We start from the raw sequence: 72,089 nt of genomic DNA, 5'->3' as shown, positions 1-72,089 counted from the left end.
AATCTGCGAGGAAGTTTCATATAAGCGCACACTCCGCTGCAGAGTGAAAATCTCATTCTGGAGTGCGGTCATGTTAAATGGTATTATTGACCTACAACGTCCTTACAGAATGGATGAATCGTCCAGGGGATATCGGCAGTGTCAAGGGTTGTAAAGAAAGTTTTCCCGTTGCTAATTGTGCTGCAGACTGATGCTTTTTGCTGCGAAATGTGTGCGAATCAAGGCTCCAAGGCAAGGGACGCTTTCACTGGCCTTTTCGAGTCGATTCTGAGGGAGTTCGACAACCACCTGTTTTCAATCCTGGGCCTCGCGGTCCTCCCCACCATCGCAGAAGTTTCAAACGAAGGGTTAAATGTGAATAATACGGCGTGTGACGACTTTCCCCTCATGTGAGAAGTCCACAGCGTCGTTGGGCAGAATTCTGGTGAAATTTGGTGCCAGTGTGACATCATTAACCCACCTTACATATCATACACTGAAGCGCCAAACAAACTGGTATAAGCGTGCGTATTGAGATACAGAGATAAGTAAACAGGCCTATATAAGACAACAAGTGCTTGGTGCAGTTTGTAGGCAAAACCACCCCTTCCTTCCGTCTCCTCGACATCTATGTCACCATTTATGGCCGTCCTATCGCCCTCACCCCCACCCTTAAGTACCTTGGCGTCCCCCCCAACCGTCGCCTCTCCTGGACCCCCCATCTCCAGACAATCCAAGCCAAGGCACGCTCCCGACTCCGTCTCCTCAAGCTCCTTTCTGGCCGCACATGAGGTCTGGACCCCTCCACCATCCTCCACACCTATAAATCCCTCATCCACCCTATCCTCTGCTACGCCCACCCTGCCTGGATCTCCACCCCTCCTACCTTTTACAAATCCCAGAACGCCACACTCTCCAGCTCGCCTATCGCATCTGTCTCCCCTCCCCCACGCGGATCCTGTATGACCTTATTCCGTTCCTGCACCTCCTCCTTTTCCTCGAACGGGCACTTATCCTCTACACCTCCCGTAAACTTGATCCCCCTCACCCGCTTGTCTCTCCCATCCTCTCCCACCCCTGTCCGCTGCCACACTTGTGTTCCCACGTCCCACCTGCTCTCCATCTCTCCACTCTCCATACCCTCCCCCAAGGTGGCTTCCACCAGCTCCCCCTCCCTGATGATGCTCTCATTCCCTCCATCTATCCCTCCTATGGACTTTGATCCTCCCCATCCGCATCCTGTGTTTTTTTTCCTTAGGGCACCCTCTCTCCCTTCTCTCCCTCCTCCCTTCCTCCTCCCTCCTCCCTTTCTCCTCCCTCCTCCCCCCAGGCTTCCCCTACCCCCCATACCTTCTTACCACCCACCCCCATCTCCTCTGCCACTGGCATCTCCACTCTCCCCTCTCCCTCCTCCCCCACCTTTTTCCCCTTTTGGCAGGTCCCCGCACTCGCACACGCACACTGGAGATCATCGCCATCGGTTTTGTGTGTGTGCCGTCGTCTTTGTGCTTCAGTGTTTTCGCCGCCCACACTCCATCGTTCACGTGTGTCATCTCAATTATCAGTGTTCGTGTACAGTGCTGACAGCTTTTTTGTTTTACTACTCTTGTGAACGGCTCCATGTTTTTTAATTACTGTTTCTACTGCTTTTTGTCCACCGTTGTGTTATGTTATTCTGTGTCTTCATTGTTTCTCATTGTACTGCCTGTGGCTGAAGAACGGCGTAATGTTGCCGCTGCCAGCCCACCTTTTGTATAAGGTGTAAAATCACAATAAAGAAAAAAAAATGGTGCAGTTGTTAGGTCGGTTACTGCTGCTACAATGGCAGCTTATCGACATTTAAGTGAGTTTGAAAGTGGTATTATAGTCGGCGCACGAGCGATGGGACACAGAATCTCGTTTCCCACAGTAATCACATTTATTTCAGAACCTTGTAGAGCCTTCATGTGTCCAGAGAGACCACGACACACGGTTAATCCAATCGTCATCTCGTTTTGTTTCAATGTAGTTCTCTCTACACCATACACAATAATCTTCATCCCAGTGATTTCATAAATATTAATCTTGCAAATTGTGTTAATATCAACACCTTCAAATTCTGAGTATGACATAAATTCTTACTACTTTTGTGTTCTCTTCCCTTCATTAATCATTGTTTGCTTCTTATTCTCACTTTCTTCCTCTTACTTCTTTTTCTCCCACCCTTTTTCTTTTCCTATCTTTCTTCTTTTCCCCCTTGTCTTGCTTCTTTTCTTCCCTTTCTTTCTTCTTTTCTTGTTTTATCTAAATCTTTAACTCTTTTTCGTCCTTTTCTCCTTTTCATGTCGGTTATGTTTTCCGGAGAGCTTGAAACAGTTAATATAGTTTGAACCTTTCTTTTCACAGTCTTATACTGACTGAATTTTGTCCAATAACTTCGAGGGGGCTGCACTTTCATAAAAACCATCAGGTGGCAAAGCGTCGAAAAACTACTGCCTTAGATTCTTCTCTTTCATTATTCAAAAAGGTACCAAGAATGTACCCTCTCCATTTACACATATCAGTACTGATATAGTTTCACCCTTTTCTCCAGAAGATACAGAAGTCACATTATTAGAACCTTTTATAGCAACTACTTTTCCAGGCTTGTTGTTCAGTTCTAGACCTGTTTCATCCACGTTGGAACTGTTTCCGGATTTATTTATAAGACAATTTTCTTCCAAAATATTTTAAGAGGTCAAAGTACTCTTTGACAGCTATTTTATTTAGGCCCTTCGCTCTTGCAGTAGAAACCCCTTCATATTGCCGGGCTGAAAGTCCAGAATTGGGTTCAAGAAGAGAAGAAAGCCATTCGTAGCCTGCTTGTTTGGTTTCATGATTAAAATTGTGTTTGACTTGCAGGTTTTCTGCTAAATGCTCCTAGGAATACACTGTATCTCTAGTTAGAGTAAACCCTCTTGTTTGTAATTTTTTAATATGTCCAATGACTTTTTTGTTACCAATTTTACAATGAGTTTTTCCATGGAAACCTTATTAAAACTATGTGACGTAAGGCACCTGTTTAAAGTAGGTTTCGGAATGCCAGACCCTTTGCTGCAGCTCTTAATTCCCATTTCCTTATTCTAAACAGCTTTGACTGCAATTTTTCAAAATATCTTTAGACTATTCTCCTCTTCCAGACGTGCCTTTTATTTTATGAAATGTAGGCATTCAGGCATTTTTCTGTAACAGAAAAACCCAACTTACCAGGATACTGATTTACACTTAAAATAATTTTTTATGAGTGTTCCTTTACATAGAAAAAAACCCTAATAGGAAATATTGTCCGACTGTCCCACGTACTTTTTGTTTTTTTAAGTGGGCCAACTATCCCAAATTTCACTGGTCCATATTTCCCAATTGTCGGGGACAGATGAGCAGTTCCCCGTCCAGGAAAACAGTACTGCAGTCACGCCATTTTAGGTTAAGATTGTACCCAAGTATACCCTCCGGGTATAGCATTGATCTTACTTCGAAATCATATAAACTAACTTAACCACATAACAAAGAGATCTAATACAAAATATTTTTAATATCTTCTGGTAAACCTTTCGGGATGTAAGGTCGTGGTCCATGAAACTCTCCAGCTCCTAACGTTTCGTCCAGAGCTGCGCTGGACATCTTTAGAGGGGTGTTTCTCCTCTGGTGAGTCTTGCCGAGTCGGCAAGACTCACCGGAGGAGAAACACCTCTCTGAAGATGTCCAGCGCAGCTCTGGACGAAACGTTAGGAGCTGAAGAGTTTCATGGAGCACGACCTTACATCCCGGAAGGTTTACCAGAAGATATGTCATCCGGTGTGAAAGCTTTCATAAAATATTTTTCAATTCACCAAAAAGAAATAAGAGTAATTATCTTCTAATATCCACATGAAACACGAGCAAACCTAGGAGTGGATCCGTCTACTCGAGAAGAACAACAACAGACACCGACTGCAGTGCTGCTAGGGCAGACGAGCCAAATATTCGACCTGTCTGGGTGACCCATCTAACCTGGACTTACATGCCATTGTGGCAGCATGTCTAGTGATACCATTACCAGTGGAATCCGCAACCATCTATCTTTATCTTTTTTTCACACACTCTAACACATACAGTCGCGACATTGCTGTTCATTTCTGTTATACGCTACCACAGCAGCGCGCCAAGCGGACAGTAATCGACACCGTTGAATATGATGTCTGTCGAAAGCTAGCAGCATCCTTAATTCTGATTTGTAACAGGGGTCTATAACAAAAAATACATAACATTTGTAGTTCTTCATGTTTCCTAAGGAAGCTGTAAGGTATATAATATCACATCACAGGTCTCTTTACCTACAGCAATCTTGTAACCTGAAGAAGTATGAAATAGCTAATAAATAGTAGAAGAGATGTCCTTCAGAAAGACTTCCTGTACCCATACAATAACGAGAAGTTTTCTTCGTTGCATTTCCTACCAAACCAGTATTAAACGCAGCACGGCTGTGACTGAGAGAGAACTGCCACACAGTGGTGACACTATAATTACAAAAGCGTTAAAACTGAACACACAGAAGAAAACAATTCCACAATTGTTGCTGCCTCAGAGCCACAAACAATGAGATCTTTTACACGAATGTCATTCGAAGATGTGCAGAAGATCACTGTCCAAAATTGGTATGTCAATAGGAGACCGTCACAATAAGGACAGACTGCCATAGAAATATCGCTGAAAACAAGTGAAAAAAGAACCGTATTTTTTTTTAAATAATGGATTTATGTTCTAAATAAAAAGCATGCTCTTAATTTATTGTTAAACAAGATCAGGGTCCTATGAAATGGAAAATTTTGAGCAATATGCAAAGACGAAAATAAATTCGGAAATATGTCTCCACGAATATGTAGTAACTTATGTCATTTTCTTAATGTGTATTGACTCTGTTTGCATTTATTTTATAATCATTTATATTCGTTAATGTTTTACTAATTCTTTGGTCTCAATAACGTAGCACAATAATTATGTAATAACGTAAACAGGGATTACAAAAATTAGTCTTACGACTGGATTTTTTGCCGCTTGGGGCGCTAGTGTCGCTCCAAGTGTCAAACCGTAACACTGTATAGTAGTAAGTGTCCCGACTGTACATCTTACGCTGCGGAGCGAGAAACAGCAAGTCAATTTGTTTTACACTTTCAAAGCACGGTACTTGTATACGAACGTTATACAATATACAGGATGATGAAAAAATGCCGCACTTGGAGATCAGTGTGCGATACCTCATCTAGATTCAAAACAAAAGTTTATCTAGTAAAATGAGACTGGGTGTGTTTTAAAAACACACGTGTGGAAACGAGGAGCTGGTGGCACTGTAAGATCGTGCGGTGTACAGGAACGTACCCTCAAAGGCACTATCCCGAATGTTTTTCGTCGCATGGAACAACGCCTTCGGGAAACGGGGAATCTTTGGCTACAAGTAATGGACTAGACGTACTTCACAAACAGAGGACTCGATTCTTGAAACCCTTCACCGGTCACCTCGGCAAAGTACCCGTGACTCTACAAGGCAGTTCCAGGTATCTCAAACACTGATTGTTGAAGTGTTGCACGCTCAAGAACTGCATCCACATCATTACACGTTAACTCAACATCAGTAGCCCAAAAATCGATTTCGACAAGTATAGTTTTGAGAATGGCTTTTGTACCGAGTGAAGATGATGAAAATTTTATAAACAATGTGACAGGGACTAACGAATCCAGCTTCACTCGCAAAGGTATTGTCAACCTCACAACTGCCTTTAGTGATCGGAACAAAATTTTATAAACAATGTGACAGGGACTAACGAATCCAGCTTCACTCGCAAAGGTATTGTCAACCTCACAACTGCCTTTAGTGATCGGAACACATCAGACATGCAGGTGGCTTTCAGACGCGCGTTGGTATAAAACTGTGGGCTGGTATTGTGGGAGGAGTGTTTCTGGACCCTTACCTATTGCCGGACAAGTTGAAAGCGCCCCTGTATCGTACGTTTCTTAAATAACTTCCGTCACACAATAGCAAAATTTCCAAAAAAATGGTTGAAATAGCTCTGAGCACTATGGGACTTAACATCTGAGGTCATCAGTCCCCTAGACTTAGAACTACTTAAACCTAACTAACCTAAGGACATCATACACATCGATGCCCGAGGCAGGATTCGAACCTGAGACCGTAGCAGCAGCGTGGTTCCGGACTGAAGCGCCTAGAACCGCTCGGGCACAACAAAATTTCCACTTTGTGTTCGGCGACAGCTATGGTTTCAGCATGATGGTGCACCGCCACACTTCGCAATGAATGTGGATAACTAAACGTGCCCAGGGAAATGGATTGGTCATGGAGGTCCAATGTTCTGGCCTCCCTGTTCCCAAGACCTTAATACACTAGTTTTTTATTTAGGGGAACTTGAAGGAACACTTTATAGTACTCCACCCATGGATGTAAACAAACTAATAGCTCGCATGCATGCTGCTTCGGCAATGGTAGATGCCGGTATGTAGCGCAGAGTCCAGTACAATAAAGCGGGTGGCGAAGTGTTTGTAAATGGAATTATTGTGCGTAGCAATACGCGCAATCTAGTGTAGCCTATCTATTGTGTTTTTTGCACCTCACTGGGCAAGACGATGTTACTGTATCCACTATTATTTTTTACTGGCTTTATTTGTGCCGCCGGCCTTTGTGGCCAAGCGGTTCTAGGCGCTTCAGTCCGGAACCACGTTGCTGCTACGGTCGCAGGTTCGAATGCTGCCTCGGGCATCGATGTGTGTGATGTCTTTAGGTTAGTTAGGTTTAAGTAGTTCTAAGTCTAGGCGATTGATGACCTCAGATGTTAAGTCCCATAGTGCTTAGAACCATTTGAACCATTTATTTGTGTCAAGGACGAAACAAAGTGGCCATTTGCGTGTTTAGGATTCATGTTACGTCTTAATGTTCAAATAAAGTTAACAGAAAGAAATACCGAAGGTACCGTATTGTTGACGTGTAAATTGGATACAGTGTGATGCTTTAACTGAAAAAAAAGTTGTCTGGCGCGAACGCGACTCGAACATCGATAAACCTGGATGTCGTTCCCCACGGCTTTGCCTCGTCTCATTGAGCCAGTAATACAGCTTCGGCACAGCGCAGAGTTGATGCTGCCTGTGCTTGGCCATGCCGCACACGGTTACAACGCTGCCAGAGCATCGTTTTCTTAAATCACATTTCTGTCTTCCCCTACAGAGGAAGACAGTGATTGGGATACATCCATCAAGTAACTGAGTAACTGAGTACATGGACTGCGAGTGCTGCACTGAGATGGAAGGGTGGGCACAGGAGAGGAATTCATAGCGGGCCACGTTAAACCAATCAGAAGACTGGTGACTCAAAAGAAAAAAAAAGCATTGGCGGGACTAGCTTTTGCTAGACACACTTCTGTCTTGAATTGCGATGAGGAGCTGCATGCTAACCGCCGAGTGCGGCATTTTTTTCTTGAAAGCGTATATTCACTGCCTGACTATTATATATGTACATACAGGGTGTTTCACTAAATGTGTTTGCCTCTTTAAGTTACGAAGTAATAGACGAAGCAAATATTTATTGCGGTAGGTCACCATAAGAAACGTTACACGGTCTGCGGAGCTATGAACATAGTTTATTGTGTTATTATCCAAAGAATTACAGCAAAAAGATACAATTTTTAAATGTAACAATAGTTGTTTCTATCATGCACTGGAATCAGTAACACCAGCTGTGTATACATCAATTTAAATTACATACCTATCACTTTTAGTCTGGGAGCTACAACCCTTCCAAGTTTCAGGGGCGGGTAGCCCACACGCAATGCGCCTTCTAAATGTGTTGCGGCCGAGTTGTAACGTCGCCGGTGTCACAGAGCGAGAAGCTTCCTCGATGCGCTGTTAAACTGCCGACTGTCGTCGCACACGGCCTTATACCCGACAGTTCGAGCCACACAAACAAACGGGGCGCAATGTACCACAGTTAACTGACATCGGATGAAGATGGCATACACGAACAACGAGTACGTTGACATGTTGCTGATCCTCGGCGAGTGCCGACACGATGCCATTGAAGCAGCCATGGCGTACGCCGTGAGATATCCTAGGCGAAGAGTTCCGGCAGCCATTAAGTTATTACGTGCCGAACAACGACTTCGGGAGACAGGCAGCTTGGTAATGCGCCGCAGTAACAGACGAAGAACTGCAAGAAATGAGGAGACGGAGTTGTTTGTTTTGGCTGTAGTACACCACGATGCTCATGTCAGCTTACGAGCCGTTGCCGCAGTCGCTGGTGTCAGTCTCACATCTATGTGGCGTATAGTATACGGCCACAGGTTTCACCCGTACCGCCTGTCACTGACCCAGGAGCTGTATGGGAACGATTTCCGTGCGAGAGTTACATTCTGTGAATGGGTCTCGCGTAATTTCACGCTGGAGTCTTTACAAGGTGTTATGTTCTCTGATGAGTCCACGTTCACAAATTATGGTGCAGTGAATAGCCATAACGTGCACTACTGGGCCGCAGAAAATCCTCGGTGGGTACGACCTGTCGACCGTCAACGTAGGTGGTCTATTAATGTATGGTGTGGAATCCTTGGGGATGAAATCATCGGTAGACACTACTTCCCAGGTACACTGACAGGTGAGTTATATCGCGCGTTTACAGTCGACAGTTTGGGTGGTCTCCTTGAACGTGTGTGTCTACACACGATGGTCACCCAGCCCATTCTGCGCGTGCTGTTGTGGAAGAACTGAACAACAGGTTTGCGGGAAGGTGGTTGGGGCGCCATGGTCCTAATCCATGGCACGCAAGGTCACCTGATTTAACACCATTAGATTTATTTTTGTGGGGATATCTAAAGGATCGTGTGTATGTCACTGAGCCAACATCCACAGATGATCTGAAACGGCGCATCGAGGACACATGTTGCTCCGTGACACCGGCGATGCTACATCTCGTCCGTAGATCCTTTAGAAAGCGCATTGCATTGTGCATTCGGGAACATGGACACACATTTGAACATCTCATTTAAATCAACTTCCCATCCCCAGAACATCCATCATCCACCACACAGCCATGTATTAAGTACAGGGTGTGGTATCGGCCCCTGAAACTTTGAATGGTTGTAGCTCCCAAACTAAAAATTAATAGGAATGTAATTTAAATTGATGTATACACAGCTGGTGTTACTGATTCCAGCGCACGATAGAAACAACTATTGTTCAATTTAAAAAATTGTATCTTTTCGCTGTAACTCTTTGGATAATAACACAATAAACTATGTTCACAGCTCCGCAGACAGTGTAACGTTTCTTATGGTGACCTACCGCAATAAATATTTCCGTCGCCTATTACTTCGTAACTTACAGAGGCAAACACATTTAGTGAAACACGCTGTATATATGAATTACCTTGAACAAGATGAGGAAAGGAAATGAAACTTCATAGGTTGAGCGGTTATGTAATGTTATTTCACTGATTAGAGTATTGAGGCAAATTTACAAAGAACTTGGCACTAAGAATTCATTAATGAGTACGATGTTGCACCCCTCTGACCTGTATGCAAACACTAATTAGGTTGGGAGGAATGTCATACATCGGTTGTATACATTCCTGGGGCAAGGTGGCCCACAACTTGCATAACTGGTCCTTGAGATACTAGATCCGAGGTGTCCCCCCACAAGTTTTGCCGGGGACAGATGTGGACACCTTGCTGAAAACGGGACAACCTCAACGTCACACTAACAGTTTGTAGACACGCCTATATGTGTGGACGAGCATTGTCCTACTCGAAAATGGTACCACAGTACGGTCGCGTAAGAGGTAACACGCACGATGTACTGACGTACCATTAAGCTGTCAGAATTCCCTCAGTTCAAAAAAGGTTCAAATGGCTCTAAGCACTACGGGACTTAACATCTGAGGTCATCAGTCCCGTAGACTTAGAACTACCTAAACCTAACTAACCTAAGGACATCACACACATCCATGCCCGAAGCAGGATTCGAACATACGACCGTAGCAGCAGTGCGGTTGCGGACTGAAGTTCCTAGAACCGCTCGGCCACAGCGGCCGGCAGTTCCCTCAGTCACTATCATCCGTCTCCTGAAATCACACCCGATGGATCCCCATATCACGACGCCAGGACTATTTGTTGTGCCTTTCCTAAACAATGGAAGAATAAGATCCATCCCCAGGTCATCCCGGGTAGTACAGAACCGTGGTTCATCACAGAACGCCGTGCAACACCATCTATCAGCAGTCCATAAAATTCAGTCACGACACCACTCCAAATGCAGCCATCTGTGTTAACGGCAGCCTACGCATAGGTAGGTAATTCCCTAGTACGTCTGTTGCTAGTGTCTGGTCAATGTTTGTACAGGATAACATAGAATGTTGCAGTGAATCCATTACTTTTTATTGGATGTCAGGTGCATATGTGAAAAGGTCACGACGTATTGGTGCACAATATGACGACCCTCCCTTGTGGTGGTCAGGCCTGGTCGACCGTAACTTGTCGACGAGCACGCCTGCTCTCATATTCCCACGCAGGCCAACATCGGGCTACTGTCACATCCAGATGACCCAGCAGTCTCTGTCTCGTACGATTCCACCATCCAGCGAAATAGGGACCCATACTGAGGCCGCCTTTCTAAATTTTTCAGGTGCTGATAACGCTGTCTCACACGGTTACCCAGCATCTCTGTGTTTTTCAAAGTTGAACCGAACAGTCGGGATTTGGAAAACGAGAAGCACTGGGCTCTCAAATCAACTGGTCATTATTTCATACAAATAACAATTTATTGATAAATTAAAATTTAACTTAAAATCAAAGAACTAAATACTGCAATTTAAATCTTGAGCACGTTTTGAAAGAAATGTAACATACTTTTAATAATAATAATAATAATAATAATAAAAGGTCCAGCTACGCAAAAGTTCAGTTGAAATTTGGAGTTTGAATATTTAGGCCATGGTTAATGGAAATATAGCATGCTTTTAATAATACTAGTAATAATAATAATAATAATAATAATTAGACGTCGAAGGGAGCCAGCTATCTGAAAGTTCAGGTGAAATTTGCAATTTAAATCTTAAGGCCACAGTTTGGAGAAATACACTCCTGGAAATGGAAAAAAGAACACATTGACACCGGTGTGTCAGACCCACCATACTTGCTCCGGACACTGCGAGAGGGCTGTACAAGCAATGATCACACGCACGGCACAGCGGACACACCAGGAACCGCGGTGTTGGCCGTCGAATGGCGCTAGCTGCGCAGCATTTATGCACCGCCGCCGTCAGTGTCAGCCAGTTTGCCGTGGCATACGGAGCTCCATCGCAGTCTTTAACACTGGTAGCATGCCGCGACAGCGTGGACGTGAACCGTATGTGCAGTTGACGGACTTTGAGCGAGGGCGTATAGTGGGCATGCGGGAGGCCGGGTGGACGTACCGCCGAATTGCTCAACACGTGGGGCGTGAGGTCTCCACAGTACATCGATGTTGTCGCCAGTGGTCGGCGGAAGGTGCACGTGCCCGTCGACCTGGGACCGGACCGCAGCGACGCACGGATGCACGCCAAGACCGTAGGATCCTACGCAGTGCCGTAGGGGACCGCACCGCCACTTCCCAGCAAATTAGGGACACTGTTGCTCCTGGAGTATCGGCGAGGACCATTCGCAACCGTCTCCATGAAGCTGGGCTACGGTCCCGCACACCGTTAGGCCGTCTTCCGCTCACGCCCCAACATCGTGCAGCCCGCCTCCAGTGGTGTCGCGACAGGCGTGAATGGAGGGACGAATGGAGACGTGTCGTCTTCAGCGATGAGAGTCGCTTCTGCCTTGGTGCCAATGATGGTCGTATGCGTGTTTGGCGCCGTGCAGGTGAGCGCCACAATCAGGGTTGCATACGACCGAGGCACACAGGGCCAACACCCGGCATCATGGTGTGGGGAGCGATCTCCTACACTGGCCGTACACCACTGGTGATCGTCGAGGGGACACTGAATAGTGCACGGTACATCCAAACCGTCATCGAACCCATCGTTCTACCATTCCTAGACCGGCAAGGGAACTTGCTGTTCCAAGAGGACAATGCACGTCCGCATGTATCCCGTGCCACCCAACGTGCTCTAGAAGGTGTAAGTCAACTACCCTGGCCAGCAAGATCTCCGGATCTGTCCCCCATTGAGCATGTTTGGGACTGGATGAAGCGTCGTCTCACGCGGTCTGCACGTCCAGCACGAACGCTGGTCCAACTGAGGCGCCAGGTGGAAATGGCATGGCAAGCCGTTCCACAGGACTACATCCAGCATCTCTACGATCGTCTCCATGGGAGAATAGCAGCCTGCATTGCTGCGAAAGGTGGATATACACTGTACTAGTGCCGACATTGTGCATGCTCTGTTGCCTGTGTCTATGTGCCTGTGGTTCTGTCAGTGTGATCATGTGATGTATCTGACCCCAGGAATGTGTCAATAAAGTTTCCCCTTCCTGGGACAATGAATTCACGGTGTTCTTATTTCAATTTCCAGGAGTGTATAACATGCTTTTAATAATAATGTGTTTAGCAAAGTGAATTCGTGTGTGTCATCTCTAATTGTATCTCTAGTTGTCATTTCTCTAGAATAAACATACATTTACAATTTTAAAAACGTAACTTTGCTTTGGACGTGTTACTTGTTTATTTTTGTAGATTGTGCATACCTTCCCATTGTTTGAGCCCCTGACGCAGACAGCGCGAGGTGCACGCTTGAGTCTCAGAACATGCGCTAGCTCTGCATTCATTTATTTCAAGCATTAACTTCGCTTCGCAGTTTCTCGGGATGTAATTGATATATTGCGATGCAACCAGCGCTATTATTTTTGTGATTTTTCATGCTATTGATTGTATACGAAATAATAGGGTGCGTCCATTTAAAAATACACAAGTTTGTGTTGAAAATAGTATTTGTTTACGTTTTAAAATTTCGCATGGTATTTGGTTTCCGAAGCCCCTGCCGTACGTTCATACTGGTGAAAACAGTTTGGAATATCTAGTGTTGTTCCAGAGATATTTGAGATGGCAGAGTTAGGTGAGACACCCTGCCATCAGTCTCCCACACTAGAAAACTTTAAAATATTGCACTTTCATCAGAAAGAGAGAGAGTTGAATCTACTCGAGGAGTTGGAAATTGTTGAACGTCTCTATGTCGATAAAGAAAAGCTGCTGAACGATCAACTGATTAGCAGAAACGAATGCTTCCACCGTTTGGAAGGTTACTAAAATTAAACCTTTTATTTTGTCGAAAGCCTGCTTTCTAAATTGTTTGTTTTGTTGTGTATGAAGTTAGAGGAGTCATATTTAAAGGAAGACTTATTAATGACCTTATTTTATCGTAGGTGACTTTTCCTTTTTTCGTGTTCTGTAACTTATATTTTTGTTTTAATGTCTAGAAATAGGTCTTTGCCAATGATTTGCGATGCTTTCGACTGCCCCTGTTCTTGATGCCTTGATGATTGGGTTGTTGGTTTTGTATACATAAACTTTGCAAGCACTCTATAATTTAGCTATTTCACCCATATGACAGTTTTAAAGACATACTTTGACTTGCTATTTATGTCATCATTTTACCTAATTACTCTGTTTCGAATAGGGCTACCTTAAAGTACTTTTGGCTTCAGGTGGTTGCTGGTGGTTTACTTACATGTATATTAATTTATTAGGTTTACGTAGTCTTCGTATTTCGTAAATGTGCCTTACACCAGTCATGCGCAACCCGGTTATCGCTTGCCACACTAAACGTAATGTTTGTATCTTTTTTTGTGTTGTCACGATAGTGCGTCTCATACGGCGTTTAATTTGTAAGCGTGGCCCTTTTTGTACTACTATGGTGGAGTCAGCTGATGTGTTCATCGTAACATGCTGTCGCCGGTGAAATTTTTCCACCATCTTTCTGTACCTTCTTGATGATGTACTGGCGCTTTTATTTCCTTTTAACTAGATTCACTTGTATTCTCTATGTTCTTGCGACGGATATATTACATATTCGGTTACTGTTGCGTCCATTTTCCATTTTATATGGTCTTATGACGGATTGGTTTTGTATCATGCTACTTTTAGATAAGTTTATATTACTTTCAGTTCATTTTAACTGCGTTGTTGCGCAAGACAGGACTATGCCCCTTCCTCTTCTTGTTACTAATCCATTGGTCTCTTGTTTTTATAGACAAAGTGATAATGCCCCAAAAAGATGAAACGCGTCACTGATATTAAAAAATTTCGCAACCAAGATTGTTTTTATTCTGAAATAATTCGAATCTTGTTGCTGTAGCACCCTGCCGCAATGGAATGGAATAATCTGAACAGTCAGACAGAGACGGACGGAGAACAAAAGGATCCTATAAGGGTTCTGCTTTTACCGACAGAGGTAAGGAATCCTATTAAACCCCCGTTCAAGTGATGCATGAGTATTGCTCCATGTCGGCCGGGGTGGCCGAGCGGTTCTAGGCGCTACAGTCTGGAACCGCGCGACCGCTACGGTCGCAGGTTCGAATCCTGCCTCGGGCATGGATGTGTGCGACGTCCTTAGGTTAGTTAGGTTTAAGTAGTTCTAAGTTCTAGGGGACTGATGACCTCAGAAGTTAAGTCCCATAGTGCTCAGAGCCATTTGAATCATTTTTTTTATTGCTCCACAATTTGGGACACTTACCAACTAGTACTGAAGATAGAGAACAACGAAAGAGCAGTAGGGAGTATCGTCACAGAACCGTTTAGTATGCGCAACATAGTCATGGAGTTGCTCATCCAATTGACAAGGCAGATACGACAAGAGATGCCTTGTGTATCATGGTGTCTTTTACTGCTAAAATTCCGAAACCATGCCTTTCCAGATGAGTAAAGTAATGTATTACTGCCCCTCACATATATATCACGAACAGACCATTAGGATAAAAGTGGAGAGATTGGAGTTCATAGGACAGTCTTTTTTTCCCCGCACAATTTTCGCCAGTGAAGAAGAACTCAGAATGTAAGTTGGGTTGTGGAGACTGTGTAAAAGTCGACGGACGTTCGGCTCCCCTATCAACCGACATTGAGGAGAGGCTACGTTTGCGGCACAACTTGCTTCCTCGAGCGGAACAAGCGTTTTATGGAGGATACGGGGCTGCCTGCATTCGTTACACCGCTGTCTCTCCCTTCTGCCATCCCCAACGAGCCAACCACACGCAGGGGAACGGGGTAATAGCTAGAAAGAAGGGGGAGGTGGCGTGCTGCCCGGGCGGTTTCCATGGCAACGCTACCCCAGGGCCACGTGCCGGCGTGTGGGTCAGGACGCGGCAGCCCTCTGCGATCGCGCATGCGCACCGCCACCGCCACCCACCGTGTCCCAACTGAACGAAAATGTCAGCTCATATGCCCTCTGCTCTTAACAAATCCATCTCTCACTGTGGTCAGCGGAACTGCAACTATTGTCACAATAACCTTTGACTTTTGACAATAAACATAACCTGATAAACTCGTCTCTCGTGTTCTTTTGTCACATCCAGTATTCCCCACATTTCCCACTCTATTTTGGAGTTTTGCAGCAACAAATATTTGACCCACAGAATTCCATTTGGCATTTCTCGATTATAATTATTAACTTTTTTTCCTTTTCTCCTTTCCTGTTAGTATTTTTCATTCTGCCACAGAGATGTTGCTTGAAAAGAAGGCGACATGGTCCATCAGAACGCTCGTTTCACTCATTTTCTAAGATAAATGCTGGAAATATTTCGTTTCTGCGCTTACTCGAAAATTTCAAGTGTCTTAAAAGAAAATATGCCAAAATAAACGAGATAGTTTTGTTTCCTTAATTTTTTAGGTCTGTTTTTATTTTTTAGCTCAAAACGACTCTGTTAAAAAATAGGAACTCCGTAAATTTTATAAGATACGCTTTTAATGGCCCTCCATTGCAGTTATTTCTAGATTATCGGTTTCAGGTGGTGTCGCCTGTCTTCAAGTCTATTAAATATACAACATTAAGTGACAGTTGGTGGCCTAATACTGAGTTTTAACATTAGAAAAGATAAAGAATGTTTCATCTATTTACAAAAACAATTTTGTATCATACACCAAATTATTAGTTGTAGAGTAACCAGTTTTACATGTACTTTATCGGCTCTACTGCCATTTGTATTAAAAATACACACTGAGACAAAAAAAACGACGCACCACGAAGGAATTATCCTAATGGGAGGGAATCGAACCCAGGACCCCGTGAGCAGGAAGCGAGAACGCTACCGCAGTACCACGTGCTGCGGACATGTTTTTGATATACACATCTGAAATAACTCGTACGTGAAAAGTTATAAAGTATTTCCTAGATCCCATAACAAGAATTTTACCATAGGGCACCAGTTAAAAGTAAACTGTAAAGGTTTGTCCATTCTCTGTTCCTTTCCATTTAATCTGTCCTAGAGGCAGTTGCGCCAACGCGAGGCCGAGAGGTGCGCCACACTGAGGTTTCTTCCGTCTTGTCGTCAAATCGATGCTGTCAGTGTCCGACGGGTCGCCGCGAAATATACGCTGACAAGTGTGGCCCGCTTTGTTCCATAAATTTTAATACAACCACAACAGAGGGATTAAGATGGACAGATGAGTAAGAAAACCTTTTTAAGAAAGCAATTACACTGCTTGACAACTGCTAACGGACAGCTAACACTTACTAAGTAAGAAGTGCCAACAACAGAAAGCTGCTACAGAACACCCGACCAACGACACTGTTAGGAAATGTAGAGGGCTGGACGCGTTAATTGCAGCGAAGCCTGTGCACGAACGCTCTATATGCATTCGACAATTCATGCAGTATGGTACCTGACGGAGGCTGTTGTGGAACCGATTAGTGCGACATTCCGTGCGGTACGGCAACACGTCTGCAAGACATCACTTGTTACGAACGTGGACAAGCAGTTTGACGGCTCGAAGCCGGTCAAATTGTCACTACTGGTACATCTAAGGCCGGCCGGAGTGGCCGTGCGGTTCTAGGCGCTACAGTCTAGAACCGAGCGACCGCTACGGTCGCAGGTTCGAATCCTGCCTTGGGCATGGATGTGTGTGATGTCCTTAGGTTAGTTAGGTTTAATTAGTTCTAAGTTTTAGGCGACTGATGACCTCAGAAGTTATGTCGCATAGTGCTCAGAGCCATTTGAACCATTTGGTACAACTAAAAATGTCATCTAGGGATGACGAAAAGGCCGTAGAATGTGAAATGCTATGAGAAACCTAGTGGGAAAATAACAGATATTTCACTCCCAAGCAGATCACCGCAGACGTTGCAACCGCTACCGGTACAAGTGTCTCTGCGAAAATGTGGTGTCACCGCCAGACACCACACTTGCTAGGTGGTAGCCTTTAAATCGGCCGCGGTCCGTTAGTATACGTTGGACCCGCGTGTCGCCACTATCAGTGATTGCAGACCGAGCGCCGCCACACGGCAGGTCTAGAGAGACGTCCTAGCACTCGCCCCAGTTGTAAAGCCGACTTTGCTAGCGATGGTTCACCGACAAATTACGCTCTCATTTGCTGAGACGATAGTTAGCATAGCCTTCAGCTACGTCATTTGCTACGACCTAGCAAGGCGCCATCATCATTTGCTATTTATCTTGTGATGCATGTACCGTCAGACCGATGTTTACCAATTATGGATTAAAGTTAAGTATTCCAGAAGCTACGTACTTTTTTTACTAGACTCAACTCCTTTAACTGTTCCAGACCTCACGCCAGCTTGCGTAAGCTTAATTCCGTGCCCTTTTGGCTACCTCATAGTGGCTTGGCTGTCTCGCCAAGTCACAACAGTTTGGCGACGAGGTTTTCCGCGTTCTTATTGATATTGCCCTGATTTACTTGTGTAATGGCTTCGCCACAATCTCCAGATGTACTGTCCAAATTTTATCGCTTACAGAACCAGCAGACGCAGGCCTTACTGGATGCCCTTGGACAGCTCGTCCAGGGTCAACGTGCAATGCAAAACGATGCGGCCGCCGCCGCTCCACCGCTCACGCGGCCACAACACGCAGTTGCACCACCTTTTCGTCGTTTTGATGCGGCACTGAAAAGCTGGACGGAGTGGTCACGCCAATTTGGATTCCATCTCGCCGCCTACAGAATTCAAGGTAATGAGCGGCAGCCTTTTCTCCTTTCTTGCGTCGGAGTCTCCACGTACCGTGTGATAGTCAAATTATTTCCCCGACGCGACGTGGCAACGCTGTCCTACGAAGAAATTTTGTCTGCATTAGATACGTATTTCAAAGAATCAGTCAATGTAGTTGCGAAAAGGTATACCTTCTTTCGTACAAAACGTACGGCCGGTCAGACTAATAGGGAGTGGGTTGCAACTTTGCAAGGCCTTACTAGGGATTGTACTTTTGAGTGTGAATGTGGACTTCCTTATTCAGATACTATGGTACGTGATGCAATTGTACAGAACGTTTCTGATGTTCGTATACGGGAACAGATTTTGAAACTAGTCAATCCCTCCCTTCAACAAGTGATAGACATATTGGATCGGCAGGACACACTTGACTTTGCTCAGGAATCATTTGAAACTTCACTAGCTACCTCATAGTGGCTTGGCTGTCTTGCCAAGTCACAACAGAAAACCATTTCGCAGCTATTAAATCAGGACGGCCTGTGTGCTCGGAAGCCTGTTAAAAGCATCCCACTTCAACCGCGCCAACGCCGAGAAAGAATTATTTGGTATAGGGAGCGTAGTCGCTGGGGTCAGCAACGGTGTTCCAGAGTGATGTTCTCTGACGAATCCCGCTTCACTGTAGCGAATGACTCTGGCCACCAGTTAGTCGGGGAGAGAGGGGAATACGTTACTTTTCTGTCTTGTCCACTCGTCTCGTACAGGGTGCCTAAGGCACGCTGCGTTCTCAGAATGCTATACAACAATTCAAGCAAATAACATTAGTATATTTATTTCGATAAAGCATATTGACAGTGCTTAATTTTAATGTACAGTTGCAAGCGATGGGCAACATGCAATATAAATTCGAGTCCTGGCTATACACAATGTTCAAATAAGCAATGGAGATGGATCACTACATTCTGATATCGTAGCACTCTTTGCTAGGCCGTGCTAATACTCTGCGAACCCTATCCACTAATGTCCGGCCGAGGCTTATATTCACTTCTCGCAGATGTCGCTCCTGTCGTGGAGCGGTCCCAATCAGCGCATCATTGGCCGACGTCATTTCACCGCCTTCGTTTCGGCGGCGCTTGTGGTTACACACCAAAAAGTGTTCATGAACTTCACCGGTATGCCCTTGGCGTTATGGTGTGGACAGGCATCATGCAAAATGTTCGAACACCGCTGCATATCTTCTTGCGAGGTACTGTGAAAGGTATACACACAGGGTAACATTTTGTAAGAAAATCTTATATTGGACCATAAATGGTCAAATGTATCGATTTTGTATTAGCGTCGCTGCTCAACAGCGATCGCTGGTTCAAGGTGTTGTAAAGTGTTGGAATAGCTTCAGGTAGACAGATGTGTGGAGAACTCTCAAGTGTAAAGAAGTGTTGTATCTGATGTGTGCTGGATATATACTTACTCGCTACGGGTAGTAATAATTTTTTATTTGCACATACCATACTGGAAATAATTAGGTAAAGGAAGCTGTTTTGTTACTAATGCATGATGATTGAGAAAATGTATAGCACTCACATCAAATGATTTTGTAAAGCTAATTGACCAGGTTCGAGTATAACCAGTTTATTGTGTGTTAACTGTGAGCATTATTAATTTTCAAAGAGTCAGAATTCAGATTTTAAAGTTAGTGTCGTGTTGTTACTTACCACAAGTCGATACAAGTTCCCAGATCCGTGTCGTATTTGATGAACTATTTTGCTAACGAAGTTATCGTTTCAGCCATACTCGATTTAATTAAAATGTGTGCTAAGCAACATCGTTGCACAGTAGCTGTATTCTAACTACACAATTTAAAGTACTAACACCACTGTGCAGATAAAGGTAAAAAATTTATTATTTCAGGGATAGCGTTCATTAAGCAAAGGGACCATTATTTTCAAATTGATCAAGTTTTGTTTTATTACCAGAGTCAATTTCAAATCAGTTTCCGTTTTTGTTTTATGTAAATTCGTGCAGTTTTGGTTTGGTTTAAAGCTATTGACGGTTTACATTCTCGCAGTCATAAAAGTTCAGTACAGATAGACGTTCGCATGTCATTTCCATTCCAACAGACGTATTGCAGACTGCTTCTGTCAGTTACGTTACTACAAAACTTACTTGCTTCAACTGTCATAGCGGTATTGCAAGGAGATTATTCTGGATTACGTCCTTCCGTTTAGGGGTGCGGTAGACCGGACTATACATTTATTAATGACAATGCCCGCCCACAGAGGACCGCTGATGTGTCGGAAACACTGGAAAGTGAAGATATTGAACGTATGAAATGGCCGGCGTACTCCCCGGATCTAAGCCCTGTGGAGCCTACCGGGGATTCTCTCGGCACCTGTGTTTCTCAACGAACATCCCCTACCCGACCCGTGCAGGAACTGAAACCCGCGTTGAGAGAATGACTCTTCAACAGTTTGGTAGCCACCATGAACAACAGGTGTAAAATGTGCATTAGTGCCCGAGGAGGGCATATTCCTTACTGACAGTACAATACCGACCTTTATTTTCGGAACTGACCTGTGTCAAACATGAACATTACTTGTCTGTTATCCCGCTTTCCCATATGGTGAGCCGGCCGCGGTGGTCTAGCGGTTCTAGGCGTTCAGTCCGGAGCCGCGCGACTGCTACGGTCACAGGTTCGAATCCTGCCTCGGGCATGGATGTGTGTGATGTCCTTAGGTTAGTTAGGCTTAAGTAGTTCTAAGTTCTAGGGGACTGATGACCATAGATGTTAAGTCCCATAGTGCTCAGAGCCATTTTGAACCATATGGTGAAATCTGTTCCTTTTTTTCGTTATGAGTATCTCACAGCACCTCTATTACGTGAGTACTGCGTTCCACTGTGATTATTCCTGTAGAACAATGTCTCTCTTCTTTCACAGTTGTCAAGCATTGTAATTAAATTCCTACGACGCTATTTAACCCCCACAATTTACCATTGTTTAAATGAGTGACACGGAATGACTCTGATAGTTACCAGTACTTCGGGTTTTTGGGACAGTATTTATATAAAGAGGCAATTGATATTGGGTTGGCAGACGATTTGATTAAAATGTGTGCTAAGCAACGTCGTTGCACAGTAGCTGTATTCTAACTACACAATTTAAAGTACCAACACCACTGTGCAGATAAAGGTAAAAAAAAATTATTATTTCAGGGATAGCGTTCATTAAGCAAAGGGACCATTATTTTCAAATTGATCAAGTTTTGTTTTATTACCAGAGTCAATTTCAAATCAGTTTCCGTTTTTGTTTTATGTAAATTCGTGAAGTTTTGGTTTGGCTTAAAGCTATTGACGGAGTATATTCTCGCAGTCAGAAAAGTTCAGTACAGGGCAGGGCATATAAGCGACGAGATAAAATAGACGTTCGCATGCCATTTCCATTCCAACAGACGTATTGCAGACTGCTTCTGTCAGTTACGTTACTACAAAACTTACTTGCTTCAACTGTCATAGAGGTATTGCAAGGAGATTATTCTGGATTACGTCCTTCCGTTTAGGGGTGCGGTAGACCGGACTATACATTTATTAATGACAATGCCCGCCCACAGAGGACCGCTGATGTGTCGGAAACACTGGAAAGGATTTTTCTCTTACGTGGGCGTAGAAACCTGTATTATCTTGAATCAAAACACAGCATTCTATGATGCGGCCAAATAGTCGTCGAGTTCGATATATCGTTGGCACCGGTGTGCTACTAAGGGCGGCGCCACAAGCCGTTGTGTCGGCAGCTACTGTGGTGGACGGCGACGACGCATGTGCCGTTTACGGTACGAAGGCCTATATATATAGGACGACGATTTGCCGCACTGGCATCAGTTTTCAGCGGGACTAAGCAGCAGCCTTCTCCTGAAGATGGCAAACAGGTGGATCACGGAAATATCGAATCACACAGCAGCAAACCCGAGAGGACTGTCAAGAATTATTACGTCGGGAAACCATACGAAGTCACTATCTTCTGTTATCGTACACTGAAGTTGCGTGTTTAGTTTCAACGTTGGCTCAGCATTACATTTAGCGCTGTGTCCGCAAGAAAAATGACAACTATCACTCTGATCGAACACCAACACCTTCACTGGCAAAAAGATCAGATTATCATGTTGGAAGAAGAAAAGTGTGTACAGTTTCTAAGAGGACCACCTCACCTGCTATCCTTAAGCAACTATGGCCGTGAAAAGAATAAGGAAGTTTTCATATAATATATTTAATATTACTGTCCTATATGGAAAAAGTAGAGTATTGTGCAAATCATTGCTTGGAAAATGGGAGCTCAATGAAAAATAAGTGACAGATATCATAAACATCAAGACCTACTTGGATCACTTTTCTCTTGTTTATGTACTGCAGAAGTTCAAAATGGTGGGGCTACGCTACCCTGTCGTTATTTGCAGGAGGAAGCCATACGGCACTCTCGATTACAGAGGAAACGGTTCTGACACGGCAGGCTTTCGTTCTACAAGAATCAAGAAGTCACAGGTTGATAAATAAAATAACAGGCACATGTTCCTTCCATTTCCCGAGACAGCCACGGAAGCAAGACGATATGCAATATTAAGCCGGTCTTTGTACACAGAGTAAAAATTTATCAGGTTCTGCAAGACACAAGTCCTCTTCAGTACGAAAAAGCTACATGGGGCAACCACGACGAACCGTAGAACAGCTGTTTCCTAGCTTGCAAAGTTTTATCAACTGCACTTTACGGAATTCTCTTTAAAATGGCGGAAGAAATGCGTGGCCGCGGAGAAGTTAAAACGGGCTTGCTCACACGAGAAGTAAGTCATCATGATGCCATCATGATTAACATCTGGAATTTGTACAAGGGACGTATATGTTTCCTCTCTAGCTCAAGCAATCGTGCAATTACAGTTTTTATATTTTTATGCCAAGTGAAATTAAAAGAATGGGAATCGTTGACGGACTCGATAAACAATGCATGATCTAAGATAGTGTGCAAAATTGGAATGGAGACATACCACTCGACTTTCGAAAGAAAATTATCCACACAGTTTCAAAGGTACAAACGGCAAATAAAGACCAGAACAAAAGCAAAGTTACCTTAACAGCTAATGTACCCAAATTGCTGACAAGAATGGCAAGAAGAAGAACAAAAAATAAAATTGAATATATGTTAAATGACGATCATTTTAGCTTTGGGAAAGGTATAGGAATCAGAGAGACATTTCTGAAATTGGCTTGATAAGGCCGGTAAGATTTAAGAAAATTCAACACAAGTTCATAGAATTTGTCGAACTGGAAAAAGTGTCCACAACTTAAAATGGTGCGAGGTGTTTGATATTCACAGAAAAATAAATATAAGCTACAAGAAAAGACGGGCAATAAGCAACATATGCAATAATAAAGACAGAAAAATATGAACAGAAAACAGAGAGAAAAGAGATCAGATAAAGTGGACGTAAGGATGGCGTACAGCCTTTCTACTGTCCAGCCTACTCATATGAAAAGTGATGACCACAAAAAAGACTGATTCACATGTAGGATTAAACTTCGGGATAATAAAATGAAACGATGGTACTGCATTATTGGGTGCAAGACCCCGTCTGGGGCAGTTCGGCTGCCTAGTACAAGTCCTTCTATTTGACATCACTTCGGCGAATTGCGAGTCGATGATGAGCAGGACAACGCAACACACAGTCCCCGAGTGATCTCCGAGCCGTCCGAGTATCCAACGCTGGACTCCAGGGTGGAGGCAGCAAAGCTAAATTCTACACCACAAGCTGTGAATAAAGTTGAGAGCGAAAGAATATCAGAAATAAATGTCACTGTTCACATTCCTGTCCATAGAGAAAGGCGAAATTACAAATATGTTGAGTGAAATGAACAGTGTAAGGATCAAAGAATATGAACTGACAAGGAACCCCTTGAGTGCAAGGCCGCAAGTTCTGCCTTTAATAAGGCTTATTTGAAAGTCGTATGTTAACAGTTACGCCTCAGGAGGGCGACAGAAAATGAGTGTCTGGGAGGTGCTGAGCTCAACCTTCTATGAGATGTATGTATTACACTTCACAAAATGGACATCGGCGACACTCAAGAAATGTTCAGAACAAATCATTAACTTGCTCCACGAAGACCGAAGGAAAAATGGCGCGCCACAGTGATCACAAAGGTATGCACCATCGAGATTGCAGTAGAACTCCTTGTTAGTTACAAACTGCGCAGGACATTCAGCTAGATATCCGCTCTCAAAATGGAATGTGATGGCATGGAACAGAATGCGAAGCAGTCTGTCGTAGAGCTTATCGTGAAACTAGCTATCCTTTAAGGCGTGGCTACAAATAGTGCGATATTATGTTTCATAGGCACGGGAAAAGCGGACATACAGAGGCTGAATTTTCCCATTGGTTCCAGGTAGTATGAATTGCAATGCCACACACTTTTCAGAAGATTGCTTTAAAAGAGTATGATTTTCATTCGCAGATTAGGAATCAGGCAAAATCAATTTATTTTCACCAGCTATTGGCCAACAGCAGTGGTCATACCGTAGTTCTCTTACTCCTATTTTCCCACTTTTGCTCGCTGTGACGTAAATATTCCCTACTGCAATCACGCATAGAAGAATGAATCGTATGGAGCAGAGAACCTCCAACGACTCGCAGCACAATAAATAACTTTCTAACCAATTTACCATCCAGATTAACAGTCGACATAAATGTATACAAATGCATTAAATCATTGGTGTTAGTTGATCTTTGTACAACTCTCTTGGTACCTCTAATTTCCAGTGTTCCTTTCATATGCACTTCCTGTTCGAATCCCGACTGGTCGAAGTTGAAAACAAAATCATTACTGAAAGATGGGATAAGTTTTCTTATCTAATCCAAAAATATTCTGGCAGTTTGCTAGGCATCATCAATTTGAAAGCTTGAAATTTCGTTGTCTTACGTCTTCCAGTTTTGTAGCACTGCTTGAAGCAGCCATCCACTGCTTCCCTTGAAATCCCTATAATCTATGTCGTTCGCAATTTGATGTGCATAACGTAGTAGGTCACTATCATGCACATATTTTAAATTGTATCGAGCGTCCTTGAAAGGCGCAAACCCCAGTTTTTGTAAAAAGTCCGCCTTGTCCTCTCTTGTATATCTGTAGTTTTTCTAATGCACTGCCCGATTATATTGCTGCGGACATATTAGAAATTTTTTCGTAATTGTCTTTTGCTATGCTGTGGATAGTCTTCGGTGGACGTAAATACGCTTAGTACATGCTCCTTGGATAACGATTGTTCGTTACCACGTTTCACTGCAGACGGAGGTTTTGGGTCCCATGATGAACTACATGGTTCGACCCCTGTTTGTACTCCTCATGTACACTGACAATACAATCGAGCGTATACAACACTACACATTCCAATCACTCATCTTGCAAAAACGCTAATATTTCATCTGCCACTTCTTTCTCACTCTGCGAAATCCCTAGTGTTCCTTTCTGACGAAATGTCAACTTTCGCAATCGTTGTTATATATCTAATGCTTTGTATCAATGCCACTAACAGTGCAGCACTGTTGTGAGTTACTCGTCGCCTAAGCAGTGCCGGCCGCTGTGGCCTAGCGGTTCTAGGCGCTTCAGTCCGAAACCACGCGGCTGCTACGGTCGCAGATTCGAATCCTGCCTCGGCCATGGATGTGTGTGATGTCCTTAGGTTAGTTAGGTTTAAGTAGTTCTAAGTTCTACGGGACTGATGACCTCAGATGTTAAGTCCCATAGTGCTCAGAGCCCTTTGAACCAATTTTGACTAACCAGTTCAACAATGCTCCGTAGCCTCATGCTGTGCTCACCATTAGGATCCTCCAGTCCCGCCCTCCGTTTCCATTGGCAGCCAATATTGTGGTTGCGTGGTGGACCACATTTGGTGCGTCGAATGTCGTAAACATTATCGGCCTTTTGCGACCTCGCACTCAAGGGGTTCCCTGTGAGAACAAACTGAAGAAAGACGAAAGTAATGACAAACAGCGGAAATGAGATAAACGATAAACTTGTAACACCCCACCCGTCACTTATCTCGTTTTGGCGTGTGTTCACCCCAGCTAATTGACTAACAGATTAACAGAGAGTGCAAAACTGCCGCAATATCGGATAACGCAAAGAAAGTAATAAGGCCCTGTGACCCCTGATTGAACTGCGGTGGCAGTGTTGACATTAACTGATTCAGAATTGATCACTTTTAATTAAAAAGGGGTGTACATTGATGTTATATGCAGCTATTGAACACCAGATGCAAATGTTGAACATAAAATTAATTAAGAAAGTGACTTGGGATTTCAACTACTTGATTGAAAACAGATGCAGTCGATTATCACAAATTTATTTTTAACTTACGGCCTTCAATCATCACATTACATGATTCTCCTACCAAGCAGTGGTAATAAATTGCGTTTGCATGGAGTAAAGCTCGATCATTCAAAAGTAATTCCTATCGACTGACCCAGGCGTAATGCGAAGTGCGAGAAGAATTCTACAGTACACGGCCCATGAAAACCTCGTGGAAACTTTGCCGACGTGATCCAACAAATTAATCAGTGGCCGGAGCGGGCGCAATATCACCGAATATAGCGTGGCGGAGCGGCGTCGTTGTGTGGACGTCGGCCGACCTCGTGGTGCTGCAAGGGTGTGCTCGTCTATTCACGCCTAGCTATCTTGCTCAGTACGTTGCTGAACCAAAACTTCCTATCTCCAAGCTCAATCGTTCCATTTGCTATGTCCTAAAGTGCAGAGATGCTTACTCTTTCTCAGGCAAGCTGAGTAAAGAACGCCATGTCCGCACTCTAGGCAAGCTAGGAATGGAATACATCTACGGAGACTTCTGCCAGTCCGCTCTTCGCCTCAGTTTCCCCTCCAGCAAAGTCACTTACGCCAATTGCAGTGCAAGTCTCGTTAATTATGCTTCGCTTCCCAGCGCCGACCAATGCCTGCTCTGGGAAGTGAACAAATTCCCACAAAATTTCTCTTCTTCTCAACTTCTGCTATATAGCTCCTCCCAGGCCACCCATCAAGATTAGCGTCTGCACAAACGCCAAGTTTTCCGGAATTCTGACTCCCAGGAGAGCAAATTCCTTGGTCCTACGTTCCCATCGGAGGCCGGTGTATTTCATGCTGTCACTCTTCACCTGATTTACTTCAGGCTCTGCGGACCGTGAATTCATCATGAAGTTGCTGTAGTCACGAACATGCATATTTTGACCTCTGTTGACTGCTCCACCGTAGCTTTGCACAGCTTTCTCACATGTTTCACAGAAAACGGGACGACGGACATTTATCAACAGGCGTAAAGTTCTCCGTCTGTTTCCTGGTACATCAGCATGGAGTCGGGGTCAACCACCCATGCTGTCACTCATCTTAAGGCGGCTGGAGGCCGCACCACGTTACCGCTTTCTCAGAGCTTGAGCCGCCTTAAGCTGCCTATTGTTGCTTCCCTTCGCCGTTCCCCATCCGGCCATGGTCAATTCTAAATACTTCCCTGGGGTAAACTAGCGTCCAGTAAATCGATTCGTTTCCACAAAATTTTCATGTCGTGTGAATTACTTTAAAACCATCACCCGACATTAATTATTCCACTACGTCCATACTATACCCTCTACAAGATGCAATGTGCCTTGTCAGTCATTTTGTTCAGCCCTACTGTTCGCTCAACGTGAGTTAGGTGATCTTTAATGACTTCATGTAAGGGGCATAGTTCTTGCCATCTTACAAACTTAACGTCGAAATTGAAGACCACGAAATTGACGAAGGAATTCTGTTATCTTGCAGACAAAATAAAGTATGACGGACGAAGCAAAGAGGGCATAAGCAGGACAGTAGGATCATCAAATAGGACATTTCATGCTAAAAGAGGTCTAAAAGTGGTAACCATCGATCTTAATTTGAGAATGAAATTACAATGTACGTCTTGATCACAGTATTGTGTGTAAATGATTGATAAGGTAACCCCAAAAGTCAAAAGATGGCAAGTTTGAAATGTGATGTTACATAAATCTGCAGATAAGATAAAAAAATGAGGAAATCTTACGTAGGAACCGCAAGGAAAGAACATACTCATTAGAAGAAGCGACATGATGACAGCCCATGGGTTAACACTTCTGTGGTACTAGAGGGGAAAAGCTATAGGTGAAGACAGAAATTGGGATGTATCACAGAAACGCTATAAAACAAAAGATAAAACCCGAATTCTCTTTCCTGCTTCCAAGTCGAACACGATTTTGCAGGCGTCGCGAAAAGCGTTTCTTTTGTTAATGTTTCCACTCGACGTAGCAGACAAAACTTCTAAGGTAATTACATTTCATTTACCATTTACTGCGACGAATTATTCAGGGTGGAAATGAATACGCATTTAACTATTTTAAAATGACAGGACATGAATCAACCGTATTATCATACGAGTTTAATTACATGAAACGGTGTGGAGAAACCAAGAATGGTTTATAAATCAGACATTAGTTTCTTAACATGTGTTAAGCCTTTGCGCTTACTTCTAGCTTAGAGTGTACATGCCATAGAGTATAATTATCTATGAAATGAGAATTTTGTCCTCAACACCTTTTACATCCGTCTATAATGATCCCGATGTTGACGGGACTTTAAACGCTATCTTCCTTCCTTCTTTTCAACATCTGCCGCAGCTCAAGTCACGCGATTTTGGGACGTAGCGCGTACAGTGCTTAGTGTATTTTGAGTGTTATTACTTCGCAGCTATCGATAGATCACCTTAGAAAGTACCTTGAAACTTTGTTTACGCGCTTTACAGACCTCTTAACAAGTAGATACCAGGAACTGAGGTTAGCTTAAAGATGTGAAAAGCCACGGTATTACGCTTTTTCGTCACAGTATCATAGCCCAGATTCCATTTCATTTACGTTTTTTCGGTAACGAGGTGAGAATCGACAGCCAACATTATTTTTTACGTCTGTTGCACTTATTCATATTGTTGAATGTCTGCTCTCATTCATTACGTTACAATGATACAGTACACGGCGCCGAAGTGTCACGGAAAAACGACGCATTTGGAACTATGAAACTGTTACAGTAAGTAGGGTAAGCGATCTGCGCCACCCGCTTGTCTATTATTAATTTCAGTTTTTCTTTATTTAACCTCCTGCTTTTTATAGACAAGTAAAATATCTATAACATTTTTTCGCCATCTCTTCAAAAAAAGTAAAACCATACACTACGCACAAAAAAATAAAACTACAATATCAGTGCTCCAATTTTGGAGTAATGAAGGAAGTTACAGCCAATCATTTTCTTTTTGGGTTTTCTACTGCACTGATTTATATTGTCGAATCTGTTCTAATTAACTGTTACAGTTACACTGAATAGGAAATTGTCTCATGCAGAATGGTTTGAAAACCTGTATAAATTGGAGGAAATTACTCAGACTGACACGTATAAATTTTATCTGCACATGAGCATAGCACGAATATGTATACAGTGACTGACACTTTACTCAAACGCACTTGCAAATTTATCTTCCACTTACCTCGTAAACACATGGTCATAAAATCGTAGAAATTCTCTCTACAGTATCGTGTCTCGATATTATTGATTTATAAACTGCCTTAGATCAACATGACATGTACAAATATACTGGGTGATCAAAAAGTCAGTATAAATTTGAAAACTGAATAAATCATGGAATAATGTAGATAGAGAGGTAAAAAATTGCACACATGCTTGGAATGACATGGGGTTTTATTAGAACAAAAAGAAATACAAAAGTTCAAGAAATGTCCGACAGGTGGCGCTTCATCTGATCAGAATAGCAATAATTAGCATAACAAAGTAAGACAAAGCAAAGAAAATGTTCTTTACAGGAAATGTTCAATATGTCCACCATCATTCCTCAACAACAGCTGTAGTCGAGGAATAATGTTGTGAACAGCACTGTAAAGCATGTCCGGAGTTACGGTGAGGCACTGGCGTCGGATGTTGTCTTTCAGCATCCCTAGAGAAACACTTGCGACTTCAGGTAACCCCAAAGCCAATAATCGCACGGACTGAGGTCTGGGGACCTGGGAGGACAAGCATGACGAAATTGGCGGCTGAGCACACGATCATCACCAAACGACGCGCGCAAGAGATCTTTCACACGTCTAGCAATACTTTTTTGTTGTTGTAATAAAACCCCATGTCATTCCAAGCATGTGTGTCAATTTTTACCTCTCTATTTACATTATTCCGTGGTTTATTAGGTTTTCAAATTTATACTGACTCTTTGATCACCCGGTACATTTGTTGTACATACTTTCGGAAAGTAGCCAGTCCTCCTTTCACATACTTCTCTTTACATCCTTAGCAATGACAATACTGCACCGTAACTGTTACTAAAACTCAAACGTGCAGAAACGTATAGGAAACAAGGCGAATAAGTGTAATATTCAAGCCCGCATCTCGTGGTCGTGCGGTAGCGTTCTCGCTTCCCACGCCCGGGTTCCCGGGTTCGATTCCCGGCGGGGTCAGGGATTTTCTCTGCCTCGTGATGGCTGGGTGTTGTGTGCTGTCCTTAGGTTAGTTAGGTTTAAGTAGTTCTAAGTTCTAGGGGACTTATGACCACAGCAGTTGAGTCCCATAGTGCTCAGAGCCATTTGAACCATTTTTTTGTAATATTCAAGATCTGTTATTACCGCAAATTGTAGACAAGCATTGTTGTCCCAAAATCACTTGACTAGCCCGGATTGATGTTGAGAACTTGCGCGGTAGGCTGTGCTCACTGCATAGATATACATACTCTATGGTAGATGCAGCCGGTAATGTTATCGACAGGAAACAGCTGGCAGCGGCTGCGACCTTTGCAGAGCAGGGCTGCAGGCAGCATCAGATAACACGCGCAGCGACTCGTGGGGCAGACAGAATTCCTGTTACAGACAAAGCGCGCCGAATCAATACACGACCGCCAGCAGCCACTGTACCCGCCGGTGCGGGGAGCCGGCGTACGCATCACCGAGTCCCCATCCCAGATACGGGACTGCCTCTATTACAGGCGACGTGCCCACGTTGCCAACTTTAGGGTAGCATTTCAAAAAAATTCTTCTGTGAATGTGTCCGCATCATATGCGATAACACCAGGGACGTTCAAAAAAACAAATGGTTCAAATGGCTCTGAGCACTATGGGACTTAACATCTGTGGTCATCAGTCCCCTAGAACTTAGAACTACTTAAACCCAACTAACCTAAGGACATTACACACATTCATGCCCCAGGCAGGATTCGAACCTGCGACCGTAGCGGTCACGCGGTTCCAGACTGAAGCGCCTACAACCGCACGGCCACACCGACCGGCTCACCAGGGACGTTTCGGCCACTTTTGCTGGTAATCTTCATGAGGCTTACAACTGGTAGTTTTTTATTATTGTTATTTCATACCCCTCGCCTCATATTGGCAGGGAATAGGCTATCAGCGATATAATCAGCCGGCGTATAATTTTAATTAATATTGTGTTTATACTGGTTGCTGGTGAGGAGGAAATTTAGTTATTAGTATTTTATTAATGATCTCATTCATAAGCAGCCATATCACAGTCATCACAGTCGCTCAAGAAAGTCATAATTAAGCTTCACTTGTTTAATCAGAATCGGACGATGACTCTCCTTGTCCACAGTCTCGATCATTCGAAGCAATCTGCAATCCTGTGTAAATAAAATTTCTTGGTTTCTTGCGTTGTGTAGTCAGTCGGGAAACCTCAGATCAAGCGGAAAGTTTGCTTTGATAGAGTTTAATTATCCGATGAAATAATGGAGCTCTTGGATCTAATAATTGCAGGTTCGTTTCCAGTTCATGGGAAGTTCCCTTCTGATTACCAACGAAACGACACATCCGTGCAAATTTCCAATTATAGAATACATATATAATTAATTGCTTTACAGACCTTTGATGTAAATGCTCAGTATATATTTTCTTGAGTAGCATACAATATATTTCCAGTCTCTTTCTTCCAGTAATCTCGATAGCAAAATTATAATTGTTCAATGCGGCTATTCAGCACAGAGAAAATCCTAGAAGACCCCCCAACACACACCAGAGAGAATATTACAAATAGTAATTATGCTCTCATGGAATAGTAACAGCACTGTACTACTTTCCGCATCGATTCTGCGAATATATACAGGGTAAGTCACCTAACGTTACCGCTGGATATATTTAGTAAACCACATCAAATACTGACGAATCGATTCCACAGATCGAACGTGAGGAGAGGGGCTAGTGTAATTGGTTAATACAAACCATAAAAAATGCACGGAAGTATGTTTTTTAACACAAACCTACGTTTTTTTAAATGGAACCCCGTTAGTGTTGTTAGCACATCTGAACATATAAACAAATACGTAATCAGTGCCGTTTGTTGCATTGTAAAATCTTAATTACATCCGGAGATACTGTAACCTAAAGTCGACGCTTGAGTACCACTCCTCCGCTGTTCGATCGTGTGTATCCGAGAGCACCGAATTACGTAGGGATCCAAAGGGAACGGTGATGGACCTTAGGTACAGAAGAGACTGGAACAACACATTACGTCCACGTGCTAACACCTTTTTATTGGTCTTTTTCACTGACGCACATGTACATTACTATGAGGGGTGAGGTACACGTACACACGTGGTTTCCGTTTTCAATTACGGAGTGGAATAGAGTGTGTCCCGACATGTCAGGCCAATAGATGTTCAATGTGGTGGCCATCATTTGCTGCACACAATTGCAATCTCTGGCGTAATGAATGTCGTACACGCCGCAGTACATCTGGTGTAATGTCGCCGCAGGCTGCCACAATACTTTGTTTCATATCCTCTGGGGTTGTAGGCACATCACGGTACACATTCTCCTTTAACGTACCCCACAGAAAGAAGTCCAGAGGTGTAAGATCAGGAGAACGGGCTGGCCAATTTATGCGTCCTCCACGTCCTATGAAACGCCCGTCGAACGTGTACCTCACCCCTCATGGTAATGTACATGTGCGTCAGTGAAAAAGACCAATAAAAAGGTGTTAGCATGTGGACGTAATGTGCTGTTCCAGTCTCTTCTGTACCTAAGGTCCATCACCGTTCCCTTTGGATCCCTACGTAATTCGGTGCTCTCCGATACACATGATCGAACAGCGGAGGAGTGGTACTCAAGCGTCAACTTTAGGTTACAATATCTCCGGATGTAATTAAGATTTTACAATACAACAAACGGCACTGATTACGTATTTGTTTATATGTTCAGATGTGCTAACAAAACTAACGGGGTTCCATTTAAAAAAACGTAGGTTTGCGTTAAAAAACATACTTCCGTGCATTTTTTTATGGTTTGTATTAACCAATTACACTAGCCCCTCTCCTCACGTTAGGTCTGTGGAATCGGTTCGTCAGTATTTGATGTGGTTTGCGAAATATGTCCAGCGGTAACGTTAGGTGACTCACCCTGCATATGGTCAAGTAGGAAACGTAATTCACTCATACAACTGTGCGGGCATAATTAGTAGAATATAAAGAGATATATCACAGGCTTGTCAGCCAAAAGATGTGTAACTTACACAAAGACGAATAGCAATCAATTACACGGTGAGAAATTTACAAATGATTTCAAAATTTTGAGGATGATGTAAGGGTCTACGGGTTTGCACGTAACCGTACGGTACGTAACACGCGCTCGCCAGCCGACCTATCTTGGAATGCTGACAATTTTCTTGGTCAGTAGACGTGCGTCCGGACGCAGTGCGCCACAGAGGAGTAAGCCACTGGCCGCCGTTCGCAGTGCGCTGTATAAATAGCGTGGCCTCGGGCGGGAATATGTCTCTTTTCTTAAAAATGTTCAAATGTGTGTGAAATCTTAAGGGACTTAACTGTTAAGGTCATCAGTGCCTAAGCTTACACACTACTTAACCTAAATTATCCTAAGGACAAACACACAGACACCCACGCCCGAGGGAGGACTCGAACCTCCGCCGGGACCAGCCGCACAGTCCGTGTCTGCTGTTTTCTTAGCACACCATTGAGCCCTTCGATACGACCGTAATTAGCCGGTGTTAGCATGTCAGACACAGTGACGATGGGTGCGCGTAGCGTGCGTGTTTTATAATAAGTCTTTTGTTAATAAACTGTTATAACTTACATCTCGGTGTTCGCCTATTTCTGTACCTCGAGGACCCATTGCTTACAAATACTGACAAATATTTCCTGTAATTATCACCCGGGGGCAACAACACAAACAACCTCCTTATAATGACTTTAATGAAGGTTTTACATAACAGCAGCTTGATTTTCCTCTTTTTTTTAAATTCAAGACAGTAAAATTAAAATGAAGAATGAAAACATTTAGAATATTTAAAACAGAACGTAAAAACTGTGATCCTAAAACTGAAGCACTGCACTGTCACTCAAAACTAAAGACACCGTTCTGCGAAAAACGGTTTGTTTTAGGAGGTGAAAAGGTCACGCATTTAGTAGAGTAGGTGGCTGGGAGTATAAGTATGGGGGGTTGATGGGTAGTATCGGTGGCGACGGAGTGGATGTCAGTGAGACAGGAAGGGAGAAGTAGTTGAGGTGCCGGTAACACCATAGTATGAAAGGGCGAAATAGATCTAGGGAAAGATCGGGAGGGAAGGCAAAAGGGTGGGAAAAGATTGGGAGGAAAGGGGAAAAGGGGGCACTGATGAAGTGCGATAGGTGAGGGTAGAATTATACTGTAGTTGTTAGGATGAGTAAATGTCAGCAAGGATTTCATTATATAGGTATAATGTCCAACCTCTCGCAGAAATACAGTATGGCTGCGAGGAAGGAGAAATAATGGACAGAGAACATTACTCTGTAGTGTGAGGTATCTAGAGGTTTCGGCCAAACAGGAGATGTGCTCGGGTGCCGAAGCGTTCGCGTAAAACGAGAAATCCCGGTTAGAATCCCGGTTCAGCACAAATGTTCATCTGTGGCCGCTGAGTTATCTCAATGCCCTAATGCAACCAAAGTCGGAAATTTCTTTCTTCAAGGATTTCATTGTCTGGCAGAAGGAGACGGTTGATATTTCTTTGGGAGAAAATGCTGAGCGTGCAATGTAGGTTTGGTGAAATGTGTCAATATAGGCGTGGCAGAGTGCTAGGAGTGGATATCGGAGGGGAGACGACAGTACTATTTGAGACGAGTTTGCTGATGGTGTTAGTTGTTCGAAGATTGTCAGTGTGAGCGACGAAAGGTGGGATGTATGTAAACGGTTGCGAAAAGCAGGGCGTAATGCAAGAACATTTTTTCACACAAGTGACTTACCAGTACACTTTCACCCATTTCAGTTTTGGCTACTAATTATAATATGTCACGTACAGAAATCTTACAGCGCCACTCTCAGCTTGCCACCCCAAGCGGCGACCTATGTCGCTTGGACATTAAACCGACCCTGGTGCACTGCCTGACTTTCAAGGATTTGAAAGGGCCGACTTACAGGGGGGACAGTTATTGAACTATATGAAAAAAAACGTAAATTAGTTACAAACTACGGCGTGCACACACTTTATTCAACATGTAAACGTCACTAGTCACTAGAGATAGATACAGATTATTACCTGTCCGATACGCCTGCCATCGTTGGCGATGTGTGGCGTAGATGAATAGCGAAATTCTCCATGACCCGCAGATGTGTCGGAACATAGAATGACGTCCTGAATGGCTGCGTTCAGCTCAGCAATGGTTTTGGGGTTATTGCTGTATACCTTGTCTTTACTATAGGCCCACAAAAAGTAGTCGCATGTGTTAAGATCCGGAGAGTATGGCGGCCAATCGAGGCCCACGCCAGTGGCGTCTGGGAACCCCAAAGCCAGAATGTGGTCCCCAAAGCGCTCCTCCAGCACATCAAACACTTTCTTGCTTCGATTGGGTCGAACTCTGTCTTGCATGAACCACATCTCGTCGAAATCAGGGTCAATTTGGATAGTGGGGATGAAATCATCTTCCAAAACCTTCACGTACCGCTCAGGATAAAATTAAAACCATATGGTCAGTCGTAAAGGAAGTTGCTGGTCTGCAGAGACAGATGGAGGATATAGAATCGGTGCGTAGTGGGAATGTCCGTGTTACTGATAAGTCGCATATATGTACAGTATTTAATAATCACTTTCTGAATATAGCAGGTGAACTAAATAGAAACCTAGTCCCAACAGGGAATCATATAGCGCTCTTAGAAAAAAGTGTTCCGAGACTGTTACCTGAAATGCTCCTCCATGATACTGACAAGAGGGAGATTGAGTTAATAATTAAATCACTAAAGACCAAGAACTCTCATGGATATGACGGGGTATCTAGCAGAATACTGAAGTATTGTTCTATGTATGTTAGCCCAGTTCTCAGCCATATCTGTAACTTTTCCTTTAGGAGTGGTCGGTTTCCTGACCGATTAAAGTACTCGGAAGTGAAGCCACTTTATAAAAAGGGAGACATCGATAATGTTGACAATTTTAGACCTATTTCTATGCCATCGGTGTTTGCTAAAGTTATCGAGAAGGTTGTATATACAAGGTTACTGGAGCATTTAAATTCACATAATTTGCTGTCAAATGTTCAGTTTGGTTTTAGAAATGGTTTAACAACTGAAAATGCTATATTCTCTTTTGGACAGATTAAATAAAAGGTTGCGAACGCTAGGTGTTTTCTTTGATTTAACGAAGGCTTTTGACTGTGTTGACCACAAAATATTACTGCAGAAGTTGGACCATTATGGAGTAAGGGGAGTAGCTTACAATTGATTCGCCTCTTACTTTAAGAACAGAAAGCAGAGGGTAATTCTCCGCAATATTGAGAGTGGTAGTGATGTTCAGTCCCAATGGGGCACTGTTAAGTGGGGCATTCCCCAAGGATCGGTGCTGGGGCCACTGCTGTTTCTTATTTATATAAATGATATGCCTTCTAGTATTACAGGTGATTCAAAAATATTTCTGTTTGCTGATGACACCAGCTTGATAGTGAAGGATCTTGTGTGTAATATTGAAATAGTAACAAATAATGTAGTTCATGAAATAAGTTCGTGGCTTGTGGAAAATAATTTGATGCTAAATCACAGTAAGACTCAGTTTTTACAGTTTCTAACTCACAATTCAACAAGAACCGATATTTTGATCAGACAGAATAGGCATATTATAAGCGACACGGAACAGTTCAAGTTCCTAGGCGTTCGGATAGATAGTAAGCTGTTGTGGAAAGCCCATGTCCAGGATCTTGTTCAGAAGTTAAATGCTGCTTTATTTACCATTAGAACAGTATCTGAAATAAGTGACACTTCAACACGAAAAGTAGTCTACTTCGCATATTTTCATACGCTTATGTCGTATGGTATTATTTTTTGGGGTAGTTCTTCTGATTCCAAAAGGGTATTTTTGGCTCAAAAACGGGCTGTTCGAGCTATATGTGGTGTAAGTTCGAGAACGTCTTGTCGATCCCTATTCAAAAATCTGGGAATTCTGACATTGCCTTCACAGTATATATTTTCTTTAATGTCGTTTCTTGTTAGCAATATTAGCCTATTCCTACATCTACATCTACATTTATACTCCGCAAGCAACCCAACGGTGTGTGGCGGAGGGCACTTTACGTGCCACTGTCATTACCTCCCTTTCCTGTTCCAGTCGCGTATGGTTCGCGGGAAGAATGACTGTCTGAAAGCCTCCGTGCGCGCTCTAATCTCTCTAATTTTACATTCGTGATCTCCACGGGAGGTATAAGTAGGGGGAAGCAATATATTCGATACCTCATCCAGAAACGCACCCTCTCGAAACCTGGCGAGGAACCTACACCGCGATGTAGAGCGCCTCTCTTGCAGAGTCTGCCACTTGAGTTTGCTAAACATCTCCGTAACGCTATCACGCTTACCAAATAACCCAGTGGCGAAACGCGCCGCTCTTCTATGGATCTGCTCTATCTCCTCTGTCAACCCGACCTGGTACGGATCCCACACTGATGAGCAATACTCAAGTATAGGTCAAACGAGTGTTTTGTAAGCCACCTCCTTTATTGATGGACTACATTTTCTAAGGACTCTCCCAATGAATCTCATCCTGGTACCCGCCTTCCCAACAATTAATTTTATATGCTCATTCTACTTCAAATCGTTCCGTACGCATACTCCCACATATTTTACAGAAGTAACTGCTACCAGTATTTGTTCCGCTATCATATAATCATACAATAAAGGATCCTTCTTTCTATGTATTCGCAATACATTACATTTGCCTATGTTAAGGGACAGTTGCCACTCCCTGCACCAAGTGCCTATCCGCTGCAGATCTTCCTGCATTTCGCTACAATTTTCTAATGCTGCAACTTCTCTGTATACTACAGCATCATCCGCGAAAAGCCGCATAGAACTTCCGACACTATCTACTAGGTCATTTATATATATTGTGAAAAGCAATGGTCCCACAACACTCCCCTGTGGCACGCCAGAGGTTACTTTAACGTCTGTAGACGTCTCTCCATTGATAACAACATGCTGTGTTCTGTTTGCTAAAAACTCTTCAATCCAGCCACACAGCTGGTCTGATATTCAGTAGGCTCTTACTTTGTTTATCAGGCGACAGTGCGGTACTGTATCGAACGCCTTCCGGAAGTCAAGAAAAATAGCATCTACCAGGGAGCCTGTATCTAATATTTTCTGGGTCTCATGAACAAATAAAGCGAGTTGGGTCTCACACGATCGCTGTTTCCGGAATCCATGTTGATTCCTACATAGTAGATTCTGGGTTTCCAAAAACGACATGATACTCGAGCAAAAAACATGTTCTAAAATTCTACAACAGATCGACGTCAGAGATATAGGTCTATAGTTTTGCGCATCTGCTCGACGACCCTTCTTGAAGACTGGGACTACCTGTGCTCTTTTCCAATCATTTGGAACCCTCCGTTCCTCTAGAGACTTGCGGTACACGGCTGTTCGAAGGGGGGCAAGTTCTTTCGCGTACTCTGTGTAGAATCGAATTGGTATCCCGTCAGGTCCAGTGGACTTTCCTCTGTTGAGTGATTCCAGTTGCTTTTCTATTCCTTGGACACTTATTTCGATGTCAGCCATTTTTTTCGTTTGTGCGAGGATTTAGAGAAGGAACTGCAGTGCGGTCTTCCTCTGTGAAACAGCTTTGGAAAAAGGTGTTTAGTATTTCAGCTTTACGCGTGTCATCCTCTGTTTCAATGCCATCATCATCCCGGAGTGTCTGGATATGCTGTTTCGAGCCACTTACTGATTTAACGTAAGACCAGAACTTCCTAGGATTTTCTGTCAAGTCGGTACATAGAATTTTACTTTCGAATTCACTGAACGCTTCACGCTTAGCCCTCCTTACGCTAACTTTGACATCGTTTAGCTTCTGTTTGTCTGAGAGGTTTTGGCTGCGTTTACACTTGGAGTGAAGCTCTCTTTGCTTTCGCAGTAGTTTCCTAACTTTGCTGTTGTACCACGGTGGGTTTTTCCCGTCCCTCACAATTTTACTCAGCACGTACCTGTCTAAAACGCATTTTACGATTGCCTTGAACTTTTTCCATAAACACTCAACATTGTCAGTGTCGGAACAGAAATTTTCGTTTTGATCTGTTAGGTAGTCTGAAATCTGCCTTCTATTACTCTTGCTAAACAGATAAACCTTCCTCCCTTTTTTATATTCCTATTAACTTCCATATTCAGGGATGCCGCAACGGCCTTATGATCACTGATTCCCTGTTCTGCACATACAGAGTCGAAAAGTTCGGGCCTGTTTGTTATCAGTAGGTCCAAGATGTTATCTCCACGAGTCGGTTCTCTGTTTAATTGCTCGAGGTAATTTTCGGATAGTGCACTCAGTATAATGTCACTCGATGCTCTGTCCCTACCACCCGTCCTAAACATCTGAGTGTCCCAGTCTATATCTGGTAAATTGAAATCTCCACCTAAGACTATAACATGCTGAGAAAATTTATGTGAAATGTATTCCAAATTTTCTCTCAGTTGTTCTGCCACTAATGCTGCTGAGTCGGGAGGTCGGTAAAAGGAGCCAATTATTAACCTAGCTCGGTTGTTGAGTGTAGCCTCCACCCATAATAATTCACAGGAACTATCCACTTCTACTTCACTACAGGATAAACTACTACTAACAGCGACGAACACTCCACCACCGGTTGCATGCAATCTATCCTTTCTAAACACCGTCTGTACCCTTGTAAAAATTTCGGCAGAATTTATCTCTGGCTTCAGCCAGCTTTCAGTACCTATAACGATTTCAGCTTCGGTGCTTTCTATCAGCGCTTGAAGTTCCGGTACTTTACCAACGCAGCTTCGACAGTTGACAATTACAATACCGATTGCTGCTTGGTCCCCGCATGTCCTGACTTTGCCCCGCACCCGTTGAGGCTGTTGCCCTTTCTGTACTTGCCCAAGGCCATCTAACAACCGCCCAGCCCACGCCACACAACCCCTGCTACCCGTGTAGCCGCTTGTTGCGTGTAGTGGACTCCTGACCTATCCAGCGGAACCCGAAACCCCACCACCCTATGGCGCAAGTCGAGGAATCTGCAGCCCACATGGTCGCAGAACCGTCTCAGCCTCTGATTCAGACCCTCCACTCGGCTCTGTACCAAAGGTCCGCAGTCAGTCCTGTCGACGATGCTGCAGATGGTGAGCTCTGCTTTCATCCCGCTAGCGAGACTGGCAATCTTCACAAAATCAGATAGCCGCCGGAAGCCAGAGAGGATTTCCTCCGATCCATAGCGACACACATCATTGGTGCCGACATGAGCGACCACCTGCAGATTGGTGCACCCTGTACCCTTCATGGCATCCGGAAGGACCCTTTCCACATCTGGAATGACTCCCCCCGGTATGCACACGGAGTGCACATTGGTTTTCTTCCCCTCTCTTGCTGCCATTTCCCTAAGGGGCCCCATTACGCGCCTGACGTTGGAGCTCCCAACTACCAGTAAGCCCACCCTCTGCGACCGCCCGGATCTTGCAGACTGAGGGGCAACCTCTGGAACAGGACAAGCAGCCATGTCAGGCCGAATATCAGCCTGAGACAGAGCCTGAAACCGGTTCGTCAGACAAACTGGAGAGGCCTTCCGTTCAGCCCTCCGCAATGTCTTTCGCCCCCTGCCACACCTTGAGACGACCTCCCACTCTACCACAGGTGAGGGATCAGCCTCAATGCGGGCAGTATCCCGGGCAACCACAGTCGTAGTCCGATCGGGGGATGCGTGGGACGAGCTGGCTGTCCCCGACAAACCCCCATCTGGACCCCCACAGTGATGCCCATTGGCAACAGCCTCAAGCTGTGTGACCGAAGCCAACACTGCCCGAAGCTGGGAGCGAAGGGATGCCAACTCAGCCTGCATCCGAACACAGCAGTTGCAGTCCCTATCCATGCTAAAAACTGTTGTGCAAAGAACGTCTGAACTAATCTACAGAGAGCGCAAACAAATCGAAAAAATTTAAACGGTTATTAAAATACAAGATTGCCTAGTAAATGCAGTAATGCTGCTACTTGCGCACTGCTGGCACACTGCTTGGCGGCGGAAGGAGACTACGCGATTTTACACTATTCAGGTACTAAAACGCGATGCTACAACTCTCAAATACTATAATACGCCCGAAATTTATGAATTAAACAATGCAAGTACCAAAAACACGCAAAGAAATTAAGAATTAAACTATGTAACAAATGAGTGAGCTAGGAGTATACGACTTGCTGCTGCAGCTGCTTATCCAACGGCGGCAGCTTTCACTCAGTTAATACTAGGCAGAAATCAAATCTGCGTGTAGAATGCACTTCCTTGACTCTTGTGCAGAAAGGAGTGTAGTATTCTGCTGAATCCATTTTCAATAAGCTACCACAAGAACTCAAAAATCTTAGCAGTAGCCCAAACTCTTTTAAGTCTAAACTGAAGAGTTTCCTCATGGCTCACTCCTTTTATTCTGTCGAGGAGCTCCTGGAAGAGCTAAAAAATTAAGCAAATTCCAGTGTTACATTGTTGATTTTCTTCATTTAAATTTACTTGTCACCTGAATATGTTTTTTTTTTATATTTCATTTTATCTGTTGCTAATATCGTGTTATAATTTCATGTATTGACTCGTTCCATGACCATGGAGACTTCTCCTTAATTTGGTCCCACGGAACAATAAATAAATAAATAAAAAATAAATAAAAAAGTAGTCACAGTGCCATCAAGGAATATCGCACCGATCATTCTGTGACTGGACATTGCACACCGCACAGTCGCCGGTTGAGGGTGAAGAGACTTCTCGATCGCGAAGTGCAGGTTCACAGTCCCTCTAATTCACCAATTTCGCTTATTGACGAACCCATCCAAATGAAAGAGGGCTGCGTTTCTAAACGGAACCGTACAAATTCCCATCATGCCCCGCGGCCAACCGTGCAGTTTGAACGTCCTAATCCAAACCGTTCAGAAGTGATGACGATTTTATTTCATTTACTTCAATAACTGTCACCATCTAGGTGCAGCAGACATCCTTGCAACATTTCCATATGTCTGGACGGGTCGGATTGAGGTCTTTTAGTTGTGGAGAATAGTGGAGGGGTGGAATCCCTAAGTTCGGACAGTTAGCTTTAGAAGCTTTAATGTACTGCTCCCTTTCTGCCGGATGGATAGTAGGTAAGGTCTCTGTGTAAGTTGCAGGTCAAGATTTAGTCTAAGACATTTTAGTGTAAATGGTGAGGTAGAAGTCAACGATGCAGAAGCTGGAGGATATTCTTCCTGTAAATATTGCCTGGGTTTTGGAGAGACTGATCTTCAGGAGCCGTTAGTTAGACCAGGAGGTAAACTGACAAAGGCAGATTTACAGAGATCGTTGGCGTTTATTGAGTGTAAGGTAGAGTACGAGTAGTTCGTTGTTACTGGTTTATATACATATAGGGCTACTTAGTTACAGATTCCATAGTTCAGGTGAACGATCCTTTTATCGAAATGATGTGGAACGAGTCAGTTTATAGGATATGTATACAGGATTGGTGTTAACATTAATGAACACTTTAAACACATTATTGTTTTAGTCATAGTCACGCATATATACACAAAAACAAAAGTTTATTTCTTTAATAGCTACCAATTTTTAAGTACAAATTCGTCAATGTAGTAGAAGGAGCTGCTCAGGAGAAATTATTTTAAGTTAGATTTAAAACTCACATTGCTATCCGTCAGACATTTTATGTTATTGTGCAAATGATCAGGGATATCTGTTGCTGCACATTGAACTCCTGAGTCACTGACAGGTTTAATAATGAACGAGAAAATGGCCGAGAGCCTTCGAAAACTGTGTTTTGATTGAGTGACAGAATTAAAGGTAGGGATATCAGATGTTATTGCTGGTAGATATAAAGTGAAATTTTGTTGGTTGTCCTCGGCGCATCCGGCGAAAGCAGTCGTCGTGACGTAGTGTTGCTTAACCAGTGGTCCGTGACACCTGGGTCATCTCATTGTTGTTTGCAACCTGATGTTTGCGTCGCGGTGTGTGGCGGGTCTGGAAGCCCGGTCGGACCGGCAGCTGGCAGAAATTGACAATTCAAACGGCGACAGTCTATGGCCGATTGGTCGTCTCATTGGGCGACTTGTATTTGGCCGTTTGACCGTTTCTGGGCTTCGGCAGTTGGTCATCTTGCCGGACGTGGGTCAGTTCCTTCCTTGTGCAGAGATGTTGTCGCCAATGGGCAAGAGTTACTTCTGCATGGTTGCGTCCAAGCCAGTGTGCCCGGTGTTGTGGATTGGCAAGATAGCCAACCCACTATGAGAGGAAGCCGAAAGGCACGCGTTTTAGGTCACGCAGGCTGGCGTGCGGTCTGGAACAGGTCAAGGAAATTAGACTTTAGCAAAAAAGGACGTAGCTGTTGGAAAACTTAACTTTAATCCGTAAATGGTGAACATCGCTCTTGACGGTACATGTTTTACAGCATCAATAGTAACTGGTAATGGCGCTTTGCTAGGTCGTAGCAAATGACGTAGCTGAAGGCTATGCTAACTATCGTCTCGGCAAATGAGAGCGTAATTTGTCAGTGAACCATCGCTAGCAAAGTCGGCTGTACAACTAGGGCGAGTGCTAGGAAGTCTCTCTAGACCTGCCGTGTGGCGGCGCTCGGTCTGCAATCATTGATAGTGGCGACACGCGGGTCCGACGTATACTAACGGACCGCGGCCGATTTAAAGGCTACCACCTAGCAAGTGTGGTGTCTGGCGGTGACACCACACCCGGGGCGCCATATCCCCGATTTCCGAATGGACATCGAGTCGGTTGGAGCTGCAGTGAGCTCCACACAGCCGAGACTCGCCCGACCGTTGCCGACACTCATAACTTGAGTGACGACGACCTTAGTTGGTCGTTCGGGTGGTCGTCTCATCGGTAGAGATGGGCAAAACTGTTCTTTTCAGAGATTGGATCAGAACTGTTCACTCCCTGAAATGAATTAGCTGTTTTTCATGACTCACCACTCATTTACAAAAGAAAATAAATGAAAGGCACATTGCCCTTTAAACTTGGTTTATTCCAGTACTATACCTGTATTTTGATCTTATTTGATCCTATTTTGAAGTAACATAGATAATGAGTAAGAATTTTGTATTGTTTATTGAAATTTCCACGATATGACAAAGTTTTTGATTATTGATTTATTTTGCACTAGCGTGGTTTTTTGGGTGGTCGGAAAATGTTGTAACTTGAGATTTACATTAACAATATATTTGGCTATAATGTATTAAAATTTCATTAACCTCATACAAATACATCGCAAGCCATATATTTTTCCTTTCGAAGACGCCTAAAATCGCAAAATCCGTACCAGAATAAGAAAAAAAAATATAAATTTTACTGTAAAACGAAAGTGCTGCATATAGCCTTACGCAGAATAAAACAAGGAAAATATTGGTGTATCACATTTTGCGATACGTTTATCGGTTCGCTCGTAATTAAAGCGTAAATTCGAGTGTCCATAATAAAAATCCTATAGTAAGAGTAGTCATCAGGAACCTAATCTAATCAGTTTAAACAAATAAAAATAAAATAAAAACAATTGATGTATACATAACATAAATAATGTAATATACATAGCGGTATTACTATGAAGAACAATATCCAGTGGGGACAAACTCCGATGCAGAGGCGCTGAGTCGAGCAGGTCGAGCCGCGAGCTGTATTACTGCATGAGCTGAGACCGCAGAGACCAGAGTGACACCAGAGTCGCTTTGCTCGACGCTCTGGCTAGAGTCGAGACGGTGGGGTGAGCGTTGAGCGGGCGAGTTCCGAGGGTGGGGGGAGCTCACCCACTCCGAGACAAATCGTCCGCTCCCTTGCGAGCAGGTTTTTGCAAGTAGTTCCTATGTTATCCGCTAGGTGGCTCTCTGTCCTGTTGCTGGCATCAACTGCCCAGAGGGCAGGACGTGCGACTGAAACGATCGCCGACAGAGTGCGATGCGAAGTTAAGCTGCGCCAGACACTGCACAGTGCACACGGCAGACGACGCACAGAGACGGCCCGGCATATGTGAAACACAAAATCCAATGGGGCACTGCACAATGCAGGCAGCCAAGGTAGAAGCAGGGCAGAGGCCGGCGCTGGCTGTGTTGTGTGGCGTGCACTGTGCTCTGACCAGCAGAGGCGCTGCTGATATGCTCCGTCTCTCTCTCTCTCTCTCTCTCTCTCTCTCTCTCTCTCTCTCTCTGCCTGGGAAACGTTTGGAGCTACCGTTCTTTTTTTCTGAATCACTGATTGTTCACTCCTTTGAAAGATTGAACTCTATGAATTAGTTCAAGAGCGGATCCCCCATCTCTACTCATCGGACGACGTGCATTTGGTCGCCGACCGCTTATGGAAACTCTATGTCTGTGACTTAACATTTCTCCTTGTTGTTCCACGGTGACTGGTTTTATGATTGTCAGAGTTCTTGGTGCAAGTGTTTATGTGGAACCGTGTGTAGCTTCTGTCATTTTCATTGAGGAGGTGAATGCTGTCTGTTCAAAATGGTTCAAATGGCTCTGAGCACTATGGGACTCAACTGCTGAGGTCATTAGTCCCCTAGAACTTAGAACTAGTTAAACCTAACTAACCTAAGGACATCACAAACATCCATGCCCGAGGCAGGATTCGAACCTGCGACCGTAGCGGTCTTGCGGTTCCAGACTGCAGCGCCTTTAACCGCACGGCCACTTCGGCCGGCTAATGCTGTCTGTGTACTGGAGTATGTAATCGGTCGGTTGCGACAGAGCAGCGAGGAAGTCTCCGCAGCGTGTGGTCAGGCAGGGGCTGCTGGCGGCGTGCGTGCGGAATTGATTAGGTTGTTGGTTGGTTCTTCCGCCATCCCAAGATCGTGCTGCCACCCGATTATTTAGGTTACGCTTGGCTACCTGTCTCACCTAACTTGTTGTTAGAGTTTCCTCCCCAGGCCGATCCTTGGAACACTTCTGAGCACCACTGTTCTGTTCTTTGTGATTGGGATTTGCCGTGCATTAATTTTGTCTGTTGTATATTCAGTATATGGCCTTCAGCCGAACCTTACGTGAAGTATTTTAAGATTAGGCCTTCAGCCGTGTTTTATTTAAAATTCTTGTTGCTCTGTATTTAGGCCTTCAGCCGTGTTTGTTTTAAAATCTGTGTCTTTCAGCCGTAATATGTAAATTCCTGTCTGTAAGGTTTGTCTTTAATTATTCTGAATAACTGTTTGGGCCTTCAGCTGTCAAGATATTTCAAGTTTTCTTAAGATGGTTTTCTGTTGTACTGTGTAAATGCTTGTTTTTAAAGTTTTCCTTTTATTATGTTGAAAAATTTTTGGGTTTGCAGCCGAGGAATTAATTTAAATTTTCCTTAATATGGCTTTCAGCCGAGTTTTGTAAATGTTTGCCCTTTAAAGAATTTCCTTTGCTGATCTGAAATATTATTTGGGCCTTTAGCTGAGAAGATATTTTAATTGTTCTTAAGTAATGCATTCTGCCGTTTTTCTAGATTCTTATGCCTTCAAAGGAATTATTTACGGATGTTTTAACATGACTTAAGTAAGGCCATCAGTCGTCTCTCTAAATCCTTGTATTTTAAAAGGAATTATTTAAAACTTGTTATTGAGAAGTTACTTGGGCCCTCAGCCGTGAACTGATCCTTGTTGTTTTAAAGAGAAAAATGTGCATGGGTTTTCGAGGAATAAAGTTGTGTATTCTTGTGTAACTAACAGTAACTGATCTTGGCCACTTTCCACAACCTGATCCGCTCTGTCCTACAAAACTTGAGGTTTCAGGTGTGGACTGTGTTTACAAGGAGTTGACTGGGTCCTCTGGTCCGCATGAACAGATCATTGACTGGAAATGGCTATGTTCGGCCACTAGAAGACCATAAGCAGCCATTGGTGGAGTTTATGCTCCTAAACATGTCACTGGGCCACAATTGTTCGGGATTAGTTTGAAGAACATTCTGAACAATTCGAGCGTATGATTTGGCCACCGAGATCACCCGACATGACTTCCATAGAACATTTACGGGACATAATTGAGAGAGGGCAATTCGTGTACAAAATCCAGCACCGGCAACACTTCCGAAATTATGTAGCAGCACGGCTCAATATTTCTGCTGGGAACTTCCATCGACTTATTGAGTCGATGCTGAGTCGATTTGCTGCGCTACACTGGGCAAAAGGTGGTTCAACACGATATTAGAAAGCATCCCATGACTTTGGTCACCTCAGTGTGTAACATATCTCATAAATGTGTTAACAACCATACACGTAATCAGTAAAGAAAACCAACCAGAAATTTGAAAAGAGAATTAAAGGACAAGAAATAAAAACTTTAATGCCTGCTGATGGCGTAATTCCGCCAAAGGATTTAAAAGCTTCAAATGAGTGGTATGGATAGGGACATCAATAAACAAACGGGTGTGATAGATAATAATCAAATTATTTTAGGTGAAGCTGGAGGACATTAGAAACTGAAGCACTAGAAGTAGTATACGATTTTGGGTAGGAAAAAATTGACGACGGCTGAGAATGATACAAAGCGCACAATGCAAATAGCTAGAAAATATTTTCAGAAAAAAATATGTTTATGTCGTATATTTCGGTTAGGAACTCATTCCTGGAGCTCAGCCTCATATGGAAGAGAAACGTTGACGATGAACGGTACTAACAACAAAATATGGTTGGGTAGACCGGATAACTAATGAAGAGATAATAAATCGAATTGAGAATTAGGAAAGTTTTATGGCATAACTGCACTGAAACAGCGGGATAATTGTTATGACATCCTGAGGCATCAAAAGAGTGTTGATTTGATAATCTGGGGAAGCGCAGAAGGTAAAAACTGTAGAGGGAGTTCAAAGTTTGAATATAGTAAGCTGGCTGAAGTGGATGTAGGTTGTAGAGGTTATACGAAAATAAAATATGAAGAGACTTCCACAGTGTAGATAAACTTGAAGATCTGAATTAAATCAATCTCTGGGATGAGCATTGCAAATAATAAACAATGTACTCCACAGAAAATAGAGAACACTACTCAAAGATCTGTTCCCCATGTATAAATAAGAAAGAAAATCTATGTCAAGGTGAGTACGGAAACGCTAATTGGAAACAGTAAATGAGTGGCTCCAATTGGACTGAACATAATGAAAAATAGGCTTCATACTTATGGGAACCATGAAATTTTCTTGCGCAACACTCTCGATTATTCGGATGACTTAGCTTCGCCAGGCCATCGAGGGATATGTTCCTTCTACGACGATACTCCATAATCTTTCAGTTTAGGCACTCGAACATAAGCAACGATAATTACCAGATCACTAGCTACACATGTAGGTAAACAGTGAGTTTCTCATGCTGGAAGTCTCACACTGCATGTCGAAAATTAACGCAGTTTTTGATGTAGCTTCTTGTTAGGGTAGTTCTTTCCATCACTGAAATATGATTCAGAATGGCCTGCAAAATGTCAATCTACTGTAACCATAACCTCTCATATAAAGTCAAAATACGTTTCCCAGCTATGTGGTGAATAGGATACCTGTTCCGACGATTCATTCTTCAAAATCCACAATCTGATGTTGCCGACGTACCATTACTGATAGAAACATATTCCTATCTTTTTCCTTTTTTTATTCATGCTTGCTCTCCCGAATTTCAGTTAGTCTAGAAGATTGGAGCCAAATTCGTTGCTTACTGCTAGTTCATTTCGTCATTTTCGAATTACTCAGAAGAGCAACATTTCCATCCCAGTGCTCGTAAAATTTCTTGAAGATGAAACCAACTTCACCCTTTCTATCTCTACTTCGTTTGTATTGTGAAGTGATAACAAATAACAAATGAGCGCACGAAGTGAGTTGGGTTCTTCTTATAGCAATCCACACATTTAGTTTGATCAACATTAAAGAAAAATTCTGCTCCAAATTTGCTCAAAGTTATTTCTAGATAATTCTTCATGGAATATCTTCTGTAATGATTTTCCTAGGCCGCCCGTGCAGTTTATCGGTGCAGTACCCCTGGACAACTAGGCTGTACCGCATCACATCAGCCTTCCGGATACCAGTAAATAAACACTGGAGACCGCACGTCCGCGCCCGGTAAACTTGAGGATATTTGCTGGCCGAATTACGGGAAGCACCACACAATGCCTCGGCGTCAGCATCACCGCTCCTCAGCCGCAGCGAACACCTCATCTCCTATTCTATCCGCAAGGCAGATTCCAATAACCGTATTGTCTCCCATGTGATCACCAACCCCGGTGTGCTGCCGCGCCTTCACAAACAGATCCCTCCGTCCCTACACCTAAACACACTCCATATCCTATCTCTAACTTGAACCAATTCCCTCCCTCAAACAATGAGATCCGCCCTGATTTTGATCTCTCCTACCAACTTCAATTGCTCCACTCCTCTCCCTCTCCATCCATCCCTATCAGTTTCCTCTTGTAAACACTACCCTACCAACACACAACACTGCTCCTCATCCTTTGTCTTTTCGACTGCCTGTATTCCCACTATCCACCTCAACTGCTACCTATCATCCCCATAGTTTCCCTACCTAACGGGCAATAATTGTTTACTCACACCCGTAAACTCTATGGAAGCATAATACTTCCCACCCAGCGCAGGTCCTTCAGATTTTAAGTGGAAGTGCAGTGCTACTGTGCTTTTCCGTGACAGAATATCACCAAGTTGTAATTGTGTCTTTCAAATTGTACATATTTTTCGTCCTTTAAGCTGTCCGTCAGTAACCGGGTCTTATTTGTAACGAAAAAATAAACCCTCAGCCAGCCAGTCGTTCCGCGAGCCCCGACACAGTCCTGAACAGTAGTGGTCTCCACGACCATCCACGTCTCCAGTACCACCGACCAATGTGTGGAAGTACTTTGCCTGCAGCACGCACCCGAGTCACCATTCCGCGGTCGCCGCCTGCCTCCGGCCACAGCCTCGTTCAAAAATGGTTCAAATGGCTCTGAGCACTATGGGACTCAACTGCTGTGGTCATAAGTCCCCTAGAACTTAGAACTACTTAAACCTAACTAACCTAAGGACAGCACACAACACCCAGCCATCACGAGGCAGAGCAAATCCCTGACCCCGCCGGGAATCGAACCCGGGAACCCGGGCGTGGGAAGCGAGAACGCTACCGCACGACCACGAGATGCGGGCTACACAGCCTCGTGGATCCACTTGCATATGCTCCACAAGCCGCAGCTGCCGCTCATCCGTCGACCACGGTCTCGCTGGACGCCGCCTAATCCAACGTCCGTTACCATGAGCAGCTATTTTTCACTACTGATCACTGCCTCGTAGGACTCTGCATTTATGAACGCTGTGAGATACTTCCTATTTCAGTGATCGTACCTAGACTCTGAATGGATGCGGCGTAATCTTATTTATCTTTGTCAAGAAGTGACCCCTTATTACATTCTTGCCATCAGGCAATGGCTTTTTACCTGTTCTTCATGTTGAAACTTCCCCTTTAAACAATTTATACTCGACTGTGCTTAACCTGACACACAATATTTTTAGCGCAACGCAATCTGACTTTCAAAATTCCCTACAAAAGAATGGCCCTGACTAACATTAAACTATACCTTTCACAAATCACTTACCTCACAAAAATCTTCGCTGCTCAAGCTACTGCAATACAGCGAGCGCCACTACTGCCAGCTAAATAAAAGATTCAAACTATGGAAGGCACTAACTAATGATAGGGATAGTTAGCAAATGAAAGATATTAATAGAGAACAAACAATGTATTTACCTTGGTATCATCATATATATAGCAGTTCATGACAAATTACAAAACTCCGCCATCTCTCTCCCCACATCCACCACTGCTGGCGGCTCACCTCCAACTGCACAACGCTATGCGCTGTTCACAGCCAGCTGCCTAACACTACAATGGCGAGTATTACAACAATGCAAAGCAGCCACAGACTGCACACAGCACAGCCAGTGATTTTCATACAGAGGTGGCGTTACCAATAAAAAAACCTAAACAGCCTACTTACAATGTTCTATGTAAATGCCTTCTCTGCCCGATAGCAATGGAGATACTCTCTGCACGATAGCAATGGAGATACTATCGAAGAAAGTGCTGCCAAAGCAGAGTTACTAAACACAGCCTTCCGAAATGCATTCACAAAAGAAGACGAAGTAAATATTCAGAATTCGAATCGAGAACAGCTGCCGACATGAGTAACGTAGAAGTAAATATCCTCGGAGTAGTGAAGCAACTTAAATCACTTCATAAAAGCAAGTCTTCTGGTCCAGACTGTGTACCAATTAGGTTCCTTTCGGAGTATGCTGATGCATTGGCTCCATACTTATCAATCATATACAACCGTTCGCTCGACGAAAGATCCGTACCCAAAGACTGGAAAATTGCCACAGCCCCCCCCCCCCCCCCCAATATTCAAGAAAGGTAGTAGGAGTAATCCCCTAAACTACAGGCCCATATCGTTAACGTCGATATGCAGCAGGATTTTAGAACATACATTGTGTTCGAACATTACGAATTACCTCGAAGAAAACGGTCTATTGGCACACAGTCAACATTGGTTTAGAAAACATCGTTCCTGTGAAACCCAACAATCTCTTTATTCACATGAAGTGTTGAGTGCCATTCACAAGGTATTTCAGATCAATTCCGTATTTCTGGAATTCCGGGAGGCTTTTGACACTTTACCGCACAAGCGGTTCGTAGTGAAATTGCGTGCTTATGGAATATCGTCTCAGTTATGTGACTGGATTTGTGATTTCCGGTCAGAGAGGTCACAGTTCGTAGTAAATGACGGAAGGTCATCGAGTAAAACAGAAGTGATTTCTGGCGTTCCTCGAGGTAGTGTTATAGGTCCTTTGCTGTTCCTTATCTACATAAACGGTTTGGGAGACAATCTGAGCAGCCGTCTTCGGTTGTTCGCAGACGACGCTGTCGTTTATCGACTAATAAAGTCATCAGAAAACCAAAAACTGCAAAACGATTTAGAAAAGATATCTGAATGGTGCGAAAAGTGGCAGTTGACCCTAAATAACGAAAAGTCTGAGGTCATCCACATGAGTTAAACTTCGGTTACACGATAAGTCAGTCTAATCTAAAAGCCGTAAATTCAACTAAATATCTAGGTATTACAATTACGAACAACTTAAATTGGAAAGAACACACAGAAAATATTGTGGGGAAGGCTAACCAAAGACTGCGTTTTATTGGCAGGACACTTAGAAAATGTAACAGACCTACTAAGGAGACTGCCTACACTACCCTTGTCCGTCCTCCTTTAGAATACTGCTGCACGGTGTGGGATCCTTACCAGATAGGACTGACTGGGTACATCGAAAAAGTTCAAAGAAAGGCAGCACGTTTTCTATTATCGCGAAATATGAGAGAGAGTGTCACAGAAATCATACAGGATTTGGGCTAGACATCATTAAAAGAAAGGCGTTTTTCGTTGCCACGAAATCTTCTCACGCAATTCCAATTACCAACTTTCTCCTCCGAATGCGAAAATATTTTTTGACACCGACCTCCATAGGGAGGAACGATCACCAAGATAAAGTAAGGGAAATCAGAGCTCGTACGGAAAGATACAGGTGTTCATTATTTCCGCGCGCTATACGAGATTGTAATAATAGAGAACTGTGAAGGTGGTTTGATGAAACCTCTGCCAGGCACTTAAATGTGATTTGCAGAGTATCCATGTAGATGTATATGTAGAAGTAGAATGAAACAATAAAACACTGTTCATCACCACCGATGGCAAATCGGTAAGCGCGTTGTTCTCCTAGTGATCACAGATATTTCATACAATTTTGCAAAGCCATACTACGTACTTTCTCATGGTTTTCATCTGCAGTAGCAGTTTGATCTTCTCATAGGCAAAATTAAAGAGAAGTATGGCATCTTTGGGTTTCTCTGTACTACCGTGAATATTTCAGCTTAATTTCAGAGAAGTGGCCATATATACCATTCGAATAAAGTCGCACATGACCGGTCTGTACCGACATGTTTTACTAAATCAATTGCATCTGAATGCAGCGTTTTACCGAGCGAGGTGGCGCTGTGGTTACCACATTTGACTCGCATTCGGGAGGACGACGTTTCAAACCTGCGTCCGCCCATCCTGGTTTAGGTTTCCCGTCATTTCCTAAATCGCCTCAGGTAAATGCCGGGATGGTTCTTTCGACAAGGCGCGGCCGATTTCCTTCCCCATCCTTCCCTAATCCGATAGGACCGATGACCTCGCTGTTTGGTCCCCTCCCGCAAAACAACCAACGAACCAATGTGGTGTTTTTCATTTAATTTCAGACAAAGGGATTTCAGTCCACCAGTTTCGGGAGTGTAAACAGATTTTCTTATTGTTCTGGCGTCTTCTGATTGATGCTGCCAGCCATGAATTCCTCTCCTGTTCCAACTCTTCATCACAGAGTAGCGCTTGCACTCGGTGTCCCCAGTTATTTGTTGCATACGTTCCAACTCTGCCTTCACCTACAGTTTCTACACTTCACACTCCTTCATGTACCATTATAAGGCATTCCCTGATTCCTCAAAGTACAACCTATCATCTTGCCATTTATTTTTTTCAATTTTTTCCACACGTTCATCTCCTCACAGATTTTGTGGAGCTTATTTTTTATTTTATCGACAACCTAATTTTCATCATCCTTCTGTCGCAACACATGTCAGAAGCTTCGATTCTCCACTTTTCCTGGTGTCTCACTGTCCATGATTCTCTACCACACAATGCCGTGCTCCAAACGTGCGCCCTCAGATACTTTTTTCCTCCACTTAACGCCGGTGTTTAAGACTAGTACACTTCTTTTGGCCAGGAATGACCTCTTTGTCTGTGGTAGTCTGATCTTTTATGCCCTCCTTGCTCCATCCGTCATGGGTTAGTTTCCTTCCAAAATCTATTCTTGGTCCGTGATGTTAAGTTTATTGCTAATCTCATTTCTGCTACTCATTTGTTTCGCCTTCGTTCGGTTTACTCTCAATCCATAGCGCTTTCTTATTAGACTGTTCCTTCCATTCAACAGTTCCTGCAGTGCTTCCTTTCACTTAAGATAGCAAAGTCATCAGCGAATATTATCATTGATATCTCTTCACACTGAAAGTTCCATTGATTTTTTCGATGTGCAGATGGAACAGTGGGGAAGAAAGATTGTATTCTTGTCTTACACCCACTTTTTCCAGAGCACATTCTTGTCGGTCTTCCATTCCTATTATTCGCTCTTGCTCGTGTACATGCTATATATTGTCCATTTTTCCCTACGTCTTACACTCATTTCACTGAGAATTTCGAGGGTTTTGCATCATTTACGTTCTCGGATGCTTTTTCTAGGTCGGCACGTCATATGAAGGTATCTTGACTTTTTTAAGCCTTACTTCTATTATCAGGCTTAGCGTCAGAATTGATTCTCTGGTCCTTTTACCCATACTACAGTCAAATTAATCGTCATCTCACAGTTTTTCAATTTTCTTTTTAGATCTAGCATAAAGGATTATGTTACAACCATTTATTTTCGCAAAAATATATTTGGGGCGTTGCTCTGTAATGTCTTTCTCTGCGTCTAGTTCCAGGCTCCAGATAGGTCTTTGTGGCTCCAATGCCGAGCAGGTTGATATATAATACGCTCAAGTAACAAATTATTCCTAACTGTGTCAGATTCGACCGAGAGAGAAGACGCAGTCGTCTGGTCTTGCATTCGGATAGACAATATTCAGTCCGCTGTCAGCTCTCCACATTCATGATGTCCATGGATTCCGAAATCGCCTAACCAAAATGTCAAAATCGATTTTTTTCCATACAGTTCTTCCAGTCCGAGCTGGTATTCCGCCTCTAATGAGCTCAACGTTAAACCCTAATCATCCTTCTGCTTACTCCCAAACTCAAAAACTAAATATATTTGGATTCCTTTTTAGACACGAGGAAACATATATATGAGCGGAAACGCCTCAAGTCAGTCCATTCCACAATTATAAAGGTTTTACTACATATGGTGTCCATGATGAAAATTCCAGTTTCGAAACGCTGTTAAAAGAGAACCACTGCAAACCAAAAAAAAGGAAAGAATTATAACAAATTTTACCAATAGGTGACACTGTAAGTGGGACGTGGTGGTTACGTGCAAACCGGTGACAAGTGAAATAAGTACAGAGGACTTGCAAGATACAACTACTTTTATTACTGATCAACAGTTTAACCCAAAAATTTTCTACAGGTGTCTCTTATACACAAGACAAAAAAAATACATTACATAAAACCTTTCTGATTGAAATACTTGCAAAAACAAGAACTTCTTATAACTTCTATCTTACTGTAACCACTTCAATAATAAAAGGTAAAATCAGTTTCATTTATCAATGCACTTGGATAATAAAGGTGAAATAAGTTTCTTTGAACAGGATACACAAGTCAAAAAAATACATTACACAAAACCTTTCTGATTGAATTACTTGCAAACAAGAACTCATTATAACTTCTATCTTACTGTAACCACTTCAATAATAAAAGGTAAATATATAAGCAGTATAGCAAACGGAACAGACACCTTGGCGTCCCAGTGCAGAGGAAACTTAACTTAATGCAAGATCCCCGCTCTCTGCAACCCGAAGAACTCAGTGGCCGCCGCATCGGTTGCCATTTTCCCCGCGGCCAAAAGAACCTCCCGTTCCCTCTGGTACTGGTCGGCCAAGGCGTCGTACTCCGGACATCGATTTAGACATGGGCTAGATGCCCGCTGCAGTGCTGCAACAGAAAAGCACGAACACACAGCCACAGCCAAAAGAAACAATGTTAACAGCCCCAGAATGTAGTACGATAAAATTCTGCAAAGATAGATCACATCAAGACAAAGGCAAATTAAAAATGGTTAAAAGCATTAACTGCAGACTTCAATTTTCAAAATATGTAAAAGTGCCCCAGCACAAACAGGGCAACGATAATACAAGGCATAATATTATTACTCCAGTGCGTCGCAGTTCCAATATAATATTGACACTCATAGGAAAAGGTAGAAGCTAGTGATGACACGGGTAGGCCCGATTGCAAAACTAGAAAGCTTGAATGTCTACTTCAATAGGCTCCACTAGGCAAAATGAATAACACATTGCTCAGCGTCCTGTGTAGAAGACCATAGCCCCGTCACGCCTCAAAAACTTGCAATAACAGGCCCGCTTCCGCACTCCGAGCCACATACACCGGTCAAATCCAGCTAACTCCACGCAAACAAGTTTCACTCTCTAAGGAGCGACACGCACCGGCCGTTGCAAAGCCTAAAACCAGTCTACCGACCAGCCCACCAGCACCACCACCGGCCAACGAAGCAAAGATAAGCAACGCCAGAGGGAAACAATCGATGCTGGTGAACCGAAGGGAGAATGCACTGGCGCCGGCGCCTCCCCACGTATCAGTAAGCGTCTTAACCTAAATGGGGCGGCTAAAAATGAACAGCTGAAATGTAGTACGACGACTGTGGTTTGAGATGCACATTACATCACCCGTGCTGTTCAGTGTGCAAGACTGCACAAGTTCGGCAGCCAGCAGTTGTGGTCTTAGGTAAGACTATCCACCACAGCAAGGTCGTACCAAATGCGATAGAAAAATCGGTTTTTAAATGCTCTGAGGCCAAAAACCGCACAAAAAGCGAAACTACATCGGTTTCCAATTGTTGTGATGCTGGCGCGCGACATATTCAGCATGCTGTCCACTGTTTTCTGCCACAAGCTGAAATCGAGAAACAACATGTTCCACAACACATCGGAGTGTGTCGGAGATGACTTCAGAATGTGTTGCGCAATGCGTGCCTTCATTTCAGCTACGTTCGTAATTGGAGCACTGAACACGAAATCCATCAGATAATCCCACAGCCAGAAGTCACCTGGATTGAGACAGGTGATCTGAACGACCAGGCTAGAAGGAAATGACGGCTGATAATTCTAGCATTTCCGAATTGCCTCTTCAGCAGCCGCTTCACTGACTGTGCAATGTGCGGAGGAACGGCATCTGTCCGCAGCTCGTGGTCGTGCGGTAGCGTTCTCGCTTCCCGCGCCCGCGTTCCCGGGTTCGATTCCCGGCGGGGTCAGGGATTTTCTCTGCCTCGTGATGACTGGGTGTTGTGTGATGTCCTTAGGTTAGTTAGGTTTAAGTAGTTCTAAGTTCTAGGGGACTGATGACCATAGCTGTTAAGTCCCATAGTGCTCAGAGCCATTTGAACCATTTGAGCGGCATTTCGCATCAAAATAATCCTACCCACACATCTACGCTATTGAAGGGTTGGAATGACGTTGGTGCGCCAGAAACTGCCATAGCGTTTACCAGTGACGGTAAACGTAACAGGACCCTCAGTTCTCAGCTCCTCGGAAAAAAAAACGACCGTACGATAAACGATACCTTCATCCCACACCACACAGCCAGCTTTGCAGAATGAAGTGGTACCAGCTGATGTGTGTGCGGATTTACTGTTAGCCATATTCCTACAATTCTGTATATTGGCATGCTCTTGGAGATGGAAATGGACTTCGTCTGTCCACAGAATGTTTCGTGGCCATTCATTGTCCCTTTCCACGCGAGCAAGAAATTTCAGTGCGAACGCCTGTATTGCTTGCAGCTCAACAGCAAGCAACTCCTGAACGTGCGTGATTTTGTATAGATAGCAATGCCGCATACTTCGTAGGATTTTTATACACCATGTTCGCAGGCATGTCCAACGTTCGGGCAATTCTTAGTTCACTGCACGATTGCATACCACCGCTCAACTCTTCCTTCAGTGCTGTGGCCGCAGCTTCGATGGATGTCGGATCAACTGGTTTCCTCCCTCTGCCGTAATGCACTTCAAAAGAACCTGACTCTTGGCAGACGTCGGATAAACAATGCCTTTTTTCATATCGTTGAGTATTTGGAACTTCTGCAGAGCAACTGGCGCACAGTCACCGTTCTTGTAAAAGAGCCTTATCAGTAGCGCGCAAACCATCACGGAGACGGTCTCGTTGGGAGTCTCGGACGCAAACAACCCCATGGCGCGCGTCATTTTGTGTGCGTATCTTGACGCTCACAGCGCCGTCTACTGGTCAAGCTTTCGTTGATTTTTTTCCTCCGTCACGTTTCTCCTTGCGTCAATAATATGTTGTTCAAGTTTGACGTCATTCTGAGAAGTGGTTCTCGTTCAACAGCATTTGGAAACTGAACTTTAATTATGGACACCGTATACAGGGTGGTCCATTGATCGTGTCCGGGCCAAATATCTCACGAAATAAGCGTCAAACGAAAAAACTACATTGAACGAAACTTGTCTAGCTTGAAGGGGGAAACCAGATGGCGCTATGGTTGGCCCGCTAGATGGCGCTGCCATAGGTCAAACGGATATCAACTGCTTTTTTAAAATAAGAACTACCATTTTTTATTACATATTCGTGCAGTACGTGAAGAAATATGAATGTTTTAGTTGGACCACTTTTTTGCTTTGTGATAGATGGCGCTGTAATACTAACAAACATATGGCTCACAATTTTAGACTAACACTTGGTAACAGGTAGGTTTTTTAAATGGCTCTGAGCACTATGGGACTCAACTGCTGTGGTCATAAGTCCCCTTGAACTTAGAACTACTTAAACCTAAACTAACCTAAGGACAGCACACAACACCCAGCCATCACGAGGCAGAGAAAATCCCTGACCCCGCCGGGAATCGAACCCGGGAACCCGGGTGTGGGAAGCGAGAACGCTACCGCACGACCACGAGATGCGGGCAGGTTTTTTTAAATTAAAATACAGAACGGAGGTACGTTTGAACACTATTTCAGTTGTCCCAATGCGATACATGTACCTCTGTGAAATTATCATTTCTGAGAACGCATGCTTTTACAGCGTGATTACATGTAAATACGACCTTCATGCAATAAATGCTCAAAATGATGTCCGTCAACCTCAATGCATTTGGCAGTACGTGTAACGACATTCCTCTCAACAGCGAGTAGTTCACCTTCCGTAATGGCTCATGTTGTCAGGCATTGTCGGTGGATCACGATAGCAAATATCCTTCAATTTTCCCCACAGAAAGAAATCCGGGTATGTCAGACCCATTGAACGTGCGGGCCATGGTATGGTGCTTCGACGACCAATCCACCTGTCATGAAATATGCTATTCAGTACCGCTTCAACCGCACGCGAGCTATGTGCCGGACACCCATCATGTTGTAAGTACATCGCCATTCTGTCATGCAGTGAAACACCTTGTAGTAACATCGGCAGAACATTACGTAGGAAATCAGCAAACATTGCATCATTTAGACTGTCATCGATAAAATGGGGGCCAATTATCCTTCCTCCCATAATGCCGCATCATACATTAACCTGCCAAGGTCGCTGATGTTCCACTTGTCGCAGCCATCGTGGATTTTCCGTTGCCCAATAGTGCATATTATACCGGTTTACGTTACCGCTGCTAGTGAATGACGCTTCGCGTGCAAAAAACGTGTCATCGTCCCGTAATTTCTCTTGTTCCCAGTGGCAGAAGTGTACACGACGTTCAAAGTCTTCCCCATGCAACTCCTGGTGCATAGAAATATGGTACGGGTGCAATAGATGTTGATGTAGCATTCTCAACACCGACCTTTTTTGAGATTCCCGATTCTCGCGCAATTTGTCTGCTACTGATGTGCGGATTAGCCGCGACAGCAGCTAAAACACCTACTTGGACATCATCATTTGTTGCAGGTCGTGGTTGACGTTTCACATGTGGCTGAACACTTCCTGTTTCCTTAAATAACGTAACTATCCGACCAACGGTCCGTACACTTGGATGATGTCGTCCAGGATACCGAGCAGCATACATAGCACACGCCGGTTGGGCATTTTGATCACAATAGCCATACATCAACACGATATCGACATTTTCCGCAATTGGTAAACAGTCCATTTTAACACGGGTAATGTATCACGAAGCAAATACCGTCCACACTGACGGAATGTTACGTGATACCAAGTACTTATACGTTTGTGACTATTACAGCGCCATCTATCAAAAAACGAAAAAACTGGTCCAACTAAAACATTCATATTTCTTTACGTACTACGCGAATATGTAATAAAAATGGGAGTTACTATTTAAAAAAACACAGTTGGTATCCATTTTACCTATGGCAACGCGATCTAGCGGGCCGACCTTAGCGCGATCTGGTTTCTCTCTTCAAGCTAGACAAGTTTCGTTCCTTGTAGTTTTTTCGTTTGATGCTTATTTCGTGAAATATTTCGCCCGGCCACTATCAATCGACCACCTTGTATAGTGTATATATTACGTTTCACTGACAACAAACATACCTAGATGAAACTTCGACCATACATAGAAAGAACTGCCACAGTGTAGCTCAGAAGCCGGCCGGAGTGGCCGAGCGGTTCTAGGCGCTACGATCTGGAACCGCGCGACCGCTACGGTCGCAGGTTCGAATATTGCCAAGAGCATGGATGTGTGTGATGCCCTTAAGTTAGTTAGGTTTAAGTAGTTCTAAGTTCTAGGGGACTGATGACCTCAGAAGTTAAGTCCCATAGTGCTCAGAGCCATTTTTTGTAGCTCAGAAACAAACTCAAGGAAATACACAATGAGATAAGAGAAATGACACTTTTATTCAAAGACGATAATTACACTCGAGTCACTGAAAATCATGACGGCTTCTGGACATAAAAAAAGGTATGACATGATTCTTAATAGGGTGTTCGATCACCATGGACAGCCGTGCATGGTCTGCAACGTACTGCCATACTGGGCACAGGTTTGATAAAGAGATTGGAACGGTACTGCCGTTCGCTTCATTTAAACACTTCGTCGGTAATTTCTCGATAAATTTTAACTAACAACACTTTAATGAGGGCGATTACGATCAGGTGCCTCGATTAATGCTTTCGACTTTCTGAGCCTGGAAAAGCGTATTGTGTTTCATTTTTTGTGTATGTCACACTTCCTTTTCCTGTTCACCTTTCCTCGTGTGTGAACGTGAGAATGAAAGTGTTTCAAGAAATTTTATTATCCTTATCTAACGAAGGATGTAGTTCAAGGTTATGGAAGAGGTTGGCAGATCTTTGGTTAGGTAGGGTGCTCAGAGGTTGGTATCCGATTTCGCTACTGTGTACAGAGGGTGAGTTAGGAGGGAGCCAATGGGAGGCCTCCTTCCTCCCACGTTTGAACAGCCGGGCTTTGGGGGCAGACTAGCAGTTCTACACAACTGGCCATTAAAATTACCATAGTGTAACCCAGTCCAAATCTTCCTGTGTCTCCGGGCCTCCTCCTCTTGCGAATTTTGGAAAGTGCATATGCCATTACTAACTGAAACTTAAAGCGAAACTCAGTTGGTCTTTATCCTCTCACATTCCTGCTGCCAAGCCCATATCCTCCCCAAAATCTGTCTTCTATTCCTTCCCCTACAACCACGTTACAATCGTCCATGATTATTAGATTATCATTTCCTTTACTATATTGAATGATCAGTTCAGTAACTCAAACACTACTGGCCATTAAAAATGCTACACTACGAAGATGACGTTCTACAGACGCGAAATTTAACCGACAGGAAGAAGATCCTGTGATATGTAAATGATTAGCTTTTCAGAGCATTCACACAAGGTTGGCGCCGGTGGCGACACCTACAACGTGCTGGCATGAGGAAAGTTTCCAACCGATTTCTCATACACAAACAGCAGTTGATCGGCGTTGCCTGGTGAAACGTTGTTGTGATGCCTCGTGTGACGAAGAGAAATGCGTACCATCACGTTTCCGACTTTCATAAAGGTCGGATTGTAGCCTATCACGATTGCGGTTTATCGTATCGCGACATTGCTGCTCGCGTTGGTCGAGATCCAATGCTGTTAGCAGAATATGGAATCGGTGGGTTCATGAGGGTAATACGGAACGTCGTGCTGGATCCCAACGGCCTCGTATCGCTAGCAGTCGAGATGAAAGGCATCTTAAACGCATGGCTGTAACGGATCGTGCAGCCGTGTCTCGATCCCTGAGTCAACAGTTGGGGACGTTTGCAAGACAACAACCATCTGCACGAACAGTTCGACGACGTTTACAGCAGCATGGACTATCAGCTCGGAGATCCTGGCTGCGGTTACCCTTGACGCTGCATCATAGACAGGAGCGCCTGCGATGGTGTACTCAACGACGAACCTGGGTGCACGAATGGCAAAACGTCATTTTTTCGGATGAATCCAGATTCTGTTTACAGCATCATGACGGTCGCATCCGTGTTTGGCGACATCGCGGTGAACGCACATTGCAAGCGTGTATTCGTCATCGCCATACTGGCGTATCACCCGGCGTGATGGTATGGGGTGCCATTGGTTACGTGTCTCGGTGGCCTCTTGTTCGCATTGACGGCACTTTGAACAGTGGACGTTACATTTCAGATGTGTTACGACCCGTGGCTCTACCCTTCATTCGATCCATGCGAAACCCTAAATTTCAGCAGGATAATGCACGACCGCATGTTGCAGTTCCTGTACGGGCCTTTCTGGATACAGAAAATGTTCGACTGCTACCTTGGCCAGCACATTCTCCAGATCTCTCACCAATTGAAAACTTCTGGTCAATGGTGGCCGAACAACTGGCTCGTCACAATACTCCAGTCACTCCTCTTGATGAACTGTGGTATCGTGTTGCAGCTGCATGGGCAGCTGTACCTGTACACGCCATCCAAGCTTTGTTTGACTCAATGCCCAGGCGTATCAAGGCCGTTATTACGGCCAGAAGTGGTTGTTCTGGGTACTGATTTCTCAGGATCTATGCACCCAAACTGAGTGAAAACGTAATCACATGTCAGTTCTAGTATAATATATTTGTCCAATGAATACCCGTTTATCGTCTGCATTTCTTCTTGGTGTAGCAATTTTAATGGCCAGTAGTGTAGTCGGAGGGGTCCAGACAGAGCACGCGCCAATGTAGCTGCTGCAGCATGGTGAGAAAACTGTTAGAAAATATACCTTTTGCTAATAAATTCTGTTAGGAAAGCGTTGTTTCAACTCGTTTTTACGGGGAGAACGACGGCAGAGTTTTTTTTTATTATTTCAGTATAATTCGACTTATAGGTAGTGGTGTGTGAGTAACAAAGGTGGGTACGTTACATCAGCGTGGCACCGCCAGTTTGAGTGTACAATTTACGCTGACGCTTTCATTTGGTAGAATTACTCAAGTTCTTCATTTTGACGTATGAGTGGCGAAATTCGTGTCAAAATTAATTTTCTTTTCTGTTAGGGACTTAGGAACAGTTCGCGCCAAGACCTTGTTGGGTCGGCAACTTAAGAATTTCACAATGAAATGCACCTTCTGCGCTCTAGTTTGGTGGCGAAATCATTCCAATTGTGTTGTGTACTTTTTTCTACTAGTATTTTTTTATGGTTTTATCTTCTTTTATTGTGATTATGGTGAGGCTATGTGGGCAGTCCACGTGGTCGCTGCTGGGTCCATAGTACAATATATCAGCCCTTCAGAGTTTTGCAGTGCTCGTATTTATAGTTTCCGGGGTTAATTAACAACATTTCGTGTAACTTGCGCAGTATTTTGTGTATTTGTTCTTCTACCACGGAGCCACGCGGTACTTGGCTTTGTATCAAGGCGCCACGTGGTTGGCACCGATACAGTTTCAGTATAGCTTCTTAATCGTGTTTGCTGTTTCACCTTCAGTAATTATTTCAGTAGAACGTGTGGGCTTTTGTTTAATGTGGTCGGTTACTCGCTTTTATCTTACTTTTGCTGCAGAAAGACAGTACGGGCCACGGGACCACGCACGTATTAATGGACCTCAACAGGTGCCTAAAGAATTCCTTAAACAGTAATATTTTAATAATAAGCTGAGTGCAGATGTGCAACATGGAGTGCGCAACGAAGTAATGCAATTATTTGTATATTTCGACGGATTATGAAAATGGTTTGTAGTGTAGCCTGCTGTTAAACTTTGAACAGCGCACGTATCATTGCATGTCGTCTCCTTACTAGCAATCAGTATCGCCATTTTTCATTATTTTAATCGTTGAGGCAGAGAGCCGCTACTAGTGAGTCAATATGAGGTCTTTATCACGTATTTCGTGGGCATAACCAATACGACTGCCACTATCTTTGCGCTGCCTTTCCGCGTATGTCGCCAACCAAATTTGAATAGTTTTATGAGGGTCATTCAGTAATTAAAGAGACAAATTAGTCTGGGGAAAAACTGTTTGTAGGGCAAGTTACGTACTTTCATGGCTTGGTATCACTGGGATGAGCCCTGATGAGCTGATGTATCAGCATTGTTTTGTTTATAACCTCAAAAATACATTTAAAGATGGCGAGTCCGCTTGAAACGTCCACATTATTTGGACAACGTTCTGTTATTTTTTATTTTTATTTTTTTTTTTTTTACTTTTGAAGGTGAGAAACCAGTTAACAGATACCGTATAATGTCTAAAGTTTATGGGGAAGGTTGTATGAATCGTGAAAACTTTTAGAAATGCGTAGAGCAGTTCAAGAATCGTCGCGACTCAGTAGCTGACGAATACCGTTCTGGCCGACCAGTTGCAGTTTCAATTCCCTCACTTGACAGTCGAATTGATGACATTATTCGTGCCGACCGCAGTCTAACTGTGAAGGTGATAGTTAATAAGGTTGAAGTTAGTAATGGTACGGTTCATAACATTATCTGTAACAAGCTGAAGTACCGCAAAACATGTGCAAGATGGATCCCAAAGGAGTTGACGTGGCTACACAAGGAAACAATGTTGAGAGTGTGCACAGAGCTAAAGGAACGTTATTAAAGAGAAGGTGAGCACTTCCTCAACTAAATTAAACTTGTAATGAAACTTAGGTTTAGTATTGTGAGCCAGATTCAAAAAGAAGAAGCATGGAGTGAAGCACACCAACTCACCTGTCAACAAAAAATTCAAAAACCGAGCATCAGCAGGAAAAGTCATGTTGACGGTGTTTTGGAATGCTGAAGGTCCAGTTCTATGTGATTATCTCGAGGAGCAGCGTACAATGAACAGCCAATACTACTCGGATTTTCTTTTAAACAAGGTGAAGCCAGCCGACGTCGTGGATCTCAGAGGAGAGATGTGATTCTCCAGCAAGACAACGCACGTCCTCATATTGCTCAACTAACCCGTGAAACCATCGACAAAATGGGCTTGAAAGTACTACCTCATCCCCCTTACAGTCCTGATTTAGTACCTAGTGATTTCCATTTGTTTGGTGCACTGAAGGAGGCATTACGTGGGAAGAGATTCCAGGACAATGAGGACGTGAAAAAGTTTGTGGGAAATTGGTTCAAACACCAAGATAAAGAGTTCTTTGCAGCGGAAATAAAAAGCTTGCAGCCTGTTGGAACAAGTGCATAAATGTTCAATGGGATTTTGTTGAAAAGAAGAAAAAGTATTGTTTCGTAAAAATGAACACTTTTTGCTGTCTTTAATTATTGAATGACCCTCGTATATTGCATGCAGTATGTGTGGTGTTGCGGAGTGTGTGTGTGTGTGTGTGTGTGTGTGTGTGTGTGTGTGTGTGTGTGTGCAATTGAGGCGAGCTCCCTCACTGCTCGTGAAGTAAATTCCTGTTCTGTCCTAATAGTGTGACGCCCTTATGAATGTACTTGCATTAGAACACCACAGGGTTTTGTTTCATTGAGCATATAGAGATAAATGCAGTTTTGTTTGCCTTTAAAACCTTAGTGACGGATAGTAGGTTGTGTCCTTTTAGAATAAACGATTCAGAGTTTTAAGCTGAAACACCATTCTCTTTGTTTTTAAAAATACTATATCCCTAATCCACCCAGGAAGCCTTGATAATTGGCCGGTCGGTGTGGCCGAGCGGTTCTAGGCGCTTCAGTCTGGAACCGCGCCATGTCACGGACTGCGTGGCCCCTCCCGCCGGAGGATCGAGTCCTTCCTCGGGCGTGGGTGTGTGTGTTGTTCTTACCATAAGTTAGTTTAAGTAGTGTGTAAGTCTAGGGACCGATGACCTCAGTAGTTTGGTCCCTTAGGAACTCATATTTGAACATTGAATTGAAGTGAATTGCACACATTGTATTTAGTGTAAAGTTTTTCTTTTTAAAGAAGTGCTTCTATGTATCTAGCGTTACTAACAACATTGGGCTGCTACTGCTAAAAGACCAGGCGACGTATTATACAGGGTGGCAATTACTGAAATATATAAAATAAAATCGTCATAACTCCTGAGCGGTCTGCTTTAGGACGTTGCGACTACACGGTTGGCAGCGGTGCATGGTGGGAATTAGTATGCGCATTCATGGTTTGGATTAGAGACGAAATCCACTTTCATTTGGGTGGGTTCATCAACAAGCAAAATTGGCGCATTTGAGCGACTGATAATCCGCATTTCGCGATCGAGAAGTCTCTTCACCCTCAACGGGTGACTGTGTGGTGTGCAATGTTCAGCTACGGAATAATCGATGCGATATTCTTTGATGGCACTGTGGCTAACGAACGCACTTAAAGGTTTTTTCAAGATGATTTCATTCCCATTATCCAAAGTACCCCTGATTTCGACAAGATGTGGTGTGGTTCATGCAAGACGGAGCTTGACCCCTTCGAAGCAGGAGAGTGTTTGATGTCCTGGAGGAGCACTTAGGGGACCTTATTCTGTCTCTGCGGTACCCAGAGGCCACTAGCATGGGCCCCGATCGGCTGCCATATTCTCCGCATCTTGACACACGTGACGCCTTTTTACAGGGCTATGTTAAAGACAACGTGTACAGAAATGACCCCAGAACCACAGCTCAGCTGAAAAAAGCCATTCAGGAGGTCATCGACAGCATCGATGTTCGGACACTCCAACTTAGCTGCGAAGAACGTACAGACAACAGCAAACAACTGCAATGAATTCGTTAGACTAGTTATCATAGCTGCTACAGGGTTTACAGAAAGGAATATGTGCCTGGCTGGAACCAAGAAAGTGAGGCTTTGTATCAAGAATACCAAAGTTCTAGAAATCAAACAGTGGGCTCACAGCTACTCCACTCTTTAAACAAGAAGAGACGAGAGAAATGGGAACTAACACTCAAAGAAATGAACTTTGCCAAGTCAAATAGGAAAGCACGGAGAGTCTTGAATGGGCTAACTGGCAAGCAACACCTCAAAAAGCCGTATCCTAAATTGAGCCCCGACCTCATTGCCAACCGGATCGCAGACCTCACAAGGGCAAAGAGAGACAAGAATCATACCACAGCAGTAAAATGTAACCTCTCTAACACCAAGCGCAATGCCCCAAGAAACGAGCCGCTTTCCAGGCCCTTTTCCATAGTGGAAGTAGAAAGTGCTATCAAGCAACTGAAAGTCGGTAAGGCTGCTGGCCCCGACAACATCTATAATGAATTTGTTATGAACATGGGCCCACACTGCATACGCTGGCTCACTTCGCTCTTCACTTACATACTCAAAGAGAACAAACTTCCCAGACAATTTAAACTGTCGAAAGTTATAGCCACTCTCAAACCTGGCAAGTCTGAAGACAAAAAAATGGTTCAAATGGCTCTGAGCACTATGGGACTTAACATCTGTGGTCATCAGTCCCCTAGAACTTAGAACTACGTAAACCTAACTAATCTAAGGACATCACACACATCCATGCCCGAGGCAGGATTCGAACCTGCGACCGCAGCAGTCCCGCGGTTCCGGACTGAGCGCCCAGAACCGCTAGACCACCGCGGCCAGCAGTCTGAAGACAGTCCTGAAAGCTACCGCCCTATAGCACTGCTCAGTTGTACATTCAAACTTTTGGAACGAGTCCTCCTAACCAGACTAGCACCGTTCGTCGAGGCTGCTACCCCTCCTGAACAAGCTGGCTTCAGACAAGGACGCAGCTGCACCGATCAAGTTCTTGCCCTAACTACCCATATTGAAGCAGGTTTTCAAGGCCATCTGAAATCAACAGCTGTCTTCATCGACCTGACAGCCGCGAATGACACTGTCTGGCGACAGGGTCTGATCTGCAAGCTACTGCAAGTTGTACCAAGTCGAGAAATTGTGGATCTAATATCCAGCATGCTTAGTGAAAGGCAATTCGAAGCGTTTCTAGGCAGCTCTAACAGCCACAAACGGAAACTAAATAATGGACTACCACAGGGATCTGTATTCGCCCCATCACTATTCAATTTATACATTAATGATTTACCAACCACAACATCAACTAAATTCATCTATGCTGATGGCATCGCACAAGTAGCACAGAGCAGTAATTTCGAAGATGGTGAACGAATTCTTACGTAGGATCTGGAAATGCCAACTTTCTTTAACACCTGGAGATTGATCCCAAGCACATCAAAAGCTGAAGTTTTTGTTTCCATCTGCGGACTACAAACCATGAGTCCTGCTCAATGGACAAACGTTGGGGTACAATTCTTTCCCAAAATATATCGGAATCACTCTATATAGAACCCTGAGCTACAAAGAGCACATCACCAAGCTTTCTCATAAAGTTGCTGCAGGGAACAACATACTACATACGGTCAGTGGTACCACCTGGGAAACCTCTGCTGACTGTCTGTGTTTAACTGGCATCAGTCTTGTGTACTCTGCTGGCGAGTACTGTGCACCTGTCTGGTTGTAAAGTGTACGTGTGAATAAGGTAGACACAAAACTGAACGACTCATTGCGCTGCATTACCGGTTCCATCAAATCAACCCCATGCCACTGGTTACCTGTATTGAGTCACATCCCTCCACGTCACTTAAGGCGGAAACAAGCTCTACTGAGGGAGGCCAAGAAAATCTATGCATCACCCTCTCTACGACTGCACCAGGAATTCTGTCATCTGCCACAGCAACGACTGCGATCAAGAAGACCAGCAAGTGTTACTGCAGGACAACTCATCGCGGATGGTTTTGATCTAAATGAAAGCTGGAAGCATGAATGGTCAACAAAAACATTGGGGACAAGAGCCCATCACCTTGATCCAAGAAGCCAAAAAGTTTTGACCTACCAAGGAACCTCTGGTGCCACCTCAACAGGTTAAGGACTGGACATGGTTGTTGCAGCTACTTCAGGTACAAATGGGGCTGGATCAGTTCACCAATGTGTGACTGTAATCAAGAAGAGCAGACAATTGAACATCCAGTCCAACGCTGTCCACTTCATTCATACCCTGGAATTCCCGACGACTTGTTTACTCTCACACCCAGTTTAATTAATTGGTTGAAAAACACGGACTTTAAGGTTTAATCTTGTCTTATATGTATATTGTATAAAATCACTTGTCTTATATCAACTGTACATTGTATAAAATCATCATACGATTAAATAACAACGGATCATGCAGAACTTCGCTATTCGTATGCGCCACATCGTCACCAATAATGGCATGCATATCGAACATGTCATAACCTAAATCCGAACATCTGTAGTGACGTTTACATTCTGAATAAAGTGTATGCACGCCGTAATTTGTAACTATAGTTCAATTGTTGTTGCCCTGTACATTAGTGAAGGTCCGTACACTGGTGAAGGGGCTGTCCTTAGTGAAGCGATCTTCTGAGGCAACCGCTTCCTAGCAGAGCCACAAAGAGTGTGGTGTGAGGCAGTCAGCGCTCGGGAGAGAGTGCAGCCCCACTACAGGCGGCTACGTGGAGCCGTCGAGTCCATTAGGGCGGCCGCTTCCGCTTCCTCATTGAAGACCTGGGGACTGACCGGGGCGGGTCGACGGTCGCCACCAGACGGCTCCAGGCTGCTCCCTCCTTCCAGTCGTCTTGCGTTTGTCTCTACAGTCTCTTGACTCCTTTTAAGAAACAGCATAACAGCTCAGGCATCCAATTTCCTGACAGGAATCTATGTAAATAAAAATCAATTGCTGCTTGTATGGAAGATCATCACTTCAGAATGGCTCGGTCTACTTTTTTCTTTTTTTTCTGTTCGTACTTATCATGAAAAGGCCTGTTTGAAAGAAAATTTTTGGGAAATCCACCGGAAAAGTCGGAAATTTCGATGGTATTTTTGAATTAAAATCTCGATGAAAGAAATGTGACGGTCGCTTTGACTGTTCCGCCGTCACATGTTTTCATTAAAAAAATGTGACGTTCGGTTTGACAGTTCTGCTGTCGCGTGTTAGCACAACGACAAAAAATTGCGCGTTGAATATCGATATCTTACGATAAAGCATACAACTGAAAGCTATGTGATCACGTCTTCGGTATGTTACAAAGGTTGAATTGATGTCAGTTAGTGGCAATTCGATGTGTTGCAAACATTCAATTGTTTTAAGTAGTTTATTTCTCTGGAAGAACACCAGCAATGTGGCGTCAAAGCATAGGTCGGCTTACACAACGAAGGCCAATTGAACGATCACCGAGTCAATGACTATGACGAAGAGCGTAGACAGAATTATACAATAAACATTTTCTGTTAAACCGGCTGCGAGTAAGAAGGTACCGTGCTGTGAAATTGTGTGGGTTGCTTCCTTCTCGCAGCCATTTTTAACGGAAAACAAGAAAGTTGTGTATATGGTCAATTTCGTAATCCTGCCTATTTGTAAATGAAAACCATGCGAAGTACTGTCATTAAAGCTACTATCCTCACAGACGCAGCAGCTGCAAAGTTCTCTATCATACCCAGTGTACTAACGACTCCAACCGATTTACCCATTTCTATTCCCAGTTAAGGTTCAGTTTGCAATAAAAATAAATAACGTCAGAGAGAGAGAGAGGGGCGGGCAGCAGGAGATTGACAAAGAACAGGGAAGGAAATGATTATAAGGAGGGGAAAGAAGATATAGACAAAGAGGTGGAGGAGATGGATAGAGAGAGTGTTGGACAGGAGATATATATACAGAGCAGGGGGAAGACGACAGATTTAGGGGGTAGAAAGAGGAGATGGACAAAGGGAGGAGGAGATATCCAATTCCCATTCTTAGTTAGCAATTGCGGAGCATTGCGGATTTTACTAGTAATACATAAAGGAACGGTAAAGACAACTGAGTATCTCTTACGTGACTATTACTTTGACGCTAGGAAAGGTAAAGGCACCACAGACACACTTCCGGCGTCACGCTTGATGATGGAAGCAAGACTTCAGAAAGAAGAAACAAGACACTGACGAAGAAAAGAAAAAGAAACTGGTGCTACGGAAGAATCTTGAAAATTAGATGGACTGATAAGAAGAAAGGAGGTTCATCAAAACTGTCGAAGAAAAGAACACCTGGAAAACGCTGACAAGAACAGGAGTCAGAATGATAGCACATTTGATATCAGGAAATAACTTCACTGATACTAGACGGTATAGAATGTAAAAACTGTAGGGAATAACAGAGTTGCAATATACCTAACAGACAACAGCCGTGTCAGACAGCACCAAACCATCAAATCAGACGACTGATGTCCAGATGTGGCTAGTGACGTTCAGTGTGCCACCGACAAAGTAGAAGTGGCAATCATTCAAGGAAGGCATTCACGACCAGTTGTCTTAGTTGCTGGTGAATCTTCCTGGTTAAACGGTCGTAGTCCATCAAACTTCTTTATTCTTGACTTTTCGTTAGAGCCGCGTAAGACGTCTTCAGAGGTACT

This window comes from Schistocerca nitens, chromosome 2, assembly GCF_023898315.1.
Source record: "Schistocerca nitens isolate TAMUIC-IGC-003100 chromosome 2, iqSchNite1.1, whole genome shotgun sequence".
NCBI classification, from domain to species: domain Eukaryota; kingdom Metazoa; phylum Arthropoda; class Insecta; order Orthoptera; family Acrididae; genus Schistocerca; species Schistocerca nitens.
The sequence above is the reverse complement of the archived record's forward strand: the minus strand, read 5'-3'. Positions refer to the sequence as shown.